Source organism: Carettochelys insculpta, chromosome 32 (genome assembly GCF_033958435.1).
Source record: "Carettochelys insculpta isolate YL-2023 chromosome 32, ASM3395843v1, whole genome shotgun sequence".
NCBI classification, from domain to species: domain Eukaryota; kingdom Metazoa; phylum Chordata; order Testudines; family Carettochelyidae; genus Carettochelys; species Carettochelys insculpta.
In genome coordinates, this window is record NC_134168.1 from 6,150,101 (window position 1) to 6,221,515 (window position 71,415).

At 47.1% G+C, this 71,415-nt stretch overlaps 5 protein-coding genes and 1 pseudogene across 5 annotated transcripts; 4 read left to right on the forward strand and 2 right to left on the reverse strand.

The window, feature by feature from the left end:
* Positions 1 to 5,800: 5,800 nt before the first annotated feature.
* On the forward strand, positions 5,801 to 6,757 carry LOC142004675 (olfactory receptor 10C1-like). The gene has a single exon (XM_074982318.1). It carries the CDS (start codon positions 5,801 to 5,803, stop codon positions 6,755 to 6,757), a length of 957 nt encoding a protein of 318 aa, XP_074838419.1.
* Positions 6,758 to 22,663: 15,906 nt separating this feature from the next.
* LOC142004707 (olfactory receptor 10C1-like) lies at positions 22,664 to 23,605 on the forward strand. Its single transcript, XM_074982363.1, has one exon. The coding sequence runs from the start codon at positions 22,664 to 22,666 to the stop codon at positions 23,603 to 23,605; it is 942 nt and encodes a 313-aa protein (XP_074838464.1).
* A 5,162-nt stretch (positions 23,606 to 28,767) lies between these two features.
* Positions 28,768 to 29,699, reverse strand: LOC142004631 (olfactory receptor 10C1-like; annotated as a pseudogene).
* A 9,823-nt stretch (positions 29,700 to 39,522) lies between these two features.
* LOC142004758 (olfactory receptor 10A7-like) lies at positions 39,523 to 40,476 on the forward strand. The gene has a single exon (XM_074982438.1). The coding sequence runs from the start codon at positions 39,523 to 39,525 to the stop codon at positions 40,474 to 40,476; it is 954 nt and encodes a 317-aa protein (XP_074838539.1).
* Positions 40,477 to 46,839: 6,363 nt separating this feature from the next.
* On the forward strand, positions 46,840 to 47,787 carry LOC142004692 (olfactory receptor 14A16-like). The gene has a single exon (XM_074982346.1). It carries the CDS (start codon positions 46,840 to 46,842, stop codon positions 47,785 to 47,787), a length of 948 nt encoding a protein of 315 aa, XP_074838447.1.
* Positions 47,788 to 57,185: 9,398 nt separating this feature from the next.
* On the reverse strand, positions 57,186 to 58,151 carry LOC142004632 (olfactory receptor 10A4-like). The gene has a single exon (XM_074982248.1). It carries the CDS (start codon positions 58,149 to 58,151, stop codon positions 57,186 to 57,188), a length of 966 nt encoding a protein of 321 aa, XP_074838349.1.
* Positions 58,152 to 71,415: the final 13,264 nt, after the last annotated feature.

Below are 71,415 nucleotides of genomic sequence, written 5' to 3' on the forward strand. Positions count from 1 at the left end.
TGGGTGGGCCTCCTGTCGTGGAACATCGTAGGAGTGGGAGGTGGGGGTGCCACAGTCTCCTCAGTGTGTGCTGCCATGGGGCTCCCTGGCCCCCCACACAGTGATTGTCTGGAAAGGCGGAGCTGTGGAGACAGAAGGGGAGGGGGTACAAACCATCAGTCCTGTGACCTGGACCCAAGGGCTTTGCCTTGCACCCACCCTGGGCAACCCCTCCAGTCCCCTGCCCCACTATTCCTTTGGGGTTCCTGGGTGCGCAGCGTTCCCCACCTTTGTGTTGCAGGCAAGCTCCACCCTCTCCCCTGTACCTGGACGTGCCACTGATCATGCTGCTGTCCATGGGAGAGGGAGCTCAGTGCCATGCATCGTCCTCTCTGCGACCATCTGCTCTGTGTCTGGCCCATGGCCCATGGCTATATTGCCAGCCTGCTGCAGATGGTGGTGCAGCCAGGGTCTGTCTCCCCACCCCCTGGGGTGCTCAAAATGCACGGTACGTAACTGAGGGTCCTTTCATGAACTCAGGGGATGCCGTGGTCGATGCTGTCTGGCTCGAGGAGCCAAACGGGATGACGATAACCAGGGCACCTTCACTGGATCCTTCCTCCTCTGATCCAGGCTCAGGCACCGGAGCGCGGGGTGGGCGGGCAGGGAAGATGAGGAGCAATGGCAGTGGGGGATGGTGATGTGGGTGGAAGCTGCGGGTGCCTGGGTCAACAAGGTCTTCCAGATGGTTGTGGAGTCGTCAAACCAGGACGTAAGTTGGTCCAAGGCCTGCACCTGCCATTCCTGGTCCCGTGCCCTCCACTCCAGGTTGGCCAACGGATACCACTCCAGGAGGTCAGTCTGCCTCCTGAGGTGGCTGTGTAGGCCTGCAGGATGTCCTCATCAGGCTGGCAATGACCAGCTGTAGGCCTTCTCCTCCGGTGGTGTGGTGTTGGCTGTCATGGGAGCCAGTCCTGGCTGCTTGGCTCTGGTCCCAGGATGGGGCTGGCTGGCCCTAGTGGATAGGTGGGTCTGGCCTTGTCTTCGGATTGCACAGCTGTGAGGAAGACAAGTGGGGGAGATGGTGAGTGATTCCCACAACTCAGCTCTTAAGACCCTGATCCCCATCCACCGTGAGTATCAGCCACCACCCCCGGGGGCGAGGGACGGGGATGACCTGGGAGCACGGGCATGTGTGCCCTGTATGAAAGGGTCTTTCGCACAAGGAGCCCATGGTCCCTTGGGGTCTGGGCTGACCCCTCCTCTCTCCCTGGTTGACCACTTGATGGGTTGGCAGCCAAGGGGGTGTGTCCAGCCACAGAGGTGGCAGGCAAATTGGGCGCAGCCCGATTCTCCCCATCCCCATGCGTGCGGCTTGCAGCGCTGTCCTTGGGAACAGGTGCTGAATCTCACCTGAAGGCATTCCCACGAGTCGGAACCTGTGGTCCTCAGTGGTGTGGTCTATCATCTGTGTGGCTGGCCTGCTTCCACCTGTGCCAGGGACAGACACCCTCTGCTAGGGCCTGGGGCTCATGTGGCCTATCATGAGGCTGGCAGCAGGCTGCTGCCCATGCCCGGGGCCTGCCTGCTGGGGCCGGGTGGGACAGGCTGCCATGCACATGACTGCACATGCTGGGACTATAGCATAGGGTCCCGCCCAAGCCAGCCTGATGAACCTTGCTGTGCTCCACGTCTGCATCTGCTCCCCAAGCCCTAAGGTGTGTGACATGCCGAGGGTGCCTCAAAGGGGCCTCAAGATGCCCTGGAGGTGGCCTGGTTGAAGGGGCCTGAGTCCAGGGTGATCACCAGTGTGCCTTCGCTTGTGTCGGACACCAGAGTCAGGCTCCAGCTCTGGCCCCGGCAGGATCCCAGGTGCTCCTCCTTCAGCTCCAGTGCCGGTAGGGGGCCTCCTCAGCTGTGTCCACAGCAGCAGTGGTGGGATAGCTGTCCTCATCCCTCAGGAGCTTGTACAGCTCATCAAAGTAGGGGCATGTGGCTGGTCCTGCCCCCGATCTCCAGCATGTGTCCTGTGCCAGGAGTACCCCTGACAGAGCTCCTTCACCTTTGCCTGGACTTGCTCTGTCAGCCCAGGTCTGCAAGGCTGGTGGCCAGGTGGGTTTATGCTGTGGTGTTTTGCCTCTTAGCCGAGGGGTCCATTAATATTTCCTCCTTGGCCCAGATGCTAATCAGATCCTTGATTTCAGGGCCAGGCCATGACAGGGCCCATCATTTGGTGCTTTGGGTGGGGGAGGAGCTCTCGTGATTCCCTGGAGGACTCGGGGAGGCGGGTGGTGTGGTGTGGCTGGCTGTGGCCATCAGCATGGGATCGGGTGTAGGGAGTGGCTGTGAGAGTCCAGAATGTGGTTTCCAGGGCTCCCTGCACCTTTAAGAAAGGCTGGAAGCAGGGACCATAGAGTTGTGATTGTTCTAGAGAGGGCATCCCCCTGGGTCAGCTGGCCACCACCGTGGAGGACTTTTCCACTGACAGAAGATCCACTGGAACTTCTATGCTGGCTTTCGGTTGGCAGAATCTCTCGAGAGAGGCATTCTGCCTCACGGGGAAATGGCAGAATGCTGCCAACGGAAGAGCCGTGTTCTGTTGATTGACGGTCAACCAAATGCATTTGTAATGTGGATGCTCTATGAGTTTTGGCGACAAAACTGTCTAGCGTAGACAAAGCCAAAGCATAAACACACCGACAGAAGGATGCTATGCCCATAAAATTAGGCTAATTTAAGTACGCTAGCGTAAGCTATGTCATGAAGTCTAAGGACTGACGAAGGAAAGACGGACTCTCTCTCATCATATTGTCGGTGCTATTTATGCAGATCTGGCAACCAAGAAAGAAATCAGAGAAGACATAAGAAATTCCAGGCCAGATGAACAAGAATGAAACCACTGTTTAATGCTGGGGCAACTTTTTGAAGTCAATGGGCTTCTGGCAGTGCGAAAGGGGAACAAAATCATGCAGAGCTGGGCTCTGCTGATGTCAGATCAGATCAGATCAGATCACCAGCTGCTGTAAATAAGCAGGAACAGGAGACTCCGAAAAAGCACTGTGGATAGGTCCTGGTTGACTACAATGAGGCTACATCAGCTTGAGCGAAAAGGGGACATAGCTTACTGACTTCAATGGAGCTGTGTTGATTTGCCACTTCCATGGATCTGGTACCACTGACATTAAGGGATGTACTACGATTTACACCAGCTGGCATTTGGCCCAGAGACAGAAGAACAAGCTAAATCCCAAGACTACTCCAACTGAAACTGTGTTGATGCCAATTTCAAGGGAGACGGGAGTCGTTAGTCCCTTAATAGTTACATTATGTAGTCATGTAATTTGGTGTCTGAGAAGCCTCTAAGACCAGTTCCCCAGGGCAATTAAAGAAGCTGTTAAATACTCCAGTTCAATCCGCAATCAAATTCTTTAGTGAGCAGAGAGACCAGACAAATGTGGGTTGCAGAGGTAAGTGAGAAATTTCTTTATTTTGGTCGAGTCAGGCTGAATTCCTTTGGGTTAGTCTGAAGGATCAACCTAGGGAAGCCTTATTAGGTTCTTTTGTTTCTTGGACTGAAAAGGGCTCTCTTTCAAAGTCTGGTGGTCTGATTCTTGTATCACAGTGAAGGCGAGTCTGTAGGATGGCTTGTCTGTAGAAGGCTTGTCTACCTTGCACTAGCCTGTCATGAACTACTGCCTAGCTGGACTCGGAGGTCATGCACTAGAAATTCTTAGGCATGCTTTCATCCACTCCTGTTTCAAACCAGGGGTGGGCCAAGGGAACCTAGGTGTAATTTGTTCAGAGCAGCTAGCAGGGGAGAGATTTGCATTCTGGCTTTCTGCAGACTAAGGATGTGTTTACTTTTGAGGTAGGAGATGTGATTCCTAATTTGTATGTATGTACACTTGGTAGCTCTGCCAGAACAGGTGTCTAAAAAGATAAGTGTGTCCCCAGTGTCTCAGGCAGTTCTCAGGATAAAAGCTCTTAACAAACCCCATCTGACCACCTTGTTACCGAGATGGCCAGCTAATCCATGTTGTCGGAGGTCTTCTTCTTTTTGTGTTTTCTTGCAGGTTCCATTGGAGAGCTTGACAGACTATGATGGATGATGGTTTTCTGAGAGTATGACCTAGCCAGCCCCACATTTTTCTGACAGTCTGCTTTGGATTTAACTATCTTGGGTGGTTTAGGATCATCTGCAAATTTTGCCACCACACTGTTGAACCTTTTTCTCCAGATCATTTATGAATATGTCGAACCATATTGATCCTAGTACAGACCCCAGCAGGAAACCACCAATTACCTGTCTCCCTTCAGAAAACTGACCTTTTACTCCTACCCAATATTTCCATTTTTTAAACCAGTTTGCAATCCATGAGAGGATCTTCCCTCTTATCCCACGACATCTCACTTTACTTGAAAGCCTTTGGTGAAGGACTTTTTCAGAAGCTTTCTGGAAAGCTATATACACTAGATCCACTGAATCCCCCTTGTCCACATGCTTGCTGCTCCTCACAAAGAATTCTGGTAGATTAGTGAGATCTGATTTCCTTTCGCAGAAATCATGTTGGCTGTGTCTACATTCGCTCCCTACTTCAAAGGGAGGATGGTAAGTAGGGTGTCGGGAGCTTATTACTGAAGCACTGAGCTGCATAAGCAGCACTTCATTAAGCTAATTCTCCCTCGCGGCAACTTCAAAGTGTTAAACTTTGAAGTGCCGGCTCGTGTGTTTTGAGGAGTGAAGAGACTTCGACATTGCCCAGGCACTTTGAAGTACCTGTGCGTTTGCCGCAGCTACAAGCGACCCGACATTTCAAAGTTTAACACTTCGAAGTTGCTGTGGGAAGAGCATTAGCTTAATGAAGAGCTGCATATGCACTGCAGCACTTCATTAGTAATCTCCTGACACCCTACTTACCATCCTCCCTTTGAAGTAGGGAGCTAGTGTAGACACAGCCATTGACTTTTTCCCAGGAAACGATGTTCATTCATGTATCTGCCAATTCTGTTCTTTGCTATAGTTTTGGTGAATTTGCCCATACTGACATTAGACTTACCAGTCTGTAATTGCCAGGATCACTTCTAGAGCCTTTTTTATATATTGGTATCACATTAGCTATCTTCCAGTTGCAGATGTTCTTTTCACAATCACCTCACATTTGGTGGCCCAAAGGCATCCTGTGTTTTACTAATAATTCATGGACTTTCTTCTCATTGGTCACTTTCCGCTGATAACAGTATATGTCAGAAATTTGTGTTATTAGAACCTCAGTGTATAAAATTTATAAAATTTGTAAAATTGAATTACACCCCACTTTCATTACTTTTGTCCTCCAGGTTATTCATTTTTTTCAGGTATAACATCTTGATTTTTCTCAGTATTGACAACATCTTATAACTTTGTGTCATTAAAAGTTTCACTATCACAACTCATACTTTTTATGCCCAAGCAACCAATGATAACATGTAAGATCAGTCTTAATACAGATCCTTGAAAAAGTCCAGTAATAACTTCATTCTGGTCCTACTTCATTGCTTATGTTACAATTTTTCTACTAAACATAGTCTTCTAGAATTAAGCTAATGTTTTCCCACATGCTACTGTAACAAATGACTTGCTGATCTAATATATTAGATTCAGCACAAACCCTTGTCTAATATTCAGTTATTCATAAAAGAAACACATCAGATTAGACTGCCATGAGTACTAGATAGATAGATAGACAGGTTATTGTGGGGAAGTCTGGATGGATACATAGAGAACATTATTTTATTGAATAATATATTGAACTCATGCGTAACTTTCTTTTTAATTCTTAAGATGAATTATGCAGAAGAAGAGGTGGGGAATGACACCTCCATGGACAAATTTGTCCTGTTGGGCTTCTCTAACCACCCAGATATGAATCTCATTCTGTTCTTGGCGTTTCTGTGCCTTTACATCATCACAGTGCTGGGCAACCTCCTCATCATCATCGTCATAAATGTCGATCCAGCTCTTCACACACCTATGTATTTCTTCCTCAGGAACTTGTCCGTCCTTGAGATCTGCTACACCTCTGTCACTGTGCCCAAGATGCTGGTCAACTTGCTCTCAGAAGACAAAAGCATCTCCTTTGGCGGTTGTGCTGTACAGCTGTATTTCTTTCTCTTCTTTGCTGTTACAGAGTGCTTCCTCCTTGCGTCTATGGCGTATGACCGCTACAGTGCCATATGTAACCCACTGAGATACATGTCCATCATGAGTAAGAGGGTTTGCAACAAGTTGGCTGCAAGCTCATGGATCACCGGCATCCTGGTGGCCTTGGGGCACACAACATTTGTCTTTCAGCTTCCTTTTTGTGGGTCCAATATTATCGACCACTTCTTCTGTGAGATCCAGCCCCTGCTGAAGTTGGTGTGTAGGGACACCTATTGGAATGAGATCCAGATAATTGTAGCTGCTGCCTTTGTCCTCCTGATACCCTTCTTGTTGATTGTGGTGTCCTACATCTGTATCATCTCCACCATCCTGAAAATGCAGTCTGCTGAAGGCCGACGAAGAGCCTTCTCCACCTGCTCCTCACACCTCATCGTGGTGACCTTGTTCTATGGGACGGCCCTTGTCATGTATGTGCGCCCCAAATCCAGTTTCTCTCCGGAGGTGAATAAGTTGCTCTCTCTCTTCTACTCAGTGTTTACTCCCATCGTGAATCCCATTATCTACAGCCTCAGGAACAAGGAGGTGAAAGACGCCCTGAGGAAAACAGGGATGAAGGTATTTTATCCACAAAAATAGACATTTTTTTCTTCAATGTGATTATTTCAAAGGAATATCTTAGCTCTCAAGAGACTCTGTATTTGCAAGGAGACCAAGATATAGCTCAGCATTTCATAACAATGTATCTCATCAAACATAGTGTTCGTCTACTTTTCCTGAGCTTTGTATTTCAAATAAACACCTTCATTAACATTTTAAATTCCAATAAAATAAATGATTTTTTTCAATCTCCTGATGGCCTACAAGTATTTGAATTTTATATGAAAGAAAAAAGCAAATATAGGGGGGAAACCAGCAGATAAGCAAAGAAACAAAAATAAAAGAAATTACATTCGTTCCTCCTCCCACTGTTTAATTAGTTCATATTCGATATATGCACATTTAATAAATGCTTATATTTTTATTAGGAGTACAGTCACATTCTCTCTGACCAAACGTTAATGAAAGAAATGTCTGTTCCATACAGAAATCTGAAAATATTTCGCAATCGCTTCCTCATCCACTGTGGATGGAGTTCAATATGTTACGTTTCAAAAACATTTTTCAAAGGAATTCAAGATATCTCAAAAAGAAAGTCAGTATTCATTCATTCTAGACGAGAATATTGTTATCATCAGCCTTCAGCTTCCTGAAGGGGAGGTTCAAAAGAGAGCCGGGTGAGGCTGTTCTCAGTGATGGATGGCAGAACAAAGAGCAGTGGTCTCAAGTTACAATGAAAATACTAACTAGCTTAATGTCTGAAAACTAATCCTGCATGGGACTCAACTACACACCCTCCCATGCAGTGATGGTTCCCTCCTTACAATTACTGTTTACCAGTTAATACATTTAATATAAGCCATCTTAATTTTAATCTATCTATCTATCTATCTATCCCCATATACCATAACTATCTATCTATCCGCATACACCATATCTATCCCCATACATTGTATCTATCTATCTATCTATCCCCTTACATTGTATCTGTCTATTTGTCTATCAATCTATCCCCATACACCGTATCTATCTATCTATCCCCGTACATTGTATCTATCTTTCTATCTATCTATCCCCATATACCGTAAATATCTATCTATCTTTCTATCTATCCCCATACACCGTATCTATCTATCCCCATATACTGTATCTATCTCTCTATCTATCTATCTACCTATCTATCCCCATACGCAGTATCTATCTATCTCTCTATCCCCATACACTGTATCTCTCTCTCTCTCTATCTATCTATCGTTCTTTGGACTATCTGTTTGTGTTTCTGAGACATGGTGTGTGTGTGTACACTAGCAAGTAAATTCAAACCTGGGATCAGAAGCCCGAGTTCTTTCGAAAGAAGCTGCAGAGAGTCTCTGCTGACATGGTGCTCTTTGGAAATCAGTTTCGAAAGAACTGCCCCGTTCTGTCTTCTCCTCTCTTCCTGGGATGGGAAAAGCACCTCTTTCGAAAGACAACTTTGTAGATGCTCCATGGCCAACTCTTTCGAAAGTGCAGATCCTCCATGGCCGGGATCAGCTGGCAGGCGGTGCTGCTCCCAGCACAAGCGGTGCTCTATGGCTCCAGCGTCCAGCCACGTTTCAGCACGCAGACTCCCAGAAGCCCTCAGGCAGGAAGCTGAGAGCGTGCAGGCAAAGGGAGCCCATGCTGCCACTCCAAACGCTCCCAGCCGCAATGCCGTGGGGGAAGCCACAGCACCTCTGGCACCATGGCGAGCAGCTGGGACTCCTGCCCAGCCGGGGCCATCCAGGGACTGGGGGGAGTACTCCCGGGGGGGGCAGCCACCAAAGCACCAGGTCCCCTCCTGGACAGAGGCCGAGCTGCAGGACCTCCTCACCCTGTGGGAAGACAAGGAGGTCCTCCAGCAGACGGGGGTCCAGCACTGAAATGCTGTGGCATTCGAGCGCCTGACCAAGGGCCTCACCAGCTGGGGTCACCCCACCCAGACCAGGTGATGTCCGAGGTCAAGGAGCTCCAGCAGGCCTATTGCCGGGCTCGTGACATGGCCAGGCGGTCAGGGGCAGTGCCCACCAGCTGCCCCTACTTTCAAGAAATCTACCGCCTCTTTGGGCCCAAGAAGGTGGGACCCCCAGCCGTGTATCTGAACACTGCTGACCCACCGACTGAAGAGTGAACAGGAAACAGTGATGGGGAATGAGGGGGAGAACCTTCCCAGACCACTGGCCACCTGCAGGCGCCCCCCCCAGATTCAGGACACCGGTGATGATGAGGGCTTCAGTGAGGGGGCCCTCATCATTGATGTCCCCTTGGGACCATCCAGCCTCCTCACCTGAGTTCCTGGAGGGACCCACCGGTATGTACCGTGCACGCTGGTGGCCGTGGGCCCGGGGGAAGGGGCGCACAGTCCCACCAGGGTTGGCTGCAGCCCATCCACAGGGAATTCAGCCCCAGGGCATGGGCAGGCCAGATGGCCCCACCACCCCAGCCTCACAGGGCTGACATGTGGCACCCAGAACCATGCAGCCCGGACAACACCATGGGCCGCCAGGCTGCAGAAGGACTGAGAGAGGCCAGCTGTCCCACAACCCAGACAGGGAACCCTGGAATCAGTCCCAGCAGGGCCCCTGGGATGGGGTGGGAGGGATGGGGGGAGGTTCACAGGGTCCCTCGCTGGGACTAATGACCCATTCCTCTCTTCTTTTGCCTCCACAGCTCCAGCAGCCAGAAGCCGGAGCAGCCCCACGATGGGCCTGGGAAGCCTGATTATCGAGGGCGAGGGGGAGTGGACCAGGCCTTGGTCCACGACAGCGCAGGGCCGTCGCCAGTCCCTCCGCCAGCACCACCAGGCCGGGGAGGAGGAAGCAGGGGACAGGACCCAAATGGCCGCCCTCAGGGAGCTGAAGAGTGCCGTGTGGGAGTGGCTTGCCATGGAGTGGCAGACATGGGACCCAGTGTCGTCCAACCTGGACGCGCTCACCCAGGCTGTGGTTGGCCACCTGGCCCCTGCCGCTGCACCATCCCGGGTCACTCCCACACCCATGCCCACCCGGCACTCCCCCACCATCCCCCATGACCCCAACACTCGTGCATCCCCTTCCCTCCCTCCCAGCGGTCCTCCCCTGCCCCAATCCCTCATCCCCCTGCCTCTCCCACAATGGCCCCCGCTGAAGAGGCCAACCTTGAGGCCCTGCTCCGTCCCCACAGCCAGCCTCATCTGCCTGACCCACAACCTGTTGGGCAGGGCTAGGCAGATGAAGGCCAAGCCACCGGCCCACCCCTTCCCCTATGCCGAGCCCAGCACAGGTGTGGGGACCACACCCAAGCCACGCCTCTATGTCTCTATGCCGCTGGCTCTGGCCCGTCCCCCAGAGAAAGGGGAGGGTGCGGGTGCGGGTGAGGGGGATCCTGGCCATCGAGCCCCATGGAGGGGTGAGGCCCCCCACCCCGGCTGCCCATTCACCCTCCCCTGACACATGTAAATAGTTCTTCCCGCTCCCCCTCCCCCTACATGTATATGGTTTCCCCTAGAAAATGAGGGGCGCAGTTCTGTCTAGTAAATAGTTTATTTTTGTGGTATCACCTATGTCCCCCATGCATGTGTGGAGGAGGGCGTGCGTGTGTGTGCAGGGTGCAGGTGGGGGAGGAGTATGTGTGCAGGGTGCGGGTAGGGGGCAAGTGTGCAGGGTGGGGGGTTACCATGGCCTCTGCTGAAAGGCCTGGTGCAGGGCCTCCCTTGCATGCACCCCGTCCTGCTGGGCCTGTTGGCATGGGGTGACAGGGGGCTATTCGTTCCTGTGTCCCGCCTCGGTGGCCCACCCCTGCATATGGGGCTCGTGTTTCGCCTCCACCACGTTATGGAGGGTGCAGCAGGCCCTGACCACCGCCGGGACGTTGGGGAGGCCCATCCTGGTGTAGAGGCATCTAAAACACCCCCTGAGGCGGCCTAATGCCCGCTCAAAGGTGTTCTGGGTGCAGTTCAGCCACTCATTTAAAAGGTCCTGGCTTGGCTGGGTGTGCCCATTGTATAGATACATCAGCCAGGCCTGCAGAGGGTAGGCCATGTCCTCCACCATGCAGGATGGCATTGTCAGGTCCCCACTGGGGAGCTCCCGCTGGGGGATGAAGGTCTCCTCAGCCATACGACATCCCAGCCCTGAGTTCCGGAAGACCTTTGTGCTGTGGGCGTGGCCAGCCCAGCCCATGTAGATGTCCTGGAACCTGCCATTGGCTTTGACCAGGGCCTGCAGGACCTCTGAGTGGTATTCCCTGAGGTTCACCTAGGCCCCACGGCTGTGCTCCAGGGCCCAGATGGTGATGTTGGTGCCACCCAGGGCCCCAAAACAGTTGGGGAAGCCCAGCTCCTAGAATCCCTGGATGGCTTCGTACAGGTCCCCGACGCAAACCAGCTGCCTCAGGAGCACCTTGTTGATTTCCCAGATGACCTGCAGGGGCACACTTGTGGGCGTGGGATGGGGTGTGGCTTGCCTGCCCATGCCCATCCCCATCCCTGCCCCTGGCCATGGGTGCCCGTCCTTCTGCTGATGGTGTCTGTCACCAGGCTGCCCCCCACCCCCACCAGGCAGTCTAGGTGTGAGCTGGGCAAGGCTTACGTCAATGAGGACATCCCCAAAGGTGGCTTTGCCCACCCAGAACTGGTGGCCGACTGATCGGTAATGGTCTGGGGTGGCCAGCTTCCACAGGACGATGGCCACCCATTTGTGCAGGGGGACTGCTGGCCTCAGGTGTGTATCCCGGTGCTGGAGGACTGGGGCAAGACAGTGGCACAGCTCCAGGAATGTCCCCTTGGTCATCCTGAAGTTCTGTAGCCACCGGTCATCGTCCCAGTCCTCCAGCACCAGCTGGTACCACCAGTCACTGCTTGTGGAGAAGCTCCACAGGCGGTGGATGACCTGGGGGACTGGCTGGGGCTGTTGCTCCCTGAGGATGGCACCTAGCAGGGTGGCTATTGTGCTGGCCACCTGGAGCACTACAGCATAGTGGGCAGGACCATGGTCAGGGAACTGGCCATGGCTGAGATGAAGAGGGGGGTGCTACTTGGGGTCCATGGAGGCCTGGGATGCCACCTCCATTGTCTCTCTCTCTCTCTAGCTCTCTCTTCGTTTGGGGATAGGGTTGCTGGCTCTTGGCAGGTACACGCTTAAGCATGGAAGGGAGGGAGGGGCCCTTTAAAGGGATGGTGGGCAGCGGCCCCGGAATGGCTCATCCACAATGCGACCCTGCCCGGGGCGCTTCCTGCCTCTGCTCTGTCGAAAGAACGCCCTGGTATGTGTGGATGTTCTCTTTCGAAATCGTGCTGGAGGCCTTTCGAAAGAACAGACCAGACCTTTGGTGCTCCATTTCAAAAGACCATCTTTTGAAACAGAGCTGTACTGTAGACACAGCCTGTTTGACCAAGATTTCCCTTTAGATTATGATAGCTAGGCTAAAAAATTTGGTATGCCACTTCCTCTTACCCTAACTTAAACCAAGGGCAGGGTTTGGTTGTGGCAGGAAAATGGGAAGTGCCTAGAATCTAATGGTTTTCCAGAACACGGGAAGAAAGGAGCATCAAGGTGAGGGACGAAGTACTTCAGACTCACCACTGGGGTGGTGGCAAGTGAAGGGAATAGTGAAATGGCAAAGTGACCACGGTGGCCAGCTGCCAGTGGAGCTCCTCGTGCCATCTGCTGGAGATCGTAAGTATCGTCCTGCCCCACACTCCCCCAGGCCCTTGGCTACAGCCCTGGGCTGTGGAAATCCTGCTTGTCAGAGCCCTCCCCTCTTGCTCTGGATCCCCTCGGGCTACCTCCCTACAGATGCTGGGATGGGAATTCTGGCTCAGCCCCAGATCCTGGCCTCCTCTCCTCTGGAGCTCCGGCTGAGTCCAGGGAAATAAGCCCAGCTCTGGCCATAGTCTTGGTCTCCCAAGCAAAGGTTGATTCTGGAGCCAGGTTCCATCCCCACCACCCAGTGGGTATATGAGGGAGCATTGGGAGAGATGGACCTGACTGGGCCTTTGCTGAGGAGCCCACAGCTGTATCCACAACCACTCCCTGAGGGCAGGTGGGCGGCCAGGTGCCTCAGCCCAAACAGGCCCTGCACTGGAAACAGGTGTGGGGTGAATGGGAGCTGAAATGGCTCCCAACAGGCCCTCCGACGGGGACAGATGAAAGCCAGGAGCTACAGAATGATCCATCTTTCCACCCCAGGGACAGATGGGGGGACAATAGATGCAGCTTAACCCAGGGCCTCCACTGGAGACAGACCCAAAATTGCCGCCCCCCTGAGACTATGCTTGGGAGGCTGGGAGCCACACCCTCCAAGCCACAACCTCCCAGAGAGGACTGCAGTGTCTGGAATGACCAACCTGTCCTCTCCAGAGAAGATGTCAGAGACAGAAATTGAGCCCCATGAAGGAGACACAAGGGCACCGAGGCGATGCTGGGGCCAAACACCACAGCCCTGGCTCTCCCCTCTAGACCAGTGGTACCTTTACCACCATGGGATTCCCTGGTAAGCCCCCAACATACCTTAAAGCTCCATGCCCTGCCCTCTGACCCCTCCCCTAAGCCCCATCTCATATCCATCCTTGCAACCTCCAACCCCTATCTTCTGCCCCACACCCCAATCTCAGTCTTGCACCCTCTGAACTCAGTCCCAAACTGTTGCAGCTCCTGCCTTCACTCCTGTAACCCCACCCCTTGGTCAGGGGCCCTCCACACCTAACTCCCTGCCCTGAACCTCTCCCCTATATCCAACCTCCTGCCCTGCCTCCACCCCCACCCCTCGCCCTGTGCCCTCCACCTACTGCCCTGACTCCTACATCCTCTCTTCCCATCTCTGAGCCCCATCTCCCTTTTCATTTAAACAAACGAACTCCAGTTAAGAACGGGAGCAACTCTGGGTACATCTGCTAGGTTTTTAAATAAAAATATTGTGTAGTCTCCATACGGTTTTGCACATGAGGCCACGTGTGACCCACTAACCAGGGAAGAGAGGCATCGTTCACAGAATCATGGATTTCTAGGGCTGGAGGGGTCCTCAGGAGGTCATCAAGACCAGCACCCTGCTCAAAGCAGGACCAACCACAGCAAAGTCATCCCAGCCAGGACCTTGTCAAGCCAGGACTTAAAAACCTCTAGGGATGGAGATTCCACCACATCACTAGGTAACGCATCCCAGTGCTTCACCACCCTCCTGGGGAAAAGGTTTTCCAAATATCCCATCTAGATCTCCCCCAGTAGAACTTGAGATCTTTGCTCCTTGTTTTGCTATCTGTCACTACTGAGAACAGCCCCTCTCCATTCTCTTTGGAGATCCCTTTCAGGAAGTTGAAGGCTGCTATCAAATGACCCTCATTCTTCTCATTTGCAAATTAAATAAGCCCAAATCCCTCAGCCTCTTCTCGTACATCATGTGCTTGCCCTCCACTGGACCCTCTCCAATGCATCCACATCCTTTCTATATTGGGGGGCCCAGAACTGTACATAATTCTCCAGATGTGGCCTTACCAGTGCCGAATAGAGGGGAATAATAACTTCTTTAGATCTGCTGGAAATGCTCCTCCAAATGCACTACCCTTGTCTTCATGGCCACAAGGGCTACGTCTACACGTGCAGCCAACATCAAAATAGCTTATTTCGATGTTGCGACATCGAAATAGTCTATTTCGATGAATAACATCTACACGTCCTCCAGGGCCGGCAACGTCGATGTTCAACATCGACGTTGCTCAGCCCAACATCGAAATAGGTGTAGCGAGGGAACGTCTACACGTCAAAGTAGCACACATCGAAATAGAGATGCCAGGCACAGCTGCAGACAGGGTCACAGGGCGGACTCAACAGCAAGCCGCTCCCTTAAAGAGCCCCTCCCAGACACAGTTGCACTAAACAACACAAGATACACAGAGCTGACAACTGGTTGCAGACCCTGTGCCTGCAGCATAGATCCCCAGCTGCCACAGAAGCAGCCAGAAGCCCTGGGCTAAGGGCTGCTGCCCACGGTGACCATAGAGCCCCGCAGGGGCTGGACAGAGAGCATCTCTCAACCCCCCAGCTGATGGCCGCCATGGAGGACCCAGCAATTTCGACGTTGCGGGACGCGGATCGTCTACACGGTCCCTACTTCGACGTTGAACGTTGAAGTAGGGCGCTATTCCTATCTCCTCATGAGGTTAGCGACTTCGACGTCTCGCCGCCTCACGTCGAAGTTAACTTCGAAATAGCGCCCGACGCGTGTAGACGCGACGGGCGCTATTTCGAAGATGGTGCCGCTACTTCGAAGTAGCGTGCATGTGTAGACGCAGCTAAGGACATGCTGTTAACTCATAGCCAGCCTCTCATGCACTGTAGTTCCCAGGTCCTTTTCTGCTGTACTGACACTTAGCCAGTCAGTCCCGAGCCTGTATCAACGCTTGGGATTCTTCTGTCCCAAGGGCAGGGCTCTGCCTTTGTCCTTGTTGAACCTTATCAGATTTCTTTTGGCCCAATCGTCCAATCTATCCAGGTCACTCTGGACACCGTCCGTACCCTCCAATGTATCTACCTGACCCGCTGTCTTAGTGTCATCTGCAAATTTGTCAAGGGTGAAATCCATCCCCTCGTCCCGGTCATTAATACAGCTGTTAATAAATTAGCTATCACCTATTGGGCCTCTTTCGACAGGCATGCCGAGTGTCTCCCAAATGCCACACAGTGTAGTCAAGAAAAGCAACCTCCCTCCCAACTTTTAGTAAATTGGGTAGGGGCAATGTTCCCTGTAATCTGAACACTTGGATGGTTGCCCAGGAGAGTTTCGGGTGCCTCCCAGATCATTAGCACAGCACCCACAATAGGCAACATCTATTTTTATTGGTGGGGCACAGCCAATGGTTGTGTTATGGTGCACCCATTCCGCCCATGGATGGAGAAAATAAGAAGGAAGACTGGGTAGGAAGGCAACACATGGTTGCCATAGAGCTGAGTCCCTGTTCTCTTCCTTCTCAACTTCACATGTGTTCTGGGAAGAGAGAACCTGAAACATGACACTTAGAATCAGGCCTAAGTCATGAACAAAATTCAGGCCGGGCTGATGTTAAGTAAAGTTAGCAAGAGTCGGACTACGAGCAGAAGTCAAGCTCAGTTTTTAAGCAGATGTTTCTTAACAGTTCGCAGTCCAATATGTGAATGTGACTCAGGTACCAATAGCTTGGCTAAAACACGTTGAATATGAACAGAGAGGAAGCCGTGCTAGCCTATACACTGTCAAAACAAAAAGCAGTCAAGTAGCACTTTAAAGACTAGCAAAATAGTTTATTAGGTGAGCTTTCGTGGGACCCTATGGTCTGAAGAAGTGGGTCTGTCCCACGAAAGCTCACCTAATAAACTATTTTGCTAGTCTTTAAAGTGCTACTTGACTGCTTTTTGTTTTGACGTTGAATATGGAAGAACATCCCAACAGGCTAACAGGAGGACACCCAAAATGAGTGCAGGATGAAACTCCCTCACCCAGCTCTCTCATCTTTGGCATCATCCCTCCTCCCTTAGATGTTGCCAGACCAGAAAACAGCTGTGGGACACCAGCTGGGAGAAATTAGGAAGCCCTGCAGTGGGAAGCTTGCTGGGGCATAGAGGCCTGCTGGCAGCCCCAGCCATGGGGCCACCTTCCCAGCCAGGGAAACGCTGGTGGCCCCACAGCTGGCTGTCAGCTGTGGCATGGCGCAACCCCATGGCAGGAAGTCAGCTGGACACTGAGTCCCACTGGCAGCCCTGCAATGCAGGAACCCCTGCCACATGGGTGGAGACCAGAAGCCAGGAGGGGGAGCCCTGAAGGACTGGGTCCTCCCCTCCAGGAAGCCATCCTGAGCTCCTCTCATCCAGCAAATGCCCTCGTTCAGGGCCATGAAGATCCCAAGGGTGCCAGACTAGAGAGGTGCAACCTGTACAAGATAAAATAGTTTGATTGAGATGAAGTATAGTGATGTTCATGGGAAAAAAAAAAACACTGGAAAAATGTAGCAATGAGAGGTCACATATATGCCATAAAAGGTGTAAGGCGGTACCTATGTTCTTTATCTCACACTCTTCGCCTCAGTTTACCAATGCCAGGCTAACTCGCCTTAGCCCTGCAAGTGGAGGTAGGTATACATGCCTTATTGTACCGTAACCATGGAGCCCGATGAGAAGGACCATGGCTCATTTTCACTCTTTTCCCTGCTGCTTAGGCATCAGCTGGTATATAGTGTCCAGATCTGGGTGCCACATTTCAGGAAAGAAGTGGACAAACTGGAGAAGGTCCAGAGAAGAGCAACTATGATGACTAATGCTGTAGAAAACATGAGCTATGAGGGAAGATTGAAAGAACTGAGTTTATTTAGCCTGGAAAAGAGATGACCAAGAGGGGACGTGGCCACAGCTTCCAAGTACATAAGGACATAAGAACAGCCACACTGGGTCAGACCTAAGGTCCATCTAGCCAAGCATCTTGTCTTCCAACAGAAGCCAATGCCAGGTGCCCCAGAGGGAATGAACAGAAGAGTTGGTCACAAAAGCGATGCCTCTCTCGTCATCTATTTCCAGCCTTTGATAAACAGAGGCCAGGGACACCATTTCTACCCATCCCGGCTGATAGCCATTGATGGACCTAACCTCCAGGAATTCGTCTGGTTCTTCTTTGAACCCTGTTAAAGTCTTGGTCTTCACAACCTCCTCCAGCAAGGAGCTCCACAGACTGACCATCAGCTGTGTGAAGAAAAATTTCTTTTCATTTGTTTTAAACCTGCTACCCATAAATTTCATTTGTTGACCCCTAGCTCTTTTGTTCTGAGAACAAGTAAATAACTTTTCCTTATTCACCTTTGTACCTTAAAAAAATTGTTGCAAGGAAGACAGAGAAAAATTGTTCTTCTTAACCTCTGATGATAGAACAAGAAGCAACAGCCTTAAACTGCAGCAAAGGAAGTTTACGATGGACATGTGGGAAAGCTTCTTAACTGACAAAGTTGATCATTACTGGAATAAATTGCCTAGGGAGGTGGTGGAATCTCCATCACTGGAGGTATTTAAGAGCAGGTTATAGAAACATCTGTCAGAGATGATTTAGATGGTGCTTGGTTCTGCACTGAGGTCCAGGGACTGGAGTGGATGACCTCTTGAGGTCCCCTCCCATTTCTAGTATTTTATGATTCTATATTTTAGGAGCTTAAATGGCACCTGGATATGCATCCTGAAGACAGAAATCATTCAATGGTAAGTTCTATTTCCATTGAAAATGTTACATTTGGCACAGATTTCAGTAGGAGGGTGATTATCTGTTTAATGGTAATGTTGTGGCTTAATATAATGGGCCCTCAGAGATACATCAGAAACCAGGTCCTCGGAGCTTGTAAAGAAGATGCTAAATATTCGTGTTCCATCCATGACTGAATTCTTTGGCGATCATAGAGAAGGCTACAGAGGAGGTGAGACGTTTGATTTGACTAGGAGTATGTTAATTTTCTCTGGATTATTCTAATAATGCTGAATCTAAGAAATACATGTGAAAGTCCTATTATCTCTTACAGTGAATTGTAGTCGGCTTTAAGTTTAAAGTTCTGGGTCTCCAAAGTGTGGGGGAATCACTGGGCCTGGCACCTGGTCACACCCCTCTGAACCTCAAGTTATGATGGGCATCAGCTGTTGTGTAAGTGCAAAAGGCTATCACACCCGAAATTCCCATAGACCACAAGAACTAGCAGGGACCTTTCGAAAAAGGAGTGGCTGTGAGGGTGCTTGATGTCGAAAGAGCGGATCAATCTTTTGATCCGCTTTTTTGTGTGTGGATGTGCTCTTTTGAAAGAAGACCATCCAGATGAGATTTTCCAGAAAACGATCTTTTGCTGTAGTGTAGAGGTGCCCGTGGGATTACTATAGGACAGTAGGATTGACATGCAACATAACATGGAGGATAAAATCCACCGAAAACATCCTTCCTTTTCCCTATCCTGATATAATTCCCCTGAGTCTAAAGCCCCTCATTGATCCATTGTAATTAACAGCAAAACAGATGGAAAATATTACCCACAGAAAATGCTGTTTTGAAGAAATCAACACATTTTACCTAGGAACATACAGATTTCATCTCAGTTTTGACCAGAGAGGTTTGACTAGTCTATTCCTGTCAAAACGATAACATTGAAAGGTACTCTTCCAAAGTAGAATCATAGAACACTAGGACTGGAAGGGACCTCGAGACACCATCGAGTCCAGACCCCTGCCCCAATGGCAATTTATTCCACTGTTTGACCGCCCTGACAGTTAGGAACTTTTTCCTAATGTCCAACCTAAACCTCCCTTGCTGCAGTTTAAGCCTTTTGCCTCTTGTTCTATCCTCAGAGGCCAAGAAGAACAAGTTTTCTCCTTCCTCCTTATGACTCCCTTTTAGATACCTGAAAACCTCTATCATGTCTTCCCTCAATCTTCTCTTTTCCAAACTAAACAAGCCCAGTTCTTTCAACCTTTTTTCATAGGTCAAAGTATTGACATATTTTGGTACCTTTAGCTATGTTTAGACAGCATATGTGTCTCAAAATAACTTAAGCGATTTGCACAATGTAGATTGCACAAATTATCTTGAAGTACCTTATTTGGAACTTGGTGATATCCAAACGGCACCAAAGTTCAGAATTAGTGGCTATACCAAAAGTCTCAGTAGCCCTCTCATGGTGAGGGGTAGTGGAACTGGAATACCACACTCAGAATAGCAGCGTTATGTCAAGGGTGGGCAAAAGCCTTGGGAATGTTATTTCAGGATACTTCTGTATCCTGAAATAACAACCTCAGTCTCAACATAGCCTTAGGGAAATGAAATATTCCATCATGAGTTAATAACTAGCTTTGGAATATTTAATTTTACAGAAAGGTCTGAGATTTTGCCATTCCATCTCAACTCATCCCCAGATGTTTATAAATCGCAGATTGACAAAAGTCCTGGCTGGGATGATTTAGTTTGAGTTGGTCCTGCTTGAGGCAGGGGACTGGACTTGACGACCTCCTGAGGTCCCTTCCAGCCCTAGGATTCTATGATTCTACAATATATGAAGAAATGAAATTTTATAAACTTAGCTTTTACCATGGGAAAAAGTTCTGGTTTTTGAGCAAATGAAGTTACTAAACTGAAAAAAGTCAAATTAATTCCTTGACTCTGATCTCATTTCATTGAATTTATGATGATGGACTGGTGGATTTCAATGAAATGAGCAAGCACATCACAAGAAAATTGGATAGGATAGATTTTTAGCAACTGAACCTCTCCCTATTTTTTTTTTACCAGGGCAATGACTTTGATTTATGGGTTACACAATGATAAACTATGTTATCAGTGATGATGAGCAGTCTTATGGCAACACAGAGACAAATTTATGAGCTTTCATGTGTAAAACCCACTTTATCAGAGGGGAATGGAGTGGAGAAACAGAAAAAGTTATCAGTGGTTATTGAATATTCACTTTCTCGTTAGAGGGAAGAGAACCACACCCTAAAAGCTGTTCTTTGAGAAAGAGATTTAAGAGACTGTGTTAATATTTATTGTAGAATAATTAATTCTTGGAGGTTCAGTGGAGCCCAAAGACATTGGTGAAATCCATCTCCATTTAATTGAGGAACAGGCCTAATATGGATAAAATAAAATAATAAAACAAAACTCAGTGGTACTTGATTTCCCTGTAAGGTTCTAATTCAACAGCACAGGACTCTAGAGGTTTCACATGGGGACAGACACCTACATTCTCCTTACTGTCTCATGGCATCTGCTGCAACTTACTTGGCTCCAATGAAGTCACTACTGATATGTTCAGGTGTAAGGGCTGGTTTACCCCACAAAGAGGATTCAACCTGAGATAGGCAATACCAGCTATGAGAACTGTGTAGCTGGAGCTAACATGCATTAGGCCAAGTTTCCAGCATGGCCCCCTTGTGGGAGATTTCCTGTCACCTTCCACCACTCACAGATAGCAGGGTAGATAGTCTAACACTGAGAAACCCAAGTTGTTTGTACCAGGTATTGAACCCACCATCATAGGAGCTAAAACCCTCTCCTCTACTGCATGAGCTAGGGGCCAGCTCATACTCAGCTGAGGTTGTAGAGTGGAGACTTCACTCACCCTGGTATAAGGTCTCAGTGCCCCTGGGTGCTACAATAGTATGGGGCAAAAACAGAGGTGGAGGGTTGAAGGAAGAGTAGTACCACAGTCAATGGGGTGCCCTGTGAGTTCAATTTAGCACTTAGTCTCTACCAGATGTGTTAAACTGATCTCTGGAAGATAGACCACAGCAACGTAGACCAGCCATTTTGGGTACTTCTACACTTGCTGGGAGATCAACCAAGTCAGGGTCAATCTTCTGGGGTTCAAACTCACCCTCCCAATGGGGATGTGCAAAATCAAACTATCAGGGCTCCACAGTCAACCCTGGTACTCCTTATTATTCTGACGAATAACGGGGGTTCATGGAAGATTGGTTAATGAATGGCTATTAATCAAAATGATGATGGAGGAAGCCCCATGCCTGAGGTGCCCCTGAGCTTCCGATAGTCCACAGGAGGGATCTGACTATAGGGGATGAAGCATTTCTTTATTGTTCTTTTCTGTTCTTGCCTCTTGAAGCATCTGGCAATGGACTGTGTGGGAAGACAGTACGCTAGAGAAGATGGGCCACTGGTGCGGTTCCATGTGATCACTCACGTTCTTACAGAAGAGCAGAAGGAGTCATGATGGTAAAGTTTTCATATCTGGAAAAAGGAGAAAGGGTAACGGGTGGATAATATGGGGCAAAAACAGAGGTGAGGGGATGAAGAATGAACCACCAACATAAATGAGATGAGCAAAACAGGCACAGAAGTCAATGGACTATTGCCAATCTCATGGAGAAGAAAGAAGAAGCCATCTCCAGAACACAGAGAAAGAAACAACCCCAACATGTGTTTCTCACAGAAGGAGCTGCAATTGTCTTGCAGGGAAGTTATGATAAACCAGCTCACACGCTTGGCTCAGGTTTATTAGCACAACTTCCCAGACGGTGCTGTACTCCTGTTGAGAATTAAATAAACGGTGATGCTGATGTGTTCCTGTAGCACATGCACATTCAGAGGGACGAGTGCAGATTTTGACATCGATTCCACCAGTATAGTAGATTTCACCTGCTTCTGGTTGTACCTCTGCTTTATATAATTATAAGAAAATGCCACTGAAATTTATTTTCCGTTGATGCTCCTGTAGAACAGGTGTAATTCCCCAGATGCGGTTGGTGTACACCAAGATCAAGTTGGGGATACGGAAAGAAGAAGGAAAACCATTGACTTCAGGGAAGCAGCTCTAGAGTTATTGTTTTGTGACGTGATTATAGATCCAAAATGATGTCAGCGCTGAGTCATAACAGATAGATAGATAGATAGATAGATACGGTGTGTGGGAATAGATGGATAGATAGATATGGTGTATGGGGATAGATAGATAGATAGATTGATTGATACGGTGTGTGGGGATAGATAGATAGATAGATAGATAGATAGATAGACAGATAGATATGGTGCATGGGGATAGATAGCTAGATAGATAAATAGATAGATAGATACGGTGTATGGGGATAGATAAATAGATAGATAAATAGATAGATACGGTGTATGGGGATAGATAGATAAATAGTTTTGGAGTGAGAGATGCATGGATATTAGGTAATTGGAGAGAGCGAGAGAGAGATTTAATTCACTGTAGCAAACTAATACGTAAAGAAACCAAAAAAGCTGTTCAGTAGCACTTTAAAGACTAACAAAATAATGTATTAGATGAAGAGCTTTCGTGGGACAAAAGCTCATCCCATAATAAATTATTTTCTTAGTCTTTGAAGTGCTACCGGACTGCTTTTTCGGTTTGATAGCATATAGACTAGCACGGCTATCTCTCTGTTACTCTGAAACTAATACACAGTCTTTCTTTTTTATTTCTCAAGCCGAATTATGCAAAGGGAGAACATGGGAAATAAGACCTCTGTGCCTGAGTTTGTCATACTGGGCTTCTCCAACTACCGAGATCGGAATGTGGTTTTGTTTGCCGTGTTTCTGGGCATATACGTCTTCACAGTGCTTGGCAACATCCTCATCATCCTGGCTGCGAGTGTGGACCCAACCCTTCATACCCCCATGTATTTCTTCCTCAGGAACTTGTCCTTCCTGGAGATATGCTACACTTCAGTCACACTCCCCAAAGTGCTCAGCAACCTGCTCTCGGGGCACAGAACCATCTCCTTCACGGGCTGTGCCTTGCAGATGTATTTCTTTCTCTTCTTTGGTGGGACAGAATGTTTCCTTCTGGCTGTTATGGCCTATGACCGCTACTGTGCCATATGTAACCCATTGCGCTATGCTTCCATCATGAACAAAAAGGTATGCCTCCAGCTGTCTGGTGGGTCATGGGTTTGTGGCACTGTGGTGGCCCTGGAACACACAGTCTTCATCTTCACACTTCCTTTCTGCGGTTCCAACGTGATCAACCATTTCTTCTGCGAGATCCAGCCGCTGCTGAAGCTGGTGTGTGGGGACACCTACTGGAGCGAGATCCAGATCATCGTGGGTGCTGCTGTTATCCTTCTCCTGCCATTGCTGCTGATCCTGGTGTCCTACACCTATATCATCTCCACCATCCTCAAAATTAGGTCCAGCAAAGGAAGGCACCGAGCTTTCTCCACCTGCTCCTCACACCTCTTAGTGGTGACGTTGTTCTATGGGATGGCCCTTATCATGTATGTGCGCCCTAAGTCCAGCTTCCCTCCTGACGTGAACAAGCTACTGTCTCTGTTGTACTCAGTGGTGACGCCAATCTTGAACCCCATTGTCTACAGCCTCAGGAACAGGGAGGTGAAAGGCGCCTTGAAGAAAACAGGGATGAAAATTTTCCACTAGGAAACAGTCTATGTCCCTGCATCTGGTTTGTCATCTGTGGAATATCTGTGCTCAGAGCAGACTTTACGCCCCTAAGAGACCGCTGGTTATTGGATTTTCACAAGGAATTACCAAATGTACAACTGCTCAACCTGTTTTGAAGTATTGTACTTCCAAGAAATGTTTCATTAATGTGTTGAATTTTAAGAAAATAAAGGCGAAAGTCTTCATTAATTTATTCATTTGAAATCCCCCTTTAGCCTTAAAGAGATTTAATTTTGTTAATATAAAGAAAAAAAAAGGAAAGGGAATCTTTAAACAGGAATTTCATTCCTCTCCTTTTCATTGTTTGATCAGCTCCTCTTCTGTAATTTGAGGCTATCTGGATTTTATTAAAAATGTCTCCCTGGGCCAAAATTTTGCATATGAAATTTTACTCCCAAAGCTAAAGATAAAAATGAAGATAAAAGAAAATGTAAACTATAAAATAAAAATAAAGAATGTAATCAGATGAAAGTTTCTTACATAAAGCACAAAAGTTGCGTGGGGAAACGGATGGTTAAATATTTAATTAAAATGATAATATACCTTCTTGAGCCATGATTGAATTATCTGAAAGACAGCCCCTTTCAGATACAGCTTTATAAACAACAAGAAATTAACACATCACTCCTGGAATACTAAGGTGGCCATTCTCAGTTGTATTAGGGTGCCACTCAAAGTTGTTAGTATTTTTATAGAAACAAACAAAATAAAACATAATATAATGATGTGCATTTACATTTCTTTTCTCCCACCTCCCTTTTGCTGGCCTAAATCCTGAACATGTCACTTGAATGGAAAAGTACCCATGGTTGAACTACCTTCATTGAATTTCCCAATTATTGTCTCAGAAAAAACTATGGGTAGAAATGGGTGGGACTGAAAAGAACTCAAAACATTTGGGGTAATGAGATAGCTCTAAATTGACCATTACATTTCGTGCCACCAGTAGCCAGTTGTCTAACTAGTGGTTGAACCTCTCTCAGCTGGCACCCTTGGGACCTGACCAGTACCGCACGAGAGAATTTGTAGAACCATGGGAGGTCAGTATTGTCTAGCACATTACCAACACTTCCACTAGTTACTGGGCTCTTGGAAGATATTTAAGGGTTAATGACAGCCAAATACAAGCACAGAACACTGAGAACCAGGACTGGTGGCTGGAAACAAACTTTATGGGACTGTGGGAAAATTGGCCACACCCAAGATAGTGGCTGTCCAGCTAAGTAAAATCATGCCAGATTGCAAACTTTCTGGACAGGAGAGGTCTGTGTTAGAAAGGCTCAGCCTGTAGCAGTTGGACGCAGACCTCAGCTTGAAATCCCCATTCATTAAGTATTGGCCCATGAATTTTAAAAATTGACCAATCAGATGGTGGCTCTACTTCCAACTTGGAAAGATGCAGAAAAAAAATGGTGAGATGACCATACGTTCCCACCCCAGGAGAATAGAATCTGTTTTCTCCAATCCCAATGGAACAGGTGAAATAGTTCTGTTCGCAGCTATGTAAACATCTTAACAGATCCATTCATAGCAAGGGAGCTCCCTGAAATGAGAAGCAAAACAGAAGACATGTAGCACTTCAACAATTAAGAACATAATTTGTTAGGTGATGAGCTTTTGAGGGCCAAAGAAAAGAAAGAAAAACATCTGCACAGCACACTGGCCAAAGGAGATGGTTTTATTGTTTGAGAGCAGGTACATATGCAGATTCCTTTGCTCAAGTAGGGAACCTATGGATATATTTGCATTGCTTGTGATAAAATGACATTATTGTCAGCCACAGGACTAGGTGTTTCGGCAATTTGGGCCGGTGTCATTTCAATCCACTCTTTTGAAGTGCCGCCACAGCTCTTTCAAAAGAGAGTGTCCACAGCGCTCCGAGCTCTCTCTCAAAGGAAGGGAGGCAGGAAACGCCGCGGACGGGGTCTCATGGTCGACAAGCTGAATAGACCTTGTCAGCTCTGACCCTCCCTTTTACTGGGACCCCACTCTTTAAATATCCCTTTAAAACCAACACCCCCTCCAACTCATGCATCTGATGAAATGATTCTTTGCTTATGCTGTTAGTCTACAAGGTGCCACAGGACTTCTTGTCGTTCTCGAAGACAAAGACTAACATGGCCACCTCTCTGATACTGATGCTTTTAGGTTCTCATGCTGTTCTTTCTTTCAATGCATAGGCTACGTCTACACGTGAAGCCTACATCGAAGTAGCTTATTTCGATGTAGCAACATATAACGTCTACATGTCCTCCAGGGCTGGCAACGTCGATGTTCAACTTCGACGTTGCGCAGCACAACATCGAAATAGGCGCTGCGAGGAAATGTCTACACGCCAAAGTAGCACACATCGAAATAAGGGTGCCAGGCACAGCTGCAGACAGGGTCACAGGGCGAACTCAACAGCAAGCCGCTCCCTTAAAGGGCCCCTCCCAGACACAGTTGCACTAAACAACACAAGATCCACAGAGCCGACAACTGGTTGCAGACCCTGTGCCTGCAGCATGGATCCCCAGCTGCCGCAGCAGCAGCCAGAAGCCCTGGGCTAAGGGCTGCTGCCCACGGTGACCATACAGCCCCGCAGGGGCTGGAGAGAGAGTGTCTCTCAACCCCTCAGCTGATTGCCGCCATGGCGGACCCCGCTATTTCGAAGTTGCGGGACACGGAACAACTACATGGTCCCTACTTCAACATTGAATGTCGAAGTAGGGCTCTATTCCTATCCCCTCATGGGGTTATCGGCTTCGACGTTTCGCCGCCAAACGTCGAAGTTAACTTCGAAATAGCGCCCGACGTGTGTAGCCGTGACGGGTGCTATTTCGAAGTTAGTGCCGCTACTTCGAAGTAGCGTGCACGTGTAGACATGGCTATAAAGACCCAGCAGAGTTTGATTCACTTTCAGTCGCCCTTCTCTCACTCCTTCTCATTTCACAGAGAGGTAGCCGTGTTAGTACGAATCTTCATAAAAAAACAACAACAACAAGAAACACTTTAAAGACTAAGAAAATATTTTATTAGCTGATGAGCTTTCATGAGACAGACCCAGTTCTTCAGATCTGGAAATAGTGCTGAAAGGGAACTAGCATGATGAATATTTAAGAAAGAATTAGAAAAAAAGTGCAATGAAATCTGACATATTAGCTGGGAATATCAAAGATGGGGAAGCTGTCTTTGTAATATCATAGAATCATAGAATGATAGAACAATAGAGCTGAAAGAGACCTAAAAAAAACATCAAGTCCAGCCCCCTGCTCTCAGCAGGACCAAATCCATCAGATCAGCCCCGCCAGGGCTTTGTCAAGGTGAGGCTTAAACACGTCCAGGGATGGAGACTCCACTACTTCCCTGGGTAGACCATTCCAATGCTTCACCACCCTCCTAATGAAAAAGTTTTTCCTAATGTTCAACCTGGATCTTCCCAACCACAACTTGAGACCATTGTTCCGTGTTCTGCCACCCGTGACCACTGCGAACAACCTCTCTCCAGCCTCTTTGCAACCTTCCTTCAATAAGTTGAAGGCTGTTATCAAGTCCCCCCTCAGTCTTGTAAGACATGTAAGATAATTGCTATTTCTATTATGGACAACAGGTAAAGTGTGGAATTTGAGAATAAGTTCTAGTTGAAATGTCTCCCTTTCTAATCTTGTGATGAAGTCTGTTTCTTGGAGGCTGCAAAATCTCAGGTCTTTAATACTCTGGACTACCCTGTTGAAATGCCCGCTGACAGGTTTATGTGTCTTCGGATTCCTAATGTCTGATTTTTATCCACTGAGTCTTTGGAGAAGTGATTGTCCAGTCTGTCCAATATACTTGGCAGAGGAGCTTTGCTGACAAATGATGGTATATATAAGATTAGTGAAGGAAGAGCAAGATGAGTAACTTGGAGGGTTCAGTCCAGTGATGGTGGCTTCCAAGTAAATACGTGGGTAAAGCTGGCAATGGGATTTGGTGCAAAGAAAAGTTCCAGGATGAGTATTTCTTTGGAATGACCTGTGGTCGCAAGTGAGACTTTTCCTGAGGATTGGTGGTGTCTGTAGGAGAGAACAGGCCTCTCACCCAAAGCCTCTCAGAGTATAAAATCATGTTCCAGTATAGGTTATAGGTTGTTGATAAGGCGCTGGAGGTGTTTGAGTTCGGAGCTGTGTTATTGACCTTTTCGGGCCTATTTAGAAGTAGGTGGTTTGAAGCCCAAGAACGATAAGAATAGAACACCACCACTATCTCCAGATCCGAAGAAGTGGGTCTGCCCCACAAGTCTCATCACCTAATAAATTATTTGGTTAATCTTTAAAGTGCTACATGATTGTGCTTTTGCTTCTTATTTCAGGGAGATCCCTCGCTACCCAAGGGATCTTGTAAGATGCTTAGGTAGCTGTGAACACACACTATTTTACCTGTTCCGTTGTGATTGGTGAAGAGAGGTTCTATTCTCCTGCGGTGGGAAAGGTGTTGTTAATTCACCATTTATTGTTTGCTTCTTTCAAAGTTGGAAGTGGAGCCATCAGCAAATTGGTTAATTTTCAAATTCATGGTCCATTATTTAATAACTGGGGATTTAAACCAGATGTCCAGGTCAACCCAGTACAGGCTGGACTTTTCTAATCCAAAACTCGCCCGTCCAGCATCATTAGGAATCTGGCATGATTTCAGCTGGCTGAACTTCTACTTATGTGGCCATCACACCCATTTTTATCTGCAGTTTTTCTGAGAAGCTCTGTGGGAAATTCACTAAAGGATATTCAACTATGGGCACTTTTCCATACAACGGAGATGTTCAGGAATTAAACTAAGTGAAATAAAGGGAGGTGGGAGAAAAGAAACGTAAATGCATATTGTTCTCTTAGGTTGTAGTTTGCTTGTTCCTCTGAAAATATTAGCAATTTTGAAGGCTGGAAGAGCATCTGAATGATAAATAAATAATAAATTAAATACAAGAAAGGCCTCATTTATTTTATTTTCAGGCAACTTTAAAGCAAGCAGAAACATAGAAATACAAAACTCAGATCATTTACACACCATTATATTACACCAGGAAAAAATTCCAATGCAGCTGAGCTGCCACTTAGGAGATATTCCTGTCAGCAGAATGACTTTTGGAGAAAAGATATTTCTGAGATCCTCGTCTGACTAAAAGGAAATTATCTCTCTTCCTTAAAAATGTTTAGTCTTACTTTTTTCAAGGCACGTTTCACCTCCTTGTTCCGAAAGCTGTAGATAATGGGGTTTAAGAAAGCAATCCCCACGGAATAGAACAGGGAAAACACCTTGACCTCCCCCTGACCATAAGTGGATTTGGGGCGTGCGTAAGTGATAAGGGCAGAACCAACGCACAATGTCACCACAGTGAGGTGTGAGGAGCAGGTGGAGAAGGCTTTGCGCCTGCCTTTGGCCGACCTAATTTTCAGGATGGCGGAGATGGTATAGATGTAGGAGATGAGGATCAGCAGCAACGGCATGAAGAGGGCAAAAGCAGCCCCCATGATGATCTGGGTCTCCACCCAGAAGGTGTCCCCACACACCAGCTTCAGCACCCCCTGGATGTCACAGAAAATGTGGTTGATGGTGTTGGACCCACAGAAAGGAAGAATGAAGACAGAGCTTGTGTGCCCCACAGCCACCAGAGTGCCACAGATCCATGAACCCCCGGTCAGCTGGAGACAAACCTTCTTGTTCATGATGGCCGTGTAGTGCAGTGGGGTGCATATGGCGCTGTAGCGGTCATAGGCCATGGAGGTGAGGAGGAAGCACTCTGTAAGGCCAAAGAAAAGAAAGAAAAACATCTGCACAGCACACTGGGCGAAGGAGATGGTTTTATTGTCTGAGAGGAGGTTGGCCAGCATCTTGGGGAGAATGACTGAGGAGTAGCAGAGGTCCAAGAAGGACAAGTTCCTGAGGAAAAAATACATGGGGGTGTGAAGGGCTGGATCGATATATATTACCATGAGGAGTAGGATGTTGCCTAGAACCATGATGAAATGAATAAAAACACCACAAACAGGATGAGATTCACATCTATGTGGTCGGAGAAACCCAATATGAGAAATTCAGTCACGGACGTCTTATTTCTCATTTTGTCCCTCAGTGCATTTTATCCTGAAACTGAGAGAAGAACTTGTTAGTCTGACTTAAAAAAAAAAGTCATGTCAAACTGATAGATGGATGGAAAGATCTCTATCCTCTTTAGAATCTGCATTTTAGAAAGCTGAACGCTGCAATCAAATTGCCACTCACTCTTCTCGTCTGAAAAGTAAATTAGCCCAAATCCCTCAACTTCTCCTTGTTGGTCAGTTTCATGAAGTTCATGGTGAGCCTGGGGAACTCCTTGCCAGATGAGGTTGTGCAGACCAGGACTTTAACTAGGTCTAAAAATGATGAGATAAATTCATGGAGATTAGGTCTGCCAATATTTATTAGTCAGGATGGGCATTAATGGAGTCCCTGGCCTCTGTCTGTCACATGCTGGAAATGGTTGACATTGGTGGGATCAACTTCTGATTCCCAGTTCTGTTTACCATTGTTCCCCATAAGATATGCTCTTGTGTGGCCACTCAGGAGAGATTCCAATGCTACCCAGCTGATTAGCAGAGTACTAATCAGCCTGCAGCTAGTTGTCGGTTTTTCGTAGTGGGATAGATTCACACGACTCAATGAAAATAAAATTTATTCAGCACATGGGTGGGAAGAAACCTGAACATGGATGGAAAAGCATGGGAACATTGATTCTGGTATGGCTATGGTCTGAAGAAGTGGGTCTGTCCCATGAAAGCTCACCTAGTAAATTATTTTGCTAGTCTTTAAAGTGCTACTTGACTGTTTTTTGTTTTGATACTATATAGACGAGCATGGTTTTCTCTCTGTTATGATTCAAACCAGTGTCATTTAGACTGTGTTGACACTTGGCGTTGAAATGTGATTCCCAGCAGGAGCAGACGTACTTGTGTCAGCACTCAACGACCTAGGGTGCGTCTACAGTAGCCGGCTACTTCGAAGTAGCTGGCACAACGTCGAAATAATACGTGTCAAGTCGACATGCGCCGTGCTCTATTTTGATGTTGAAATCAACATTAGGCAGCAAGACATCGAAATCGCTATTCCCATCTGAAGATGGGAGTGGTGCCCTGCTTTGAAGTTCAACGTCGAAGTAGGGCGTGTGTAGACGATCAACATCCCACTACGTCAAAATAGCGGGATCCTCCATGGCGGCCATCAGCTGAGGGGTTGAGAGATGCTTTATCCAGCCCCTGTGGGGCTCTATGGTCACCGTGTGCAGCAGCCCTTAGCCCAGGGCTTCTGAATGCTGCTGCTGCAGCTGGGGGTCTGTGCTGTGTGCACGGGGTCTGCAACCAGTTGTCGGCTCTGTGGATCTCGTGCTGTGCAGGCTGAGTGTGTCTGGGAGGGGCCCTTTAAGGGAGCAGCGTGGGGCTTTGCTGGCCCCTTATTTCGACAGGGAGCACTTGTGTGTTTGGATGCTTCGCATTTCCTTCCGGGGCGGCTCCTTTCGACATTCTCCGTCACTACTTCGACGTTGAACATTGATGGCACCAACCCTGGAGGACCTGTAGACGATGCGCATTGCAGTAGCCTATTTCGATGTGCTTACGTCGAAATAGGCTACTTCGCCGTTGTGTGCTCATGTAGATGTAGCCCTAATGAGCTAAAAATAACAGCTTAGGGGCAGAGATGGAGGAACACACAAGGATGTCAATACCAGAACATGGGAAAGCACAAGCTCCTTTCAAGACTACTCATCCATATGATGATCACAGATAACATCTGCAAAGGAGAAGCTGTGGATCTTCAACACAAGTGCGAAGAGTGTGATCTTCTATGGATGTGAGACCCAGCCTACCAACAAGTCTTTGAATCACAAGCTACAGACTTTTGTAAACAGATGCCTGAGGTACCTCGTTCACATCGCATGGCAAGTCTTTGTCCCAAATGAGGAGCTTTGGAATAGAGCAGGACAAGAACCACGCTCTCAGATCTGCCAGCGTCGTCCATCAAGATCTTCAATGGAACCTGCGAGGAAAATGCAAAAGAGGAAGACCTTGGACAACAGGGAGAAGTTCTGCTGAGATGGAAGGACAACTGGGGTAAACCTGGGGTCAGCTAGTATTGTCCTGAGAGAGAGTGAAGTGCAGGAGACTTGTAGATGACTTCTGCTCCACCCAGACTAAAGAGGTTTAAGTCTAGTCAAGTCAAGATACCAGAGCCATGGCAATACCTTTGGCTTGTCACCCACTGCCTCCCACATAAGCACATATCAGTCTGAATCCTAGCTCAAAGGGTGCACGTTCCTTTACAACAGACCGTGCCTCAGTGGCCCTGAATCTCATTGATATGGAACCTGCAACGTACCTATTTCACCATTTAAAAAAGTGCCTACATATGGATGCAAATGACACATCCGCTAAAAGATGCTGGGTTGGAGACAACCATGTGAACTGCCCTTAATGTGATTGAAAATGAACACCCTGGAAGCCATAAAAGAAAAAAAAAGAGTTCCTTCACAAATCCTATTCCTACAGACTTTTACAATCCAATCAGACAGAAACAAGGAGAAATCCTGGGTGTAAACTTCCCAGGGGCATGGAGCACATATTCCCAGCATCATCCCACCTCCATGACCATGTAAGAGACTTAAATAGACCCTGGAAACCAGCACATTCGTCCTGAAGAAAGCTGAGCAGAAGGAGCCAGAGGTAATTATTTTGGATCTAGTTCCATTGCAGTAGGTTTTCACCGGAGCATGAGTTGAAAACATAACAGAAAGCATGTTGGTTTGGCTCCTGAGATTTGAACCATGTGTGTATAGACAGGACTGTCCTTAGAATATAGGTAGTACTATTAAATTGGTGCCTGTCTGCCCGATGGCGGGAAGGGGAGAATTTTTTAGAGAGAGATTTTATGATCCTTAAGCAACACACTAATGAAATATCGTAAACAACAAATGTTAAGCTAACTTCTTGTCAACAAGGCTATGTTTACTGGGCAGGGTTTCTTCACCTGACTTATTTTGACATTTAATGTCTAAATAAGTTCTGTTGGAAAATTGCATTCAGAAAACCACGGCATTGCAAAATGGAGGGTTCTCATTTACAGCCAGGATTCGCTGCCATGGCGTTGCAAAGGGACCCTTTCCAATCAGCTGACAACTGCTGTGCTTTGTTCAGGCACATACGTTTTTGACCTTGAAAAGGAGTGGGGTGGTCGGCAAAAGTTGTTTGCAGAGCTGGAGTAATTATTTCCAGGGAAAAGCTCTCTTATCTTAAATTAATTTCCTTGGCTGTGTTAGAATGTTTTGGGATATTTTTCATAAAAAGGGTTTTTTTTTCCCTGAAAAAAATAAACAGTGTAGACAAGCTCTAATACAGTAAATTTAGAAACAAACAGTATACACCTGGAGTTGACAAATGCCTGTTAAATGGCTTTATCATAGACTCCTAGAGTCTGAATGGACCTCAGGAGGTCATTGAGTCCAGCCCCCTGCCTAAAGCAGGATCAACCCCCACTAAGTCATCCTAGCCAGGACTTTGTCAAGCTGGGAGTTAAAAACCTCTAGGAAAGGAGATTCCACCACCTCTCTAGGTAACACATTCCAGTGCTTCACCACCCTCCCGGTGCAAGAGTTTTTTCCTAATATCCAACCTAGACCTCTGCTCCTGCAACTTGAGATCTTGTTCTGCCATCTGCCACTACTGAGAACAGCCTCTGTTTGCCAGAATGGGTGATAGGGAACGGGTTCCTCAATAATAAATCCTTTTTACAGAATCCTACAATCCTGGGGCTGGAAGGGAACTCAGGAGGTCATTGAGTCCAGCCCCTATTTGTCCCGTCCAAAAGCTAGAGCCAGCAGATTGGTTGAGGCGTGGGTACTACTTTTCCCAGACAGCTGAGCACCAAGCATCCCATCTCTGCAACAGAGCACATACTTCTTGTGTGACCTTGGATGAGACTCACTTCTTAATCATAGGATCACAGAAAACCCGAGCTTGAAGAGACCTCAAGAGGTCATTGAGTCCAGTCCCCTGCACCATCTAGACCATCCCTGATAGGTGGCTCTCTAACCTGCTCTTAAATATCTCCATTGATGGAGATTCCACAACCTCTCTCGGCAATTTATTCCAGTATTTTCCACCCTGACAGTAAGGCAGTTTTGCTGAATGTCCAGCTTGCTTCTCCGTGTCTCCATTTTATCATCTTCATAAGCGGGGAAAATACTGACCTATCTCAGTGTGAAATTGTTCTGCTGACACAGCTGACACTGGTTTTGGAAAGACCCTTGGTAGGAAGAGGGTCTCTTAATGGTGAGGGACATACTGTGGCAACTTCATGTTGAATGGGACCTTCCTCCATCAACAATCACATTTGCTTCACTGAAACATCTCATGGAAGAATTTAAAATTTAATCAGTCCTGCCTCAAAGAATAGGCTAGTTTTTCATATCAGAGGGCTAGACGCAGTAGTCTGTAGTTTCATGACTGTTCGGGTTTTTTTTTTTTTGTCCCGTCATTGGTCATGATTATAATTGCAGTCAAGAAGAATAATAATTCCCCATCCAGTTTTCAGACTTGACCTAAAAATGAAACTCCTTCCCCACAAGAAATCTACAGATTTCAAAGTTTCAGTTTAATCCCAAATCAGGTCAAAAAGTCAAAAACTTCCTTTTTTGCCAAGGAAATAAAATATTTGCAAAAGTTTCATTTCAATAAGGAAATTACGTTGTTTTTCCAAAAGAGTTTAAATTTTCAACCTGGTCTTCTTTTCTTAGCTTCAATCTACTATCTAAACATAGTTGATACATTTCCTTATGACCCTGTAACTACTTATTCTAGGACGTTTGAAATCTCTTGATATTTTTGAGCTTTTAATTCCCGTTCCAAGCAAAAATAAATAAATAAATGAAAAGAATGAAACTTTTTACCGCTCTTCCTTATTCTCTCAAGATTTCTGTTGTCTCTTTAAAAAAAATAGAAACCAGCACAGAGTCAAAATGGGCTTTGGTTCATATCTGATTAAATTGTAATCAGTTCCATTGGAATTTGAATGATCAACAATTACTTCCGAAGTTTTTCATTCAATGATAAAAATAGCACTTTAAATTTCCTTAGATACAGTCATCACAGTAACTCAGAAAGTAGAACTACTTATGAAATTAGCTCCACAAATCTGCTTAATGATAAGTAAAAAATCGTTGTCCCTTTTTAAAGCTGGTGATACAAAGTCAAAAAGAATAGAAGCAGAATACTCGTCTTCCCTGAATTTTCAGTGTAAAGCTCTAACATGCATTAAAATTTCCTTCATCATGCCAAACACCAAGCTTGACTATTTTCTGGCTCTCGAGGCTGTTCCTCTGCATTTGCTGAGTATGAAAGAAAATATTCATTTTGCAAACCACTTTTATTCCATCTACTTCAGAGTAGTTCTACTGATCTGTGTCCTCTGGTGACCTTGTCATCATGCCAATGAGAACATAGGGTAGTCTATGCATTTCTCATGAACTACCAACTATCAGGCAGGTCTCAAAGGAATCTCCATGGTAGTCCGTGTCTGCAGAAACAACAGCGAGACCAATAGCACCTTAAAGACTAACCACAAAAGCTTACGTCCAAAAAAATTCTTAATCAGGCAGGATAGTAACAGAGAGAAAACTGTGCTCGTCCATATGTTATCAAAACAAAAAAGCAGTCCAGTAGCACTTTAAAGACTAACAAAATCATTTATTAGGTTGTGAGCGTTTCGTGGGACAGACCGACTTCTTCAGATCATAGCCACACCAGAACAGACTCAGGGGGGTCAAAATCAGTCCTGATTCTCAAACTGGTCAACCAACACTTTCAGGGAGTGGGCTGTTCTGTTAACGAGCTGAAAGTTTGCATCTTACTGAAGAGAAATTTTCACAACTGTCTGGAAAGAGAGGCTGCTGAGCTCTCTTTCATATTCAAATTGGATACTTTAACACATGGTTTGAACTGGGATGAGTATTTTCCAGTTCATTATAGGGGCTATTTTGCATAATTGGCTTAATCTAATTCTTGACTTCCCCTCCCCACCTTCTGCACCTCTACTCTCTGATTTGCTCATCTTGCGAATATTTTTTCTGATTTGTTACCCTTGATTACTATTTTTGGTTCTCTGTCCATTAAATACGGCGTCTGTTCTGGTATGGCTATGATCTGAAGAAGCAGGTCTGTCCTAGGAAAGCTCATCACCTAATAAATTATTTTGTTAATCTTTAAAGTGCTACAGGACTGATTTTTGTTTTAATCAGGTCGGCTGTCTCATGAATGTAGCAGGACAGAAAGTTGGGGCTCTGAGCTGATCTATGCCCCTTTCGCCCACAGCGATAACAGCCTGGGTCTTGTTGTGTCCCTCGGGCCGGCTGCTCTGTCCAGGCTCTGCTTGGCTTTCTGGGGGGTGGGTAGCCAGCCCCTCTTTCCCGGGCTCACCCAAGAGGTGGTCCCCTCTGTCGTACAGTCAGGAACCGGTCTCTCTGGGACTCCCTCTCTTTCCGGGACTCCTCTTTGTGGGGCTCACTTTCAAACATGGCCCGGCTGTTTGTGAAGTCATCTGCCAGTTCCCCTGCACTGTGTGAATCCCCAGCCCTCCGGTCCATGAGCCACACCCTCAGGTCAGGTGAGCACATCTCGTAGAATCGCTCCAGGACCGCCAGCTCGACCAGGTCCTTTACGGACTGGGCTCCCATCCCAAACACCCACTTCTGGTAGTATTGCCTCAGGCGGAAGGCCGCATCTACATAGGTTTCCTCTGCCCTCTTCTGCCCCTCCTGGAACCTCTTCTTGTTCTCCGGAGTCAGCCCAAACTTATGCAGCAGGGCCTGTTTGAACCGTTCATAGTCCCCAGGCTGCAGCCCCTCCAGGTGGCTGAGCACCACTGCGGCCTTCTGGCCCAGCAAGGGGGTGAGGTGTCGGAGCCATTCGGTTGGGGGAACCTTGTGCAACTCACAGGCTCACTCAAAGGTGGTAAGGAACTCGTCCATGTCCCCTGGGTCCTGACACTGGGCCAGCACGCGCGCCTCCAAGTGACTGGCCACCCCGAGCCGTCTGGCCCTCTCCCCGCTTACCGCAGCTGGGACCTCTTGGCGTCTCACCTCCGCCATGGCTCGCTCATTCTCCCGCTCTCGCTCTCTCTCCTCCCGCTGTCTCTCCTCCGCTCCTGCTGGAAAGATGGTTAAAGGAATTTGAAATTGGATACAACCTCAATGCATTGCATCCATCAACCCATTGGACAATCTCCCTACTGTCTTATCTCTCTGTTGGTTCTCCTGTGTGTTGTCTGAGTTTCTGTTGGTTTGTCTGGGAGCCTGTGAAGAACACATGAATCCATACTGGGTCAGAACAAAGGTCCACCGAGCCCAGGATCCTGTCTTCTGCCAGAGGCTAGAAACTGATACCCCAGAGGGAGTGAAGAAAACAGGTAATTACCAAAGTGATCCCTCTCCTGACATCCATTTCCAAATTCTAACAAACACAGGCTAGAGACACCCTAACTAAACATCCTGGCTAATCGCCACTGATGGACCTAACCTCCATGAAGTTACCCAGTTCTTTTTCGAACCCTGTTAAAGTCATGGCCTTCACAACCTCTTCTAGCAAGGAGTTCCCCAGGCCAACCATGCACTGCACGAAGAAAAACTTCCTTTTGTTAGTTATTAACCTTTAATTTCATTCTGTGACCCATAATTCCAGGCCGTCCTGACTTTTTGCACAGAAGCAATGGATTCTGAGGGTGTGAGTCTGCCACATGAGCCATGGCAGACAGAAGAGCCAATCAACGTAAGGTGGGATTTTGGAAGGATCCAAAAGGAAATTTACACTGGGTGAAGTCAATGAAGACTTTGACTCACCCCTCCGATTTTGTAGAACATTTTCAAAGGTTTTAGGGCTTCACCCTTTCTTGCTTTTTGGCATGCAGACACAAAAAGGAAGACCAAAGTGTATTTTGGAGTTACCCAGCAGCCAGAATCTAGAATCCTAACAGAACTTTTCTTTATTCCTTTTCCTTCTCATGCATGTCCCTGGTTCCATCCTTAACAATATATAGTAATGTCATGTTTTGGAGTATCATGAGTCTGGGATGCAACCCACAAAAGGACAGGGAGGGAGGGAGGGAGGCTGTCTTTTAATTTGGCTCACCTTTATTTTGGCCCTTAATGTTTCTTATGCCTCCCTCATTGCACTTCACTCCTCCCACCTAGTTTTCTGACCTTGTCTGAGGAACGCCCTTGAACATTTACATGTCAAGCTCCCACTATCCCCAGCAACAATTTAAACCTGTGCCTTATCTTGTCTTAAGGTGCTGTAACCTCACCTGGTCAGGTGAAAGTGACCCAGGGTGTTTGTGTTCTTTGTTCACATATGGTAGAAAGAAGCAAACAATTGAGTTTGAAAGACGTAAGAATGGAAGTGGGCAACCAAAACCTAAAAGTCTATCTCAGCCTTATACACAGGCCACTAACCTACATTATCATCACTAGTCCAAGATACATTAGAACATTATAACATATGAATGGTTGTACTGGGTTTGGCCAATTGTCCAGCTACGCCTGTATCCTGTCTTCTGATGTTGCCCAATGCCAGGGGCCCCAGAGGGGACAAACAGAATAGGTAATCGTAAAATGATTAACCCCCAGTCACCCATTTCCAACTTCCGTCAAACAGAGGCTAGGAAAACGATCCTTGCCCATCCTGGCTAATAGCCATAGTTGGACCTATTCTCCATGAATTTACCTCATTCTTATTTGAACCCTGTTTTAGTCTTGGACTTCACAACATCCTTTGGCAAGGAGTTCCACAGATTAACTGTGCATTGAGTGAAAAAAATACTTCCTTTGGTTTGTTTTAAACCTGCTACCCTTTAATTTCAGTTGATGACCCCCCTCATTCTTGTGTTCTTGGAAAGAATAAATAACTCTTCTTTATTTACTTTCACTTCACCCGTAGTGATTTCACTTACCTCTATCATATCCTCCTCTTAGGTGGCTCATAGAGAAGTTTTGCATTGAGGTCAAAATCCTTAAACGTATTGCGAGCCTAACTCCCCTAGAAATCAAAGAATGTTTAGCCATTGAAATTTTTTTGAGGGCCTGGGCCAAGGGAAGGGTCTTATTTTTTAATTTGATAAAAAACTCAATAACTCAAGAGTATGTGAATACGAGACAGTCCTTCTAAAATAATGTCAAACCATACTTTTTGTAACTGCTATTTTAAGATGTGTGAACACACTATGATTTGTAATGTGATACATGTTTCCTTCAGGGTACTAAAGGATGTTCACTGACTTTTTACATATTCTATTTCCTCACACTTTACATAAGTGTTTTTCTTTCTGCTGTCTTCCTGACTTTCACTCCCGAACCCACTTTAATGATGCCAATTTTACTTCATGTTTAATTTCAGTTTTCTTTCTTAAAATGTGTGTTGCCCTTCACAGTAGGAATGCCACAAACTTCCTCCTCCTTTTCAAAATCAAGAGTTTATTAGTAAGATAATGAAAACAGAGGTACAGCGTGATATCCCACAATGCACTGCACCTATGAAAGGGGGAGTTATCCAATGTTTCAGGGTCATATAGTCTTTGCTCTTTAGATGTGAGTTGTTCATTGTTGGGCCTTTAGACGTTCCCCTTTTACCAACAGTAATCAGGAAGGTGTTTTTTTTTTTTTACTTTGCAGTTATAGTTTTGGGAGGTGGAAAGAAGTCCTTGAAGAGCCACAGGGGTCTCCAGAGTTGCAGATTGTAGACCCCTGGCCTGAAACCCAACTCCCACTGAATGCCCATTATAGTTGGAATGATAACTTCTGTGTGTGTCTTTGCTTATTTCCTGCAGGTCATTTCTTTGCAAGATATCCAGGTATTTATTGTCTACCATAGATGAACTATGCAGAGGACTCAGGAAGGAAGAACCTCACACTGGTGACTGAATTCATACTGATGGGATTGTCCAACCACCGTGAGCTGGAAGTGCCTCTGTTCTTCATCTATCTGTTCATTTATAGCTTGACCTTGTTGGGGAACCTCCTCATCATTATCATCACCCTGGATCCCGCCCTTCACATCCCCATGTATTTCTTCCTCCGAGTCTTATCCTTTCTGGAAATCTGCTACACCTCCGTCACTATCCCCAAGATGCTGGTGAACTTCCTCTCAGATGACAAGTCCATTTCCTACACTGGGTGTGCGGCACAAGTGTTCTTCATGCTCTTCCTTGGAATCACTGAGTGCTTGCTTCTGGCCACGATGGCATATGACCGCTACATGGCCATATGCAACCCACTAAGGTACAGGATTATCGTGAACAGAAAGGTCTGCCTCTCCTTGGCCATTCTTTCTTGGCTCGGTGGGAATGTGCTGGCACTCATACAGGCCATCTGGGTTTTCCACTTGCCGTTTCGTGGCTCCAACCAGATTAATTATTTCTTCTGTGATATTCCCCCATTGATTAAGCTTGCCTGCTCTGACACCTCTATCTATGAATTGCAGATGTTCACAATTACTATGTTGTGCAACTTCACTCCATTTTGTCTCATCCTTGTATCCTATGTTGTCATTATATCCACCATTTTAAAGATGGCTTCAGCTGAAGGCAGACAAAAAGCCTTCTCCACCTGCTCCTCACACCTCATTGTGGTGACTTTGTATTATGGCAGCAGTTGCTTGATCTACTTAAGACCCAAGTCCATGAACACCCTGGAAAGCAGCAAAGTTCTAGGTCTTGTGTATACAACCATGACCCCCATTCTGAACCCTATCATCTACAGCCTGAGGAACAAGGAGGTGAAAGAGGCTCTGAGGAGATTGTTCAGGTGTGGGCTGAAAATCTACTAATTGGGACATACTTCTTGTTGTGATATCAGGTACACAAGTTTGAAGCTCTGCACTAGATACTGTGGCATCAATGGCTTGGAATGTTATAGTTCAACTAGGGTCAAAACTCTACAAAATGCAACATGGGCAAATGTTCTTAACATATTGTCAATTTTCCATTTTGGTTGAAATAAGAAATTTTGGACAGAAAAGTCACCGCGGTTTCAGAAAAGAAGCTCGTTTCTGCGGCTGATTGAAACATGAAGACTATGTCTGGACAAGAAGCCCCTGTCAGTTGAAGTCACTGTCAGAAGGGATTCCGTGGAAAAACTTCTGTTAACAGATTGTGTCTACATGCAAAAGCAGGTTGAAAGAGCAATCCACTCTATTGAGAGAAGGGTCAACCAGAAGCTCAGCAAATAGGGCTGCCCTGGAAACCAGAAGGCCTGTCTGTTGACAAAAGGGTCCCTGGAGCATCTACACGACTGTTCTCTTGACAGACTGATGTTAAGAGAGGCATAATACAGAACGGCGAGAGTTATAACACTGCCGGTGGATGTGCCAGTTTTATCAACAAACTGTCAACAAAGCGGATTTTGTGTGTAGACGCTCCATGGTTTTTTCCAACAAAAGCCTGGTTTTGCAGGGAAAAGCCCCTGGTGTAGATGTAACCAGAGAGAAAAATAACAAAAAAACCCTCAACTACATTTTAGATAAAAGTACGTGGAGTTTTTGAGTCTCAATTCCAATTTACAAGGAGGAATGGTGTTGAAAAATCTGATTTTGGAAAATAATGTTAATGTTCTAAATGCAGAATGAATGTATTTTAGACGATAGATATGCTTGATTGTCTTAGAATCATAGAATCATAGGGCTGAAAGGGACCTCAGGAGGTAGTCAACCCTAACTAAGTCATCGCAGCCAAGACCTTGTCAAGCCGGTACTTAAATCCTCTAGGTCTGGAGAATCCACCACCTCTCCAAACAACACATTCCAGTGCTTCACCACCCTCCTGGTGAGGTACTTTTTCCGAATATCCAATATCTTCTAATTATAGATGTTTACTCAGATGGGGAAAAGATTGGGAGAGCATTATTTCTAGCTTGATCACAACTTTAAGGTCATTATTGACTAATAGTTATTAGTTTAATCGTTAATGTTCGGTCAGGGGTGACAGCATAAACTGGTGGTTCAGGCATTCCTTCCTGGGACAAGTGTCCAAATAAGAAAATACTTTTTTCTGAATTTTCCGTCATCAAGACATTGTACTGCCAAGTTTGAAATAAATCGTAGGGTGTAACAGCTTGATTTTCCATAATATTGTGTGGTCTGTAGTGGAGAGGAACTTTGCAGAACTGTGGGATAGGTGTACAGTGCTACAGCAACAGAATGACAGGCCCCAATTCTTCTCTAAGAGACACATATGTAAATTATACTAACTTCAGAGGAATTGATCAGTGTCAAAAAAGAAGAAGGAGAACCTGTATGCTAATATTCTCATTTGGACATGTTAATGATTATGCAAGGTGCAAGACAGTGCATATTTGTATTCTCCATTCTTTCCTACAACCATTCTTTATGAAGTCGGCCATTTGGCTGGTTCTTCTCCATTTTTTTCCATTCTAGGCCCACTTTTTCTTGGGAAAAAATGCTTGAAATGCCTGAAACGAAAGCCATCATGCTGGCTTCCAGCAGGGAGGCTGAATCACAGCTCGCCTGTCAAAAGTGGAGCCACCACATGATGTCTGAGATAGGTTGTGCAAATCTCTCAGTAAATGATGAGCCTCAGACGAACCAGAAGAGGTGCACATGACCTTAAATCCATGAACCACTTAAATCCACAAACACTTGTTCTGCTGCTACTTAATGCTGGACTATCCTAAACTTACTAAGACCCAGAGTGTACCTAGATGCCTAGTGGATGATTCAAAAACATCTAAGCACCTGACACTCACTGAAGGCCACATCTTTAAAAATCTTACCTAAGCTTTACATTTACACTGTTGGCATTCTCTAAACATCTCGTTTCCTGCCTCTGTTCAAGGGCCTTATGGATGCTCATTTGATACCTAAGAGTCACCAAGATCAACAAACCTCTGAAGATGGGTATTCCCCAGCCCATCTCATTTCAGCACCCTTTTTCGCTAGGGTGGCTATGAAAGCACGTAATGGCTGCAGGAGGCAGGGGATAAAAGGGAGTGACAGCAGCTTCTTTCCTTATAAAATGTAGCCATCCGTAAGAGATGGGAGACATCCCAGTTGAACCAGAAGGGATCTCAGCAGGGTTCTTCTGCTTTTGAAATGACTGCCTTCATGACGGGGCTCTAGAGTAATTTTGGTCACTGGGAGTCCCAAGCCATATTTAACTGCTTGTACACAATGGGACAGATAAGAACATAAGAACAGCCACACTGGGTCAGATGAAAGGTCCATCTAGCCCAGTATCTTGTCTTCCAACAATGGCCCATGTCAGATGCCCCAGTGGGAGTGAAGAGAACAGATGATCATTAAGTGATCCCTGTCTATCTCCAGTTTATGACAAAGAGAGGCCAAGGACACCATTCCCACCAATCCTGGCTAATTGCTGTTGATGGGCCTAACCTCCATGAATGTATCTAGTTCTTTTTTCAAACCCTTTTAAAGTCCATACTAGTGTCTCTTACACTTAGGCTTGGTACAAGATTTTTTGCACAATTTTGATGCATAATGCAGTAAAATTCCTTTAATCCAGACTCTGATGATTAGCAAGTTCTGATGCATCTGGCAAAAATAATCCCATCTACAGAGATAATCCTGCAAAATTTGCTGGTATAGCATACAATAGTCTCCCAAAATTCCTCCAAATTTGCATAAGTTGGGGGGTTTGGGTGATGGGTTGGGGCAGTGGGTGGAAGGCAAGGGGGTTTAAGCCTGGGGTGGGTTAGGGCTGCAGGCGGGGCTGGAGGATGGAGATGAGCTAGGGCATGTAGGGGTTGGAGCCTAGGTGTGTGGGATTTGTGAAGCTGCAGACCCGTGGGACTGGTGAAGAAGCTGGGGATGTGCACGGGAGTGATCTGCAGTTGGGCATGTGGGTGGTGACCCACGACGGCGAGGTTTGAACTAGATTGTGGGATCCGTGGTGACATCTAATTGTCTGGCACATTTGTTAATCTGGCAAATCCGGCACCTATCCTGTCCTGGATGTGCCAAATTAAGGAATTTTACTGTATTCATATTGGTTTAAGATTTTTTTTCTATTTTATCTATTTACATTTCCCCAGTTCTCATGAATCGTGACTTTATGCATATTTTGCAAGTTTTATCCGTTTAAATAGAGCCATGGAATGCAAAAATGGCGAGGGATGTCAAGAGGTCGAGTCCAGTCCTCTGCCCTCATGGCAAGGCTGAGCACCATCTTGATCATCGCTGCTAGATATTTATCTAAGCTGTTCTTAAATATCTCCAATGATGGAAATTCTACAGCCACCCTAGGAAATTTATTCCGGTAATTAATCTCCCTGACAAGGAGGAATTTTTCCTAATGTCCAACCTAAACCTCCCCTGCTGCAATTGAAACCCATTGCTCCTTGTCCTATTTATCAGAGGCAATGAGAATGATTATCTCACATTTGTCAAAAATAATGTCAAGCAAAAAGATGGATCAATGATTAATTACAGGAGAAGTTATTGCGATAAGTCAAAGCTTTTTAGTCATTGAACTATAAACTGACCACACTCACTGGGCAAAATATGCAAGGTAAAATCAAACATTTCAGAAATATGGGGGCTTTTGGAAGTATGGGTTCCTTCCGGCTCTACGTGGCTCTGTAGCTTACGACATGGGGTCTTCCAGAAGACAAATCTCCTGGGACTATGCAAATGAGGTGCATGATATTTAAATTGGCACCTCATTTGAATATTTTCTTTTGCTCATAACCATGCCCGTTCTGAAAGACAGGGGGCTGTGTAGACATGGCCCTTGTCTAAACAGCTTCTGGCCGTGTCTACAGTGGCACAAAATTTTGAAATGGCCACACAAATGGACATTTCAAAGATTACTAATGAGACACAGAAATGCATATTCAGTGCCTCGTAACCTCTTCAAAATCGTTGCACTTTGCTCCTGTGCAGCTCGTCCAGACAGGGGTTCTTTTGGAGAGGAACCCGCCAACTTTGAAATCCCCTTATTGCTATCAGCTCACAGTGCATGGCCCTTCGACGTTTTGTGCCAGTGTTGAAGCAGCCCCTGTTTCACAAGGCCTGTATCGCGATAGGTGCTATTCCTCGTAGAATTAGATTTGCCAATGTTAAAATTAGCTGACCGCCATTTTGAAATTATTTCAAAATAGCGGTTGCATTGTGTCGGTGCTTGCGAAGTCATTTCATAATAGTGGAGATAATTTCGAAGCAACTTTGCTGTGTAGATGTACCCCTAGATACTACTCAATATCCCAGTGGAAACCTGAATACCATCGAAGTTTGGCCCTTAGACTACGTCTACACTAGACAGTTTTGCTTACAAAATCGGGATTTTGTTGACAAAACTCACAGTACATCAACACACAAAAAGCGCTCTGTCAACAGTAAGTCAACAAACCTCAGCACTTTCGTCAACAGCCTTCTGTCTCTCTCCGAAGAGGAGGAACGCCTTTTTCAACAGAATCTGTCTGCAAAACAGCTGTGTGGACAATCTTGGGGGGGCTCTGTGTCAACAGAGAGGGCTTTCTGGTCACCGGGCAGCCCTATCTGCTGAGCTTCTGGTTGGCTGTTCTGCTGAGAGAGGGCCAGAAAGTCCAACCACTCTCTGTCGACAGAGCAGATGCCTTTTGGATCCACTTTTCTGGGTGGTCTCAATCTGTCGACAGATCTTTTGTTTGAAGAGCTTTTACAGCAAAAACTTCTGTTGACAGAACACAGTAGTGTAGACACAATCCTCATCATAGACAGATTAAAGTCCAACTTCTGTTTGCTGCATTAAGGTCAAAAGCCCTGAAAATCTCACTCTGGGAACTCAGGAGACAAGACATAAATTCTCTGGCCTGTTATATATTGAATTTCAGACTACAAGATAATCACAATGGTATCTTCTGGCCACAGAATTAATAGATAGATAGATAGATAGATAAACTAATGTCATTACTTTTCAGGGGAGACATTTTTGAACATCAGTCATTGGTATAGCTACCTCATGTTCCAAAGGTTTAATTTGACATTTTGCATCATCCCTTCTTTTCAAATTGTTCTCATACTTGGTCACGTGGCAAATTTCCCCTCTGTGCCTTTATTTCTCAGCTTTCCCAGGCCTCCAGGGAAGAACAGCCCCGGTGCACATGCGAGAAATCACCTGGATAAATCACTTTAACAAGGGTGCAGTGGCTCAGTGTTAGAAACGTCTGGCTCAAGTGTCCGCCATGTGAAAGCCAGCCTTTAAGTAGATCCACTTGCTGGTGAGTCAATAGCCTGGATAGAGTGGGAGTAACTAGCTTTCATAGAGACACAAGTGTGTTCTAATTAACATTATAAACCAATGCTGACTAGCTGCATTATGGGTCAGTTTCCTTTTTCCTTTAAAAATAATACCACCCACAAAGAATTTTTTGGTCAAAGATTTTGGAGAGGAAGGGGGCTGGGAGATACAGGAATGCATCTATTCCACTCTTGTGTTTTCTTTGTACAGGTTTAAAGTGCCTGGACGAATACCAGGCATCTCAGCTCAGGATACCAGCAGGTAAACTCCCGAGCATGCAAACATGATTGTGACTTCAGAGCTAGCTCACCCAAACAGTGAAATTATCTCTCAGTGGAGAATCCAGGTCTGTCTTTCTATTGATTTTATGTTAGTGGGGTTATATACTATGACGTATTGTGATGTACTGTAAAGTCAGATTCAAAGGGACTGTGTTGTCTTATGTAAAAATCAGAGCACGTTAGATAGATAGATAGATAGATAGATAGATAGATTGATAAGGGTGTATGGGAATAGATAGGTAGATAAGGGTGTGTGGGGATAGATAGATAAGGGTGTATAGGGATGGATAGATAGATAGATAAGGGTGTATGGGGATAGATAGATAGATAGATAGATAGATAGATGCTTATGGGATTGGATGAATGGATGGATGGATGGATGGATGGATGGATGGATCACAGAAAAAGCTTTCTCCACAGTTAATACCTCCCAACTGCGTGGTAAATACTCAGATCCTCCTGACATCTGCCTTCATTTCTCATTATCTTCCTGCTTCATTCCCTTAACTGTGTTGCATTTCAGTGGTCCCACCCATTTAATTTGTTTACCTGTTTCTTTCATTTATCCCACCAAAACCTGACCTATATTGTCCTCTTTTCTTTTCCACTACCCTGACCCTGATTTTCAATTCTTCCATTTCTCTCACACAGCGGGAGATGTCTAACCAAACAAGTGTGACCGAGTTCCTTCTCCTTGGATTCTCTGATGTCCGGGACCTGCAGATATTACACTTCTTTTTCTTTCTGGTTATTTACCTGGCGGCCCTGATGGGGAACCTTCTCATCATCTCAGCCATAGCCCTCGACCACCATCTTCACACCCCCATGTACTTCTTCCTGGGCAACTTGTCCTTCCTAGACATCTGCTACATCTCTGTCACCGTCCCCAAGTCCATGGCAAACTCCTTGAACAACAATAGGTTGATCTCCTTCTCTGGCTGTGTGGCCCAACTCTATTTTGGCATCACCTTTGCCTTTGCAGAGGTAACCCTTCTCACGGCGATGGCATACGACCGCTACGTGGCCATCTGCCACCCGTTACGTTACAGGGTCATCATGACCAGAGGCGCTTGTGTACAGATGGCTGCTGGTTCCTGGGTCAGCAGCTCTATCTATTCAGTGCTGCACACAGCAAATACTTTTCGATTAACTTTTTGTGGGTCCAATGTGGTTGACCAGTTCTTCTGTGATATCCCCCAGCTACTGAAACTCGCTTGTACAGATACGAGCGCAAACGAAGTTGTAGTTATTGCAGTAAGTGCTTTGGTGGGCTTATTTTTCTTCATTTCTATATTTCTTTCATACATTCACATATTTTCTGCCGTGCTGAGAATCCCCTCTTCACAGGGCAGGTATAAAGCTTTCTCCACTTGTGTGCCACATCTACTCGTATTTTCGTTGTTTATCAGCACTGGAATATATACGTATCTAAGGCCAGGATCAGCAGCTTCCTCATATCAGGGCATCCTGGCTGCGGTATTGTATACTGTGGTTTCCCCAATAATAAATCCGCTCATTTACAGCTTGAGAAACAAGGAGATAAAAGAAGCTCTGGGCAAAATTTTAAGCAAGATGTTTTTCACCAAGAACATTTTCACTTCTTAATATGTGAACAGATTAATATTCCCTCCTGACACCCGGAGCTTATATTCATAAATGTGTGATGGGATTCAAAGCGGAACAATGTTTATTAATGCAGTACTTTACAACAATAAGGTATTGTGATTATGTAAACAAGGGCACAATTCCATCAGTCTTCACAACCAGTCAAACAATAATGTGTTTCTTGGGAGTATTTAAGTATGGTGCATGAGACAGAGACAGCAAGTGCCTGCTTTATCCTTGAAAAATATGCCGTTTGACTCATATTAAGCATGTGGAGTCTACCATATCATAGAAGTAGGTTGAGTCCCATGTCTTCACAGTAGGGTGTCTTAACATTCCTAACATTTTTAAAATCTATTCTGCCCCAACCCCTACAAAGGCCCAATGAAAAATTGATTTCACAAGCCCAGGATTCACAAGGCCAATCCTCTAACCACTAAACTATTCTCACCTTCTGTGCGCCAATTCTGTTAAAAGAAAAGTTGTGTATTATTCTGGGCTGCCTTTGTACATGACCTCATTAGAAGAGTGATGGAGTGTGAATCCTGGGAAGCATTTATGGACTTCAGAAAATGCTAATTAATTATGAACTGACAGGAAAGGAGGTGAGAGAAACCAGTGCATGTAATATGGGCAGGGAATTTCTACGGGGAGACAAATACAATTGCCTTCATTTTCCCAGCTCTGATTATGAAAAAGCCCAGTTTTGCAAAGCTGTACTCTGAAGACAGCACCATTTTTCACTGTCAACTCTTTTGTGACACTGCACTTTCAGGCCTCCACCTCTTTAATGAAAAGATTGAACTGTTCATGGCGTCTCTGTTTCAGAAGGTGAGATAAGTATGAATTTGTCAGCAAAGGATTGGGCACCATTTGGGGTTTGAAGAACTGAGCCCTACCAGACCCTGAGGTTGGAATTGATGTGATGTCAGCTCAACTGTTAAGCATGTGTAGAAATCCTTTTGTTGTTTTCTATATGGTTTCTCTGCTGTGCTTTCACGGTAAGAATAAATGTGCTTGCTGAAATTTGGGTGGTAACTTATCACTGCAGGCTATTACCCTCTTCAAAGCCTTTGCTGAGTACCCAACAGGCAGGTGCTGGCCTCCCTAAGTTTTCTGGGAATAGCTCAGTGTATGCAAGAGGTTGTTCAGCCTGGAGCAACCACAGTAAGGAGGGATGGAGTGGAATGTGTCTTCTCTGAAGATTTTAGGTAACCAAATGAACACTTATCATGGGTATGGCCAAGTGTCCTGTGGTGCGATGAAGTTTGTTTCCAGCCCTCCATCCTGGCTTTTAGTTTTCTATGCTGTTATTTAACTGTAATTTACCCCTCAACAGCTACGTCTACACATGTATGCTACATCAAAATAGCTTATTTTGATGAGCTACGTCTACACGTGAAGCCTACATCGAAGTAGCCTATTTCGATGTGGCGACATCGAAATAGGCTATTTCGATGAATAACGTCTACACGTCCTCCAGGGCTGGCAACGTCGATGTTCAACATCGACGTTGCGCAGCACCACATCGAAATAGGCGCAGCAAGGGAACGTCTACACGCCACAGTAGCACACATCGAAATAAGGGTGCCAGGCACAGCTGCAGACAGTATCACAGGGCGGACTCAACAGCCAGTCGCTCCCTTAAAGGGCCCCTCCCAGACACACTTGCACTAAACAGCACAAGATACACAGAGCCGACAACGAGTTGCAGACCCTGTGCATGCAGCATGAATCCCCAGCTGCAGCAGCAGCAGCCAGAAGCCCTGGGCTAAGGGCTGCTGCACACGGTGACCATAGAGCCCTGCACGGGCCGGAGAGACAGCGTCTCTCAACCCCCCAGCTGATGGCTGCCATGGAGGACCCCACAATTTCGACGTTGCGGGACGTGGATCGTCTACACGGTCCCTACTTCGACGTTGAACGTCAAAGTAGGGCGCTATTCCGATCCCCTCATGAGGTTAGCGACTTCGACGTCTCGCCGCCTAACGTCAAAGTTAACTTCAAAATAGCGCCCGACGTGTGTAGCCGTGACGGGCGCTATTTCGATGTTAGTGCCGCTACTTCGAAGTAGCGTGCACGTGTAGACACAGCTATGTAGTGACATCAAAATAAGCTATTTCAATGAATAACGTCTACACGTCCTCCAGGGCTGGTGCTGTCGACGTTCAACATCGACGTTGGGCAGCTCCATTTTGAAGTAGGCACTGCAGGGGAGCGTGTACACGCCAAAGTAGCACACATCGAAATAAGGGTGCCAGGGACAGCTGCAAACAGGGTCACAGGGCGGACTAGCACTTCCGGGGCGACTGCTAGCCGCTCCCTTAAAGGGCCCCTCCCAGACACACTCAGCCTGCACAGCACGCGGTCTGCAGAGCCTTAGGCACGCACACCTCGGCGAAGCAGTTATGGACCCCCAGCAGCAGCAGCAGCAGCAGCAGCAGCCAGAGGTCCACCCAGCCTCCCCTGCAGGATCAGTGCTCGCCCTGCTCAATGCCATGCAGGAGGCAGCTGATCACCTTCTAGTCACAGATGAGGAGCTGCCCCCAGGGGAGAAGGAAGCAAACCCAGACCCTGCAGCTCCTCACCCACCGCTGCCGCACATGCCGCCGGCTGTGGAGCTACCCCACCAGCACTGACTGGTGGGAGCGGCTGGTGCTCAGAGAGTGGGATGACAACCGCTGGCTCCAGAACTTTCGTACGATCTGGCAGACATTTTTGGAGCTATGCCAGTGGCTCACCCCAGCACTAAGGCACCAGGACACCACCATGCGGCGTGCCCTCAGTGTGGAGAAACGGGTCGGCATCGCTGTCTGGAAGCTGGACACTCCAGACAGCTACCGATCTGTGGGGCAGCAGTTTGGCGTCAGCAAGGCCACCGTCGGGGCTGTCCTCATGGAGGTAAGAGGACCCACAGGGAGGGGGAGGCAGCCCTGGGGGTGGAGGGGAGCCCTGGCAGGGGAGGGCCAGACACACCCTGCACTCCCCTCATTGGTGCTCTCTCATGTCCTTCCCCTGAAGGTCATCCATGCCATCAACGCCCTACTCCTCCACAGGCTCGTGTGGGTTGGGGACCCGGATGCCGCCATCGCAGGGTTTGCCACCCAGGGCTTCCCAAATTGCTTCGGGGCTCTGGATGGGACCCACATCCCCATCTGAGCTCCGAAGCACAGTGGAGGACGCTTCTTGAACTGGAAGGGCTACCACTCAGTGGTCCTCCAAGCCTTGGTGGACAGCCGGGGCCACTTCCTGGACATATATGTTGGCTGGCCTGGCAGCATCCATGACGCCCGGGTATTCCGGAATTCAGGCCTGTGCCACCGGCTGGAGGCGGGGACCTACATCCCCCAGCGGGAGGTCCCTGTGGGGGACACCACCATGCCCCTCTGCATCGTCGCAGACACGGTATACCCCCTCCGGCCCTGGCTCATGCACCCTTACACGGGCCATCTGTCAGCCAGCCAGGAGCACTTCAACATGCACCTGAACCATGCGCGCCAGGTGGTTGGGTGCACATTTGGCCACCTCAAAGGGCGCTGGAGGTGCCTCCTCACCGGTCTTGATGCAGGCCCCACCAACATCCCCCAGATTGTGGGTGCATGCAGAGCCCTCCACAACCTGTTGGAGAGCAAGGGGGAGGCATTCTTTCAGGGCTGGGCTGTGGAGGCTGGCAGGGCTGACATGTAGCCACCCACTGCCCCCAGTCACCAGGTGGAACCCGAAGGGATCCGGGTCTGGGAGGCCCTCTGGGCCCATTTTGATGAGGCTGCGGGGTAAACGCTGGCAGGCCCACCACTGCCCCCCGCATCCTCCACAACACTCCCTGCCCCTACGCCCACACCACAGAGCACCCAAGAGCACCCCCCCCACTTTTCTTGCAAACAAAAATAGACCTGTTGTTCGTGAAACTACCAAACGTTGAATTCTTATTATTATATTATTTACAACAAACATAAATATTATATATTATATGAATAACCAAAAAACAGGGAAACACAAGGAAGGGGAGAACTATTTACATGGGGGGCAGGTATCATAAAATAACAGGGGTCTAATACAAACTATATACTACACAAGTAAAAGGGGATATGTACAAAGCGGGGGGCCACGTCCTGGGCCCCGCACTCCCTAATGTCCAGTGCTGGGGGTGGGCAGCTGCAACCGGTGCCTCGGCCTCAGCCCTGGCCGGGGCTGGCTGGGGGCCGGGTGGACCAGCAGATATGGCCAGTGGGTGCCAGCAGGCCCCAGGTTCCCTTTGGCAGATGGACCCTCAGTGGCGGACAGCGGTGCGATGGCAGGTGCAGCAGCAGGTGGAGCATGCAGGGTGGGCAGAGCGGCGGCCGGCGCGGCATGGGGGGCCAGGTAGTCCGCGATGTGCTCAAATGTGCGCATAAAGGCCCCCCATGCCTCCTGGCGCCAGGCCAGCGCCCGCTCCTGCAGATGGAGGTGCCGCTCCTCCACCCACAGGCGCTGCTCCGAGACCTGCAGCTGCTGCCGGAGGATTGCCAGCAGCTGGGGGTCCGTCGCCATCTGGGGGTGGTGCTGGGTCCGCCGTTGTCCCCACCCTGGGGCCGGTCGGTGCTCCGCCGAGGGGCTGGCCTGCAGCGATGGCCCCAGTGGGCTCTCAGGGACCACTGACACCTCGCCGGCGCTCTCCAGTCCCTCCGATGGTGCAGCTGCGGAACACGGGGGGGAAGAATTGTGGCAACAGCCGTGAGTGTGGCCCCCGAGCCGTGGCCCTTGTCCCCCCACCCCTCTGCTGCTGGTTCCCCATTCCCGTCCCTGGGAGATGCTGCTGCTTCTGATGATGGGTGTCCCACCCCCTCCCCCCGGGGGACCCTAGGTTCCGCTCCCCCCATCCCCAGGGATGGAGCATGGCACTGTCGTGCTAGGGGGGGCAGGGGCTGATGCACTCTTCTGAGGGACATGCCACTGCTGTCCTTGGGGCCATGGTCATCTGGGCATGTGGAGGGCCCTGGTAATGTCTGTTGCCCCCGCCCCTCAACCCTGGGGATGTGCACCAGGGGGGTACATACCTGACGGTCCGCTCCCACGGTCAGGGGACACCCTGTGGGCGGACGCCCTGCTGGAGCTCTGGGACGGGATGGCGATCCGGAGCCCACCATTGCTGGAGGAGGAGCCCCCCCTCCTCCTCCTCCTCCAGTGTCCCAGGGGCGGGGCTCCTGGGGGGGGTCCTGGGATGTGGGGCTTGCCTCCGGTGTGGACTCTGCCTCCGGGGCCTGCTGGGGTTCGTCAGCCGACGTGTCAAGAATGGCCGGCGGGGAGGAGGTGTGCCGGGGGCCCAGGATGTCCCTGAGCTCCCTGTAAAAGGGGCAAGTGACGGGGGCAGCCGCAGATCGGCTGGCCACATCCCGGGCCCGGGCGTAACCCTGCCGCAGCTCCTTGACCTTACTACTGACGTAAGGCAGGCAGGGTGACCCCAGGCGGCCAGGCCCTCGGCCAGCCGAGCAAACACATCCGCGTTCCGCCTCTTGCTCCTCATTACCTGGAGCACCTCATCCTCACTCCAGAGCCCCAGCAGGTCCTGGATATCGGCCTCCGTCTTGGAGGGGCCCCACTGCCTCTTCCCCAGCTGGCTGCCAGCCTGGGAGCCCTGGGTCCCCTTCGGGGGCGTGTCTTGGGGTTGCTTGGGAGGCTGGCGGGCGGCCATCGCAGCGGGGGTGGTAGACTGCGGCTGCAGAGCGGCGTGCAGGCTGGCCGCGTGGCTGTGCTGCCGCCTGCACTCTCTCTCAGCTTCCTGCACAGGAAGGCAGGGGGCGGGGACCTTTAAGGGGCCGCTGCACATGGTGACCATCGAGCTCAGGGGCTGGAGAGAGCATCTCTCAGCCCCTCAGCTGATGGCCACCGTGGCGGACCCCGCTGTTTCGATGTTGCGGGAGGCGCATCGCCTACATGTGCCCTATTTCGGGGGTCAAAGTCGAAGTAGGGCGCTATTCCCATCTCCTGATGGGGATAGCGACTTTGACGTCTCGCTGCCTTATGTCGATGTCAACTTTGAAATAGCGCCCACCACCTGTAGCCGTGGCAGGCACTATTTCGAAGTTGGCGAAGCTACTTCGAAGTAGCCGGCACGTGTAGACGCGGCTAATGTCTCCTAAGAGCCCAGTAAGTAGTGGAAGTGCTGGTAAAGTACTAGACAAAATTGACCTCTCAGAGTCTAGCAAATTCTCTTGTCCAGCACCTTGCAGGTCCTAAGGATGCTGGACGAAAGAGGTTCAACCTGCTGCTCAAAAGCTGGAAGCCCAGCAAGAATGGCCTCCAAGGAGCATGGAGACAGAATGAACAGTCAGCTACCCTGAACTATGATATATATTCTTCCTGTGAAGAATTGGTGAAACTAACCTACTTGACATCTTAGAGGAACCCATTGATGTATTTCCCTGACAAGTTTATTTCCAGCATTGTCACATGTCCTTCCAGAAAGTCACATTTCAAGGACTCAGGCAATAACTATTCTGCTAGTAGAACACAATACACCAAAAAAGTTGACAGAAATATTCAACAGGTCATAGAATCCTAGGACTGGATGAGACCTCAGAAGGTCATTGAGTCCAGCCCCCTACCCAAAGCAGGATCAACCCCAACTAAATCAATCCTGCGAGGGCTTTATCAAGCTGGGACTTGAAAACCTCTAGGGATGGAGATTCCACCACCTCTGTAGATAACACATTCCAGTGCTTCAACACCCTCATGGTGAGAAAGATTTTCCTAATACCCAACCTACACCTCTCCCTCTGTAACTTGAGTCCATTGCTCCCTGTTCTGCCATCTGTCACCACGGAGAACAGCCTCTCTCCATCCTCTTTGGTGCCCCCTTTCATAAAGCTGAAGGATGGTATTCTATCCCACCTCACTCTTCTCTTCTGCAACCTAAATAACCCCAAATCCCTCAACCTCTCCATGTAGACCATGTGCTCCAGGCCTCTAATCATTTTTGTTGTCCTTCGCTGGACCCTCTCCACATCCCTCTATGCTGGGGGGCCCAGAACCGGACACAATACTCCAGATGTGGCCTCACCCATGTCAAATAAAGCAGAACAATCACCTCCCTAGATCTGACAGCAATTTGCCTATTAATGCAGCCCAAATTGTCGTTAAACCTCTTGGCTACAAGGGCACCCTGCTGACTCATTTCCAACTTCTCACCCACTATAAAGCCCAGGACCCAAACAATGTGTACTTGGGACAATGATCTGTGAATAGTCTTGTTTTTCATGGATGCCTCGACTATTGTTGGTCTTCCCAATACACGCACTTAGGTCATCTCTTGCTATTGTTTGCATTTTCTCATGTGTACAGCTATTTCCCTATACAGCTCCTCATACTAACAACTGAAATGATCCAGAAGACAGTTCCTCACTAAGCCAGGGTAGATGTCATGAAATTCTCTGGGCACATCACACCATTCCTCTACACGGGATTGTTAATTTAGAGTAACCTAGGCTGTTTCTAGACTTACTAAAAACTTCAAAATGGTCATGCTAATGGCCAAATTGAAGAATACTAATAAGGCACAGAAATGTATATTCAGCACCTCTTTAGCGTGCCATCAGCCACGGCACTTTGAAAGTGAAGGTGTACACCAGCCATGGACAAGTGAACCGCGGCACTTCAAAACAACATGCTAATGAGGCGCTGAATATGCATTTCAGCACCTCATTAGTATTCTTCGATTTGGTCATTAGCATGGCCAATTCAAAGTTTTTGGTAAGTGTAAATGTTGCCCTAGTGGTGAATAAAAATCAGGTTTTGGACATTTAGTTCTAGATTGATAGGCAGAAAGAACTTAGATGGGCTTTCTTCCTAGTACGGTATCTCTTTTTTTATTTTATTTTATTTTATTTTATTTTATTTTTTCTATCTTTATTTGGGTTTGGTGAGGCCTCATCTGGAGTACTGTGTCCAGTTCTGGGCCCCCAGTTATAGGAAGGATGTGGATACGCTGGAGAGGGTCCAGCGGAGGGCGACCAAAACAATTAGGGGGCTGGAGCAAATGACTTATAAAGAAAGGTTGAGGGAATTGGGACTGTTCAGTCTGCAGAAGAGAAGACTGAGGTGGGACTTGATAACAGCCTTCAACTTACTGAAGGGAGGTTGCAAAGAGGCTGGAGAGAGGTTGTTCACGGTGGTCACGGATGGCAGAACACGGAGCAATGGTCTCGAGTTGCAGTTGGGAAGGTCCAGGTTGAACATTAGGAAACATTTTTTCACTAGGAGGGTGGTGAAGCATTGGAATGGTCTACCTAGGGAGGTAGTGGAGTCTCCATCCCTGGAGGTGTTTAAGTCTCACCTCAGAAAGCCCTAGCTGGGCTGATCTGAGGGGTTAGGTCCTACTTAGAGCAGGGAGCTGGACTCGATGGCTTTTTTAGGTCTCTTCCAGCTCTATTGTTTTATGATTCTATTATTCTATTGACTGCACCCACTAAACGTCAGATGACCCAGAAGGAGTGACCAAAACAGGTAATCATCAATAGATCCCTCCCCATCTCCTATTTTCTGCATCTGACAGAAGTTAGGGAAATCCTTCCTACCCATCCTGGCCGATAAGTGTTTATGAACCTCTTCTCCATAAATTTAGCTCATTTTTCTTTGAACCCTGTCCAAATCCTGGTCTTCACAACATCCTGCAGTGAGGACTTCCACAGGTTGACTGTGCACTGCATGAATAATAACTTCCATTTCTTTGTTTTGAACTTGCTGCCTATAAATCTTATTTGGTAACCCCTGTTCTTATCTTATGGAAACAAGTATTTAAGTTTTCTTTGTTCACTTTCTCCACACCAGTCATGATTTTATAGACCTCTGTCACAGCCCCCCTCAGTCTCTTCTTCTAAGGTGAAAAGTCCCTGTCCTTTTTAATCTCCTTTCATATCAGTCTTTAAATCCCGGATTCATATAGTCATGCCTGGGACGATTTAGATGGGGTTGATCCAGCTTTAGGCAGAGGACTGGACTGGATGACCTCCTGAGGTCTCTTCCAGCCCTACAAATCTATGATTCTATGATACGGAAGTCATTCCAAAGTCAAATCATTTTTCTTGCCCTTTGCTGAAGCTTATCAATGTGGGTTACAGAAAGCAGAATTCTGTAATTCTAAAAGATGCACCAGGCAAACCGAGGCTTGAAGCTGAAACAGAGTGGTGACCAGCTCCTTGATGGAACTGTTTAGATTCCTATTCAGACCTCAAGCCAGCAGAAAGTGTTCCAGATGCAATAATGAAGACCAGTCAAAACATTCCATAGTTCACTTGTAAATCACAATTTTAAAGCAGAGCGACCAGTTTTTGATCCTATCTTTTTTCAGTCACAAAAGGCAGATCCTGTTCTGGGAGCACATTCAGATCTGTGAGTTTCAATCCACCTGATTCTCTTCAAAGTCATAGCTGTCCCCAGGAAGACAATAGCCTGCAAAAGATTCTCCTCAGAGCTCCTTTCACTTCATTGTTCCTCAGAGTATAAACCACCGGGTTTAACAAAGGTGTGAGGACGGTGTAGCAGATGGACCAGAATTTGCTGCTGCTGGGCGAAATACTAGATTTGGGCTGGAAGTAGGTGAGACCAGTTGTGCTAAAGGACAAGACCACCACAGTGAGATGTGAGGAGCAGGTTGAGAAGGTTTTACGCCGTCCTGCAGCTGAGGGCATTTTCAGGATTGTGGTCAAGATGTAGAGATAGGACCAAAAGATCAATAGAAAGGGGATCACAACGAATACTACAGTTGAGGTAAGGGCTTCAATTTCAATCATATAAGTGTTTCCACAGACCAGCTCCAGCACAGGTGGTGCATCGCAGAAGAAATGGTCAATCTGATTAGATGTGCAGAAAGGGAGATTAAATAGCCAAGTGACATGCATTAGTGTCACGAGGTTGCTGCTCAGCCATGCAACACCTACAAGCTGCAGGCAAACACTCTTGTTCATAATGCTAGTATACAGCAGGGGATGGCATATTGCCACATATCGGTCATATGCCATTATGGCTAGAAGACAACATTCTGTGCCCCCTACAGAGATGAGGAAATACATCTGTGCTGCACATCTGGAGAAAGAGATGCTTTTCTCCACTGCAAGGAGCTTGACGAGCATCTCAGGGATGGTGACCGCAGTGAAACAGATCTCCAAGAAGGATAAAATACGAAGAAAGAAATACATGGGAGTGTGAAGGCCTGGGTCAGCAAGTGTTATCAGAATGATGAGAATATTCCCCAGAAGGATAATCATATACGTGACTAGGACCATCACAAAGAGTAAAACTGGTGGGTTAGGGAGACCAGAATATCCAAGAAGGATGAATTCAGTTGCAGTGGACTGATTCCTTCCTTTCATTGCATCAGGATATTTCATCTCCTAAGGAAATGAAAATGCATTCAGATGTCACGGTCAAGCAAAAGCTTAGAAAGCAGATATTTAGATATAAACAAATGACCCTGTGTACATAATTGGCTGCAAGAATTAAATGTTGGACATCTGGAACTTAAGACTTTAATCTCTACTGACTGTACTGAAAAAGAGACCTCTGTTAGTCAATGCCCATCAACCTCTATGTGGTCCACCCTCCAGAAGAGGGTCACTCGGATGCACACTTAATGGCTATGGTTACACTACAGCAATCTGTCTACATAAGTTACTGTCAGAAGATATGTTCTGAAAAAACTTCTGCCGACACATTGCATCTACACATAAAAGTGGATGGTTCTTTTGATCCACTCTGTTGGCAAAAGGTTCCCTGGAGTGTCTACACCATTTTTTTTTTGTTGACAGTCTCTGTTGACAAAATGTCTTCTGTGTGTAGAAGCGCCACTCATTCAAAGTATTTAGGTATAATGCTTCTGTCATTTACATCTAGTGTCAATAAAGAATAACTCTGTGCAAGTCAACGCTGCTAATTCTGGTCTCTTCAGGTGTAACTTCATCGAAATTACTGGAGTGGAACTTATATACACTGTGGTAAACCCGGTGGTAGACCCTTACCTGGAAGCTTCTGGAGCCTTCTAGAAGGACAGTATACCGGGTGGTGGGCCAATGCATTTCTCTTCCCTGTCTAGGCCCAGACGTTCATTGGTCAGATAGGCCCTGTGCTCCCTATAAAAGGCTCCCCATCTGGTAGCAGGGGGGAAGGTTTTGGGAGGTGCACCGCTACTACTTTGGGGCAGGGGTAAAGGTCCTGCCAGTTGCCTCTTGTTCTCCTAGGGACCCTGGGCCAGAGTCCAGGGTAGAGGGTGGGTCTTGACTCCCCCCACCCTTCCCCCGAGGGATCACTTTACTGGAGCAGACGTGGGCCTGCAAGGGGATTGGTATTATTCTCCCTGTACTGGTCCTGCCTATGATGAGGATGGCTCGCTAAGCGGAGACCCCTGCCATTGGAAGGGCCTGGGCAAAAGGGGGGCCTCCGTGAGTCTCTGAGGCAGCACAGATCCGCCAGGAAGCGCAGGAACCCACAGAGTTTGACAAGGGACTTTGTCACAACACTCATACCTTGTCTATAACATGACCAATAAAAAAGATCCTCACAAGGATAGCTGGGTTAGTCTGTAGCTTCATGAATAACAAGCAGTCCTGTAGCGCCTTAAAGACTAACAAATTTATTAGGTCATGAGCTTTATGCTAAGAAGTTTGTTAGTCTTTATGGTGCTGCAGGGTGTTTGGGGTATAATAAAAAAGATGTTAAAGTTGAAAATCAGTTCAATTTCCACCACTTAGAGCTAATTTATACTCAAGTGAGGGTCAAACGTTCCGTAACAGACTAGACAAAATCAACCTTTCTGTACTCATCTGTCAAGCCCTGTACTCCAAGTTATTGCACAGAGTAAGTGATGATGACACAAGACTTCCGAGTCCTGGACTACACTAGTGAAGAAAGTCAATTCTGATACGTCATTGGTGTAGCTAGAATTGTGCGTCTAACACTGACTTCTTTCCCTAGTGTAGATTAACCTTTAGCTCTTGTAGCTAAGGTCAAAGTGAGAGTAACTCACATGAAAGAAGAGTTGTTGGAGAAAGTCTCTGAAAAGGCGTAAACATCCCCTTTCTTCTTGCCAGGCAAGTTATATCCATCTCAAATCCACATTTGGTTACATTCCAGCACATCAAGAAGCATTATTCATTTGACTTCAGAAGAATGATACTACATTGCTACTTGGGTGAATTAGAGGTAGGGATTTATTTTTTTTTAAGACAAATAGTGACATTCTGATTGGGTTCTCCAAATGCTATTGATGGAAACAAGTAAGTGGAAACATCTTAGCAATGTTAAATGATTGAGAGTGCTGCTTTTACCTTTTCAGGCAAAGAAAAGAGAGGTGGTGGAATCACCATCTCTCGTGGTTTTTAAACCCCGGCTTGACAAAGTCCTGGCTGGGATAATTTAGTTGGGATTGGTCCTGCTTTGGGCAGAGGGCTGGACTTGATGACTTCTGAAGGTCCCTTCCAGGAGTAGGATTCTCTGATTCTATGAAAGCAAAAATCACAAAGGCAGGAAATGGTGGTTACTTCTTTATAAGCTTCAGAGAGGGAGCCGTCTTAGTCTGTATCTTTGAGAACAACAAGAAGTCCTGTGGCACCTTATAGACTAACAGATATTTTGGGGCATAAGCTTTTGTGAGCAAAAACCTGCTTTATGCTGTCCCATGCATCTGATGAATCGGGTCTTTTCCCATGAAAGCTCATGCTCCAAAATATCTGTTCATCTACAAGGTGCCACAGGACTTCTTGTTGTTCTTTATAAACATTACATCAGTGGACGTACAATGTGCAAGAGCCATATTTGATTCCCCCCCTGCCTGAAGCGAAGAGTACACAGGAAGTTGGGATACTGAAGAGAGTTAATGTGGAATACTAATACGAAAATCCAGTACCTTTTTAAGTCAAAAAACAAAAACAAAAACTAAAAGGAGGAGAAGGTACTCCGCCTGCTCTCCTTCCCCCACCAATCCCATGGCTAGGACTGCCAAGGAGCTGGCACTCAGTACGAGCACAACAGAAGCAATGGGAAGCTGACATGTAGAAGCATATTGATTAACTTCACAATATTTTTTTTGATAAACAAACATTGACGGCCACAATTCGCCACAGGCATTGTCATGTAAAAGAACGTAAGCCAATTTTTATTGGGTTTCAAAGTGCGATATTCAATCCCTTTCCAGCTCCTGTGTGCTTCAGGGGTGTTTGGACAGCGAAAATGGCATGTATAACATGTTAAAATGATGGGCTTGTTTCTCATTTACACCGAAGATACTCTACATTGTAAATTACATTCAGAGCCATTTCAAGACTCAGCAGTATATTTCTGAAGCTCCTCATGCATCTAATTTGAGGGCCCAGAGATACAAGTTTCAATTCACTTTGCCAAGAGCTCATTTTCTCCCAGTTCGTTCTCTTCTTCAGCTTTCTGGCATCCTGCAGTCTGAGGTGCTTGTAACGAGTACTTCTTCATCACCGTTTCTTTGCTGTGGCCCCGTAATCCTGTGCAGTGGGAATAGGCTATCAAAATTGAGCTGATCTGTTCTATGGTCAGAGTGCCAAAGAACAAGAGAGGAGAACTCTCCTCTGGCTGCATAGACTGAAAGAACTGGAGTTCTTGAGTTTAGAAAAGAGAAGACAGAGAGGAGACCCAATAGTGGGTGTCAAGTACCTTAAAGAGGGTTACAAGGAGGAGTGAGAAAAATTGTTCTCCTTGGTCTCTGAGGATAGGACAAGGAGCAATGGACTTAAATGCAGCAAGGGAGGTTTAGGTTGGACATTAGGAAGATCTCTTTAACTGTCAGGGTGGTCAAACACTGGAACAAGTTACCTAGACAGGTTGTGGAATCTCTATCGCTGGAGATTTTAAGAGCAGGTTGGACAGGCACCTATCAGCCATGATCTAGATGGTGCTTGGTCCTGCTGAGAGGGCAGGGAACTGGACTTCTTGTTCTCTTGAGGTCCTTTCCAGTTGTAGGGTGCGTCTACACTAGCCGGCTACTTTGAAGTAGCTGGCACAACATTGAAATAGCACGCGTCGCGTCTACACGCGCCGTGTGCTATTTCAACGTTGAAATCGACATTAGGCAGCGAGATGTTGAAATCACTATTCCTATCCAAAGGAGGGAACAGCGCCCTGCTTTGACGTTCAACTTTGAAGTTGGGCATGTGTAGAGGATCCGCGTACCGCTACTTTGAAATAGCGAGGTCCTCCATGGCAGCCATCAGCTGAGGGGTTGAGAGACTCTCTGTCCAGCCCCTGTGGGGCTCTATGGTCACCATGTGCAGCAGCCCTTAGCCCAGGGCTTCTGGATGCTGCTGCTGCTGCAGCTGGGGGTCCATGCTGCATGCACAGGGTCTTCAACCGGTTGTCGGCTCTTTGAATCTTGTGCTGTGCAGGCCGAGTGTGTCTGGGAGGGGCCCTTTAAGGAAGCGGCTTGGGGCTTTGCTGGCCCCTTATTTTGATGGGGAGCACTTGTGTGTGGGTGGACGCTCCGCATTTCCTTCCGACCTGGCTCCTTTTGACGTTCTCTGTCGCTATTTCCATGTTGAATGTCGATGGCACCAGCCCTGGAGGACGTGTAGACAATATGCATCGAAGTAGCCTATGACGATGTTCTTACGTTGAAATAGGCCACTTCAACATAGTGTGCTCGTGTAGATGTAGCCGTAGTATTCTACGATTCTATGTGGTGCACCTTAGATTTATACAGAGACAACAAGATATTCTTTGTCTTATTCTCTTTTCTTTTTAAATGACTCCCTTCATTATTCCCTGTTTCCTTTGTGATTCCTTAGAAGTCCCTGGCACTGAATGAAAAATAGCGTGAAAATATTACCTGTTTTGAAAGAGACACTTCATTTGTTTTGTCTTGCAGGCATTTCCATTGGAGTTCACTCTCACATGCATGAAGAACCCAACCTCTGGCCAGCTACTCTGCAACTGGCCATATCTAAGACCAACATTCCACATCTACCTATTGTCTTCCTTCATTCCTGAAAGAAGTTCTTTCTTTGAGGTAGGTTCTCATGTCATTTTTGTTTCAAATCATAAAGACTCTACTGTTTTATTGCTTCTCTGCCTCCTCCCAACTTCCACTCCTTCATGTTTCAGGGACCTCACCTACTCCTATGGGATCTATTAACTTGTTTATGTAGCTGTGAACAAAAGCGATTTTGCCCATTACATTGTGATCCCAAAGGAGATTCTACACTTCTGAACTGGAAAATAAGATAACTTCTGACCAAGTTCTCAGAGTTTGAAATGGGGAACCTGGAAATTGGATTACTTTCAAAGTTCATTGCCCAATTTTTAAAAACATTGGATTTCAACTACATGACCACAGACTTCCAAGTGTCCTCAAAATATGTTTAAATACAGGTTGAACCTTTGTTGTCCAGCACCCTCAGGACCTGGCCAGAGCCAGACCAGTGAATTTGCCCGACCACAGGAGGTCAATATTTTCTAGCACATTACCAACACTTCCACTGCTTACTGGGCTCTCAGAAGGCTTTTAAGGGTAAATGACAGCTAACTAACAGCACTGAACACTGAGAGCCAAGACTTGTGGCTGTGCCACTTTTGAATTGCCCACTACCCATGCAGATGGGGCGCGATTTGAAAGGACCCCCCCCCAGACTTCGAAAGCCCCTTCTTCCTAAAAGCAAACAGGAATGATCATAGGTGCTGATTTGAGGGAAGAAGATTTGATTTCATGAGACCCTTCCAGTTCTATGACATAAGTAAATCTCCACATAAAATATTTCAGAAACATAAGGAGGAGGGAGAAAAATTGTTCTTCTTGGCCTCTGTGGGTAGAACAAGAAGCAATGGGATTAAATTACAGCAAGGAAGGTTGAGGTTGGACAGTAGGAAAAAATTCCTAACTACCACGGTGGTCAAACACTGGAATAAATTGCCTAGGGAGGTTGTGGAATCTCCATCTCTGGAGATATTTAAGAAGAGGTTAGATAGATGTCTCTAAGGGATGATCTAGACAGTACTTGGTCCTGCCATGAGGGCAGTGGGCTGGACTCGATGACCTCTGAAGGTCCCTTCTCGTCCTACGATTCTATGATTCTATGATTCACCCAGCCAAAGGTCCTTTCCCATGAAACTTAGATGATCATGAATTAGAACATGTCAAAACGTAGGAGAAAAGAAATTAAAATCCATAATGCTGTTTTGTGAGTTTTTTGTATTGTTTTTTCCCTTAAAATATTGACTGCTTTTTAAGACTGGAAGACGATTGAAGTTATAATACAAGACAATTCTAAACATAGGAATATTTCAATAGTTTTCTTATTTCATTGAAAGTATTACAAAAAGGAATTAATAGAAATGCAAAACTTGATAAATTGAAATCCACACCTATGACACAAGGGAAACCGCTCTCTTAACAGCTGAGGTGCCACTTTAGAGGTATTCAGGTAAACAAAATGACTTTGGGAGGTGAGATATTTTTAAGCAGCTCATGTGTATGAAAAAAAACTATTGGAGTTGGTTATGAAATTTTACTTGCTGTTTTTCTCAGGGCAACTTTCCTCTCCTTGGTCTAAAACTGTAGATTATGGGGTTTAGGAAAGCAGTCCCAAAGCAAAAGAGCAATGAAAATAACTTCTTGTCATCCAGACTGTAGCTGGACTTTGCGCGTCCTTTGATAATAAGGGCCGTCATTGTATAATGTCACCATGATGAAGTGTGAGGAACAGGTGGAGAAGGCTCTGTGCCTGCCTTCAGCTGACCTAATTTTCAGCATTGTGGAGATGATAAAGGTGTAGGACAGCATGCTCAGCAGCAACGGCATGGAGAGGTCAAAAGCAGCACATACAATGATCTGGATCTCAACCTAGGAGGTGTCCCCACGCACCAGCTTTAGCACTGCCTGGATGTTACAGAAGAAGTGGTTGATCATGTTGGACCCACGGAAAGGAAGAGGTGTGGGGAGCCCATGCCTTTGGCACTCATGCGGGGAAGCTCGGGACATGGGCATTGCAGGGCCCCCAGGGTGGGGGATGTGGAGGGACATGGGGTCCTGCTTCTGGGATGAATGGCCCATTCCCTTCTCCCCTTCTCTCTCCACAGGTCCTGCTGCCAGCCGCCAGACCAGCCCCACCACCAAGGGTGAAGAAGAGCAGCCCAGACTCTGAGCAGAGACTGCGAGGGGCCGACACTGGGCCATCTGCTAACTCCACCAGGGCAGGGAGGAAGAGGCAGGGGATGCTGCCCACACCGCAGCCCTGCGGGACCTCACTGACACGCCGCAGGAGTGGCTTACCAAGGAGCAGCAGGCCTGGGACCAGGTTGCAGTGAATCTTAATGCCCTGACGCAGGCCATGGTGGGCCGCCTGGTCCCAGCTGCTGCCCCTTCACGAGCCACTCCTTCCAGCCAGGGGACCCTGGTAATCGCTCTGAAACTGGGCCTTTCCAGCTTTAGACCTCCTGAGACCTCACTAAGACCCCTGTCCTGCTACCCCATCCTCTGGCTGGACCCCCTCCACACACTAAACTCTCTGCCCTGAGACCTCCACCTCCTGCCCTCACTCCACTAACCTCCATTTATAGCCTGAGACCCTCCACCTCAAAACCTCTGCTGTGATGTCTCCACTCCCAACCCCTACCAGGTCCCACCGCATACACACACCAAACCCATGCCAACATGTCAAGCAAACAAGAATGAGGAACACGGAGAAGCTCAATGAATCACTCTTAGGTGTTTATTATGGCAAACTTCTTTTCTCCTTAGTTTTCCAAAAATACCATCATTTACATAGACCAGATTTGTTTTGCAAGCACAGAAGAGAAAACCCTGCTTGACTTACACACACGAGCAACACCGGGTAAATTTGCTAGTACGTAAATGAAGTGTAGTTCCCTATGGCTATGTTTGGTTGACAGAGATTTGTCAACAGAAGTTTGAGCTGGAAAATATCTTCCAACAAAACTTCTGATGACAGATCACAGCCACACCGCAGAGTGGATTGAAAGAGTGATTTACTCTATCTGCAAAACGGCCAACCAGACGTACAGCAGACAGGGCTGCCTGGTGTCCTGGAAGCTCTTTCTACCAGCAGAAGACCCCCTTGGAATGTCCAGACCAGCTTGTTGTCAACAGACTTCTGCTGACAGGTGCATTCTTCCTTTTGGCGCGCAGGGTACAGCTGTCAACAAAAGTGCTATATTTTTTCAACTTCCTGTTGCAGAACGCCCTTGGGAATCTGGACACTCCATGGGTTTTGTCAACAAAAAAGTCAGTTTGCTACAAAACCCTCTCGTTTAGACATAGAATTATAGAATCCTAGGGCTGGAAATAAAATATTTCAGTATTCTGAAATCACATTTATTTTCAGAATTTTGAATAAGAAAAAAATTCAAACTTTTAACTGTTGTTTATCCTTATTTGGAATAAAACAAGACTTGAAATGCCAGCATTTGCAGGGGGGCCAGGATTCCAGCCCTTTCTAAGGGCTCCTTTTTAAATGAAAAATGCAATTCGAAGGTCTGTATTACAACAAGCTTCCTATAAAAAAATAAAAGAGCCACTGGTAGCATGGTACAATGAAGCTCAGTTACAGCTACCTCATGATCCAAAATAATACAGAATATTTTGAAGTTACTTTCCTCCAAACCAATTTCTATCACCAGGTCTGAGAAAATATTTCTAAATTTCAGAAACATTCAACCACCCAAAGGTACTTTCTGGTGAAACTGAGATAATCATGAATTAGATCATGTCAAACAGTGGGAGAAAGGAAATGTAAATCCATATTGTTCTTTTTTTTATTATTTTCTTCTTTGTCCTAAAATGTTGAGAGTTGTTAAAGGTGGAAAAGGATTCAAGTTATTATACAATAAAATTCAAAACATGAAAATATTTCATGAGTTATCTGGTTTCATTTAAAGTCATCAAGAAAAAATAATGTAGATAGATATCTTGGTAAATTTTATCAACAGCCTATAACACAAGGAGACATCTGTATTGAATACATGGACACATAAAAGGGCCGTGAGAAGTCATTGAATCAAGGTCCCTGCCCTCACAGCAGGACCTAGCTCCATCCTGACAGATTTTTATTAATCTAACCAACCTGCCAACCTTGAAAAGCGCCTCAAGGATTAAGCTCAGAAACGTGGGTTTACAAGGCCAATGCTTTAACCACATACCTCTCCCTCCCCTTACAGCTGAGATACCAGCTGGGAGGTATTAGGTAAAGAAGATGACTTTGGGATGTGAGATATTTCTCAGCAGCTCATCTGTATGAAGAGAAATTATCTGACTTTACGTATTATTTTTCTCAAGGCATTTTTCACCTCTTTGTTCCTGAAGCTGTAGATTACGGGGTTTAAGATTGCAATCCCAAAGCAGTAGATCAATGAAAACAACTTGTCTCCATTGAGGCCATAGCTGGATTTTGGGCGTGAGTAGATAATAACAGCCGTCCCATAGCACAACGTCAGAATGAGGTGTGGAGATGGTTCTGCGCCTGCTTTCAGCTGACCTAATTTTCAGGATGGTAGAGATAATACAGGCATAGGACGTCAAACTGAGCCACAAAGGCATCTGGAGTGCAAAAGCCACATCCACTAGGAACTGGATCTCAGCCCAGAAGATATTTGAGCGCACCAGGTTCAGCACCACCTGGATGTCACAGAAAATGTGGTTGATGGTGTTGGGACCACAGAAAGAAATTCCTCAGCCTCTCCTCAAAGGTCATGTGCTCCAGCCCCTTCATTATTTTTGTTGCAGGTCAATGGGAACATGAAGCTGTAACTCAAAGACTCGTTTCGTCCATGAGAGAAAAAGTAGAGGTTTTAGTCACCAAGAGCTTTGTGACGTAATTGTGCTTCAGGTGCCTCATTCCCACCTTCAGCTAACTCTGGTAGTCAAAAACACCTATGTTCACTTCCATTTCTTGGTGTCAACATTCCCCTAATACCTAAGCTATGTCTACATGAGAGGTTTTGCCTCTGCTTCCCCCTCACGCCTGCACCCGCTCCCACTGCTCTGCTTCTGCCGGACATCCCCCAAGTTGTCTTGGACCTGGCATGGTGGCTGATGGCAATAGACAACCTCCCCTGCCCCGCCCAGGCCTTCCTGCCATGCCAGCCCCTCTCCTCCCCACGTGCCCCCTGTTTCCCCTGACAAGGCTGATCCCACCAAACCTCCCACCTCCACACCTCCATGTAGTCCCAACCCCAACCCAGCCCCAATGGGGACCCTGAAACCACAGCTGGAGGGGATCCCATGGCAGACACCACACAGGGTCCACTCTCCCATGGGGTTGTGACTGCCCTACCCCTGCATTAGACTAATGTCCCCTCACTCCCTGTCCCAAGTCCACCACACTGTACATAATTAAAACTCCATACAAATTGTAAATAGTTTATTTCCCAACATTTATTTCCTACACCTTTTTTTCCCATGGTGATATAATAAGATGTAGGTGCCAGCTTCCATCGTCTGGCACAGGCTGGAGTCGTGGAACATGCACTCATTGAGTGTCCAGCTTGACCACCTGACATAAACATTGAGGAGCTGTCCTCGGTGCTTGACCAAGACCTGCAGCACTATGCAGTAGTGCCTCTGGCAACTGATGTAGTGGGCCATGCTGTGGCCTGGGGTATGGATGGGAATGTGGGTCCCACTGAAAGCTCTGAAGCAGTTCGGGAACCTCAGAGCAGCAAAGCCAACCACAGCCGTGTCCAACTCTGAGAAGCAGATGACCCTCCAGAGCAGGCATGTGTTGGTGGCCATCACTACTTCCACGGGGCAGAGAACAAACACACATTTGAGGGAGTGAGGGAGGGTCTCCCTGGGCCTCAGTGGGCCCAGACGGCCATCAGCCACCAGCCACCATGCCAGGTCCAAGACACTTTGGAGGATGTCTGGCAGGAGCAGGGCAGTGGGAGCAGGGGCAGGGGGTGAAGGCATGAGGGGGAAGCAGGGGCAAAACCGCTGGTGTAGACATAGCCTTGGTGTTTGGGGAATGTGGACACCGAGAAATGGCAGCGAACATAGGTGTTATTGACGACCAGATGGGATCCCCTGCCCTTCCCCATCCCCCATCCGTCCATGCTCTCTGGGCACCCACAATTCTCTGGGCGGCTCCCTGGCAGTAGGCCTGTGTGAAGAGGGGATGGCCTGGTTCCCCCAGGGATGGGCGTTCCCCAACCTAACCCCTTACACTCCCAATCCCACTCCCTGAAGGTCCCCCTTGGGTGGGACCCTCCCTCTCCATTTCTTCCCTGTGCAGGGCCTGCAACCTAATTATGTCTTACCTGCATGAGCATGCCCCCAGTGATGGACCTCTCCACATTGACCTGGAGCCTGATGGAGAGGTAGCTTCTGGGGTTGCAAGCTTCCATATGGCAGTGGTGACCCTCTTCTCCATGGTAGGGCAAGCTGCATCTGGGTGTCTTCCCTCCAGAGGGTGGGTAGAGCGAGGTGAAGATCTCCAGGTAGGTGTTCTTCCTCACGAAGCCACAGCTGGCCATCCCACGGCCCCATGACTAGGCAGACCCACCATTCAGAACTGGTGGTGTACCTCCAGATGCACCCGGTCAGCCATGGGGGGTGGGCATCGGTGGGGCCCTGAGGCACCGAGGACAAGCTCTTCAATCCTGGTGTCAGGTCTGTTCCATTGGAGGAGGAAGAGGATGGCTGTGATCAGGGTAATCAACAACTTGAGCACATGGGAGTGGGTCCAGCACACAAGTTCAGGGGCTGATGTGGTACCAAGGTTAAGTGGAAAGGTCAAACTCTCTCTGAGAAAGTGTGTCAGTCCTGCACTAGCTATACTGTCTTTCATGGAGGTAGGCAATCCCAGGACAGATGGGTGGGGGGGAGTCCTTTGAAAGGTGCACCTGGCTGGGTCTCCCAAAAGGGTTTGCCACCTATGCGACCCTGTCTAAAGTGGTTTCAGGCTCCCTTCTGTAGAGAGAGCGGCCAGGGTTTGTGGTTGTTCTCTACTGACATAGGAAAATGCTTTGTCAATCCACTTTAGGAGTGTGGACATCTTCTGTCGACAGAGGTTTTGTTGGAAGACCTCTTCCAATCGTAATTTCTGTTAACGGATCACTGTAGTGTAGACATAGCTACTATTTCAGAATAAGGTTTACTGATTCCAGGGATTCCCCAGAGAGTAGAAGCATTACTCTGGAATAATTTATTTTGGAATAATTACTCTGGAATAAGCCATTCAGGAATAACTTTGCTGTGTAGACATACCCCAAGAAACTGAAGTCCTGATGGGTTTTGGTAACCACCAAGGTTAGCTACAGGTAGGATTTAGGTACCTAAAGTGGAATTGAATCACTCAACTGGCTTGGTGAATCAAGTTGAAGTCTTCCTCACACAGAGGTCATGAGCCTTTGAGTTATGTCTTCATGTTCCCCTTGACTTGCCTAAAAAGGCCAGATTTTCAAAGGTGTTCACTTCATTTAAACTAGGTCAACATGGCAGAGCTATTTCACGATTCCTCAGTATCCCAGAATAGCTACTCCGGGTTTTTGACACATGCCCATTATTTCAAATTATTTTTCTGAAACAATGAGCATGCTCTTTTAGCATCCTTGTGGGCCTCATTGCAGGAGTAAGAGATATTTTGAAATAGTGCTTTATTTTGACATTGGATACTGTTTAGACAGGGCCAAATGCCGAAATAGCCTATTTTGAACAACATTTGAAATAAGCCACATAATTTCAAGTTTAGGCTCATCACCTCATAAATTATTTTGTTCATCTTTACAGTGCTACATGACTGCTGTTTTGCTTCTCATTTCAGGGAGCTCCCTTGTTGCCTAACGGATCTAGTAAGATGTTTAGGTAGCTGTGAACAGAAACTATTTTACCTGTTACGTTGTGATTGGTGAAGACAGAGTCTATTCTCCTGAGGTGGGAAAGGTGTCGTCAGCTCACCATTTTTTTTTCTGCTTCTTTCCAACTTGGAAGCAGACCCATCAGCAGATTGGTTAATTTTTCAAATTCGTCGGCCAATATTTAATAAATGGGTATTTCAAGTTGAGGTCCACGGCAAACTAGTACAGGCTGAACATTTCTAACCCAGAACTCTCCCGTCCAGCATCATTTGTAATCTGGCAGAAATGTAGGTAGCTGGACTACTGCTGTTTAGACAGCGCCAAATGCCAAAAGAAGCTATTTTGAACTACGTTTGAAATAAGCCACACAAGGCTGCGTTTCGGCTGTTGTTCAGACATCGCCTCGGTATCTTACTCTCCATCTGCTAATTTGGAATTAGGAATGTACGTATCTTGAAAAGTGTGAGCCTGGCTGCCTAAATCATTTTCAAAAATGGCATTTAAGCTTTTAAACACTTGGGTTACACCTACACCGGCAGCTTCTGTCGACAAAGGCCACTATTGACAGAGAAACCCCAGCAGAACTTCTGTCGACAGAGCATGTCTACTGTGGCAGACCCTTACCTGGAAGCTTCCGGAGCCTTCTAGAAGGACGGTATACTGGGTAGTGGGCCAATGAGTTTCTGCTCCCTTTCTAGGCCCAGGACCTCATTGGTCAGATGGGCCCTCTGCTCCCTATAAAAGGCTCCCCATCTGGTAGCACAGGGGAAGGTTTTGGAAGGCGCTCTGGAGGAGCAGAGCGACAAGGTACCACGAGGAAGAGGTGGGCGA

Bases quoted from the DNA above. Each gene is read 5' to 3' on its own strand.
- LOC142004675 (XM_074982318.1), top strand. From the start codon at position 5,801: ATGAATTATGCAGAAGAAGAGGTGGGGAATGACACCTCCATGGACAAA.
- LOC142004707 (XM_074982363.1), top strand. From the start codon at position 22,664: ATGCAAAGGGAGAACATGGGAAATAAGACCTCTGTGCCTGAGTTTGTC.
- LOC142004758 (XM_074982438.1), top strand. From the start codon at position 39,523: ATGAACTATGCAGAGGACTCAGGAAGGAAGAACCTCACACTGGTGACT.
- LOC142004692 (XM_074982346.1), top strand. From the start codon at position 46,840: ATGTCTAACCAAACAAGTGTGACCGAGTTCCTTCTCCTTGGATTCTCT.
- LOC142004632 (XM_074982248.1), bottom strand. From the start codon at position 58,151: ATGAAATATCCTGATGCAATGAAAGGAAGGAATCAGTCCACTGCAACT.